The 72,089-nt window shown below is 41.1% G+C and overlaps 1 long non-coding RNA gene across 2 annotated transcripts; it reads left to right on the top strand.

Moving 5' to 3' along the window:
• Nucleotides 1-46,947: 46,947 nt before the first annotated feature.
• LOC111260596 (uncharacterized) lies at nucleotides 46,948-59,655 on the top strand. Of its 2 annotated transcripts, XR_002680431.2 has the most exons (4): nucleotides 46,948-47,390; nucleotides 49,340-49,526; nucleotides 58,685-58,914; nucleotides 59,423-59,655. It is a non-coding gene; the product is annotated as an uncharacterized LOC111260596 (long non-coding RNA). The 2 variants fall into 2 exon arrangements; XR_002680430.2 differs by lacking the exon at nucleotides 59,423-59,655 and having other exon boundaries at nucleotides 58,685-59,412.
• The last annotated feature ends 12,434 nt before the right edge of the window (nucleotides 59,656-72,089 follow it).

A 72,089-nucleotide genomic window follows, 5' to 3' on the forward strand; every position in this document is an offset into this window, starting at 1 on the left:
CGGCTCTAAACGCCATACTAAGCGGTCTGCATTATGAATCTGCCATTTTCATTACCATTAAAGCTACGCCATTCCGCCTGTACTTAGTCGATTCGAAACGTTTTGCTTGACACAACCTTTATGTTGTGGTCAGCAGCTAATCGTTCGGCTATTCTCGGCGTATTAATAGACGAAACGCAGAAATAGCACAAGATTTAATGAAAACAAGCAATGTAATTGAAATAGAAGAATTAATGTTGTCCTCTCCAGAAAACACTGTTCTGTTGTTGACCAGTGTAGACCAGTGGCCTGTAAAAGGACCAATAGTTCGTTCAAATACATATTCAAGCATCTGTAAGTGCAAATACCATCATATTATATACCGTAATGTTTGTTCTGTTTGTCACCCACTGCTGTCAGCCATGATGATTTAAGTCTTTAACAATTTTTTGTGCTTCGGATCCCCATCTGATTCTAGTCATCACGGATGGTCGCGGTTCAGAAAATAAAAAAAGATGTATCCGAGGTGTCGAGAATCATTATATTTTACAGTTCTTTACGCTACGTTACTATATATATTTATATACATATATAACATCAGATTGTTTTGCTGTAACCAGTGGCTGCTACGTGTGCTTCACGGTGTTCTGTAATGCGTTTTTGAAGCGCATCGTTGACGATAGAAAAGTCGCTCATCCAGTGGGGTAGATTTCCTATGTTGATGAGGATACCATTGCTGCTGCTATCGTTGCAGTAGCAGGTATTTGAGGTGCGTCGAGGATATAATATAACGGAAGCCCGAAGCGATGTCTTTGAATAAGATAATGATACAAGGTCTAAAGATAGCGGTAGTATTCATAAGTAATTAGGCTTTTCTCTCGTTTTTATCCACGCCACGCGTTTATTAACGAATGCTGGAAGTTTTATGATCCACAGATTTGTCCGTCGTTGTTGTGACGTTTCAATTTTGTTAATGTTTTTCTGCCTACCACATTGTCTCCATAAATTTTACGGTTTCTAGGTCAATTGCAGCAGAATGGGAAGTAGCAGTTTCTTTCAGATTGTTTTATTTTTGAGAGTGAATCTTTGGTATCGACCATCAGCGAAGTGTAGTATGAAAAAACAAAAAAAAAAAAAAAATGTAAGGATGGAGCAAGGGTTTAACATGAAAAGTGACAAAAAGACCTTGTGGAACATGACAGTCACCTGAATATTGGTTCGATAGTAAGCATTATCATAGGATGAATAAATGAATGACCACTTTAGTCAAAATAGTGTGCCGCACCTTTACAAACAATAGGCTCTAGAGTATCTTCTGCTCCTTTCTGTGTAAACTGTCCAGCATTAAGGACTTGCATACACTAGAAGGTCTACCTGAGGTACTCTCGCCACACCTGTGTGCAGTTCCTTCAATAAACCTATGAAGCGGCATGGTAACCATTTGCCAACGCTGAAATTTGAATTACTTATGGAACTCGCATGTTCATGCTTAGTAGGGCAAAGCACAAAATCTGAATTAGGGAAACAACAACGCTATCGAAGTTCTCTAGAACTATAACTGCCATAAGCTTAAGGTGAACGCAGAACTTACATCGACGTATATACGAAACACAAGCGTATCCTACACACTCTTTATATTAACCTTAATAATAAACATTTACTTTATGATATTGATTGATAAACAAAATGTTAGCTGGCGCAGAAATGGCCTGCTGCTAATATTTGCCTACACCCCAAAATTTGCTTAATAAACATATGATATGACATTTAAAATAAACAGTCTGGTCTAGTTATTTACTGTTGTTAAAAAAACACATTGACATAGAACCTATGGATGAAATAAAATACATATAGTTGTATTGTATATCTTTACAAACAAATAATGGCTTTCCATACAGCTTTGTCGACCGACGATGGTGAAGACTGTTCGTGAAACGTAACATTTGACTATCATGTTATCCTATTGACATATGCTGTCTAGACAGGCAGACACATTGGCGAACTCGAACCCTCGATTCTTACATTCGTCCGTTGAACTTTTATATAGAAAATGCATCGCATTTTAAAGCTAATAATAACAATAAAAATCTAAATAAGTTATTATTGCTCGGAAGAGCATTCAAATGTACGTTTTCATTCACGTTAAAATGTACGGGGGCACAGATAACCACCAGCGACAAATATCCGAAGTCTGAACGCGTCTGGACATAGTGCACGACGCAATTAGCCCTACCAAATGTTGGCAAGAAACACCCACACCCCTACAGAAGCTTTGGAGATAATCTCGATTATTCCTCCGCCCTCCCCCCTGTGTACAGCCAAGTATCGAGATAATCCTAAACGAACTTTTAGGGACGCTTCTAACAAGAATGCTTGCCAGATGGCGTTACAGAGAACCTCTATAGCGTAGAACGATCCGCTCTTACTATGTGAGGGTTTCCGTTCGTTATTGACACGCACACACGAGCTTGCAAATGTGCATCTATACTTCAGCTGACCATCTTATTAGACTTCGTCCTATGACTAGATTGCAATTAACCTCGACTCGGCGGTTGCCTAGTAGCAGGCCGAATTTATATGGACTTGTTCGCATATAATACATTCGTCATTGAGCAATGCTAGTGCAATATTAGACAATTGCCTGTAAGCTTAATAGCTGTCATATCACCTGGAGCCGAGAGTAGACAACTTAGGTCTTTCTTTAAATCATACGGGGCACTCTCTATGAAGGGATGTGTTAGTACGATAGAAAACAGCGGATGCGTGCGTTCAGCTGTTGGATTACTCTTCGCGTCCAGAGTGAGTATTGAATGGTCTAATACGCTAGCCATTTATAGACCGTAAGTTCACGGTAACGGAAGCTATCTAACTCTGGATTCGTACGAAGCACCCCTATCTATCATCATGTTAGGCGTCTGGGTGGCCATTTATCAGTAAGCTGCGTTCGGGCACTGGGTAGGAAAGCATTGTGATTTCTCGTACGTATATGTAAGTTGTTGTAATTGTTTTAATTCATTGAAGTGAAGGAGAGTTACGTCCACATAATATGAAAAACACACGTTACTTCGTCGAAAATTTAAGGTTAACTTGAATGAAAGTTTTGCCTGTTATTGTGGCTATCTATTAATATATATATATATATATATATATATATATATATATATATATATAGGTTTTTTTCTAGAAAATAATGGGCTCAGATAGGTTTTATGTGCGTTATGAGCGTTACATCTTTCCATATTGATTTTTTTTGTATATTAAATATTGGTTCTACTTTCTGGAGCCCGTTTCATTTACTTTCTACTGTACAGCATGCTGACCATTATTAAATTGGCATGTGTACCCAACATCGTTGGAGTATACCGCGGTAAAGCGCTGACGGTTCGTGTGACTTGCGCTCCACTAGAGCACGTAGAGTACGACTATTACGTCTGCGTGAAGCAAAAAAGACGATTTCGATACACTTCAATATAACAACAGCAAGATGAACATTGTGGACCGTCAGCACCAGGTTCCGGCACTTAGCATTGGTTTAAGCCTGAATAGAATACAGACTGCTCCGGCCCGCTTAAGGCCAAAAACATTGCTGGCACGTCACCACGATGAGATAAGCTTTAGCTTCAATAACACCAGTTTGTCCGGTGGTTTCTGCGTTACAGCGATCACACAAAAAAGCTCCAGTAAGCGACAATAGGAAAGCCAATAGTGCGCCACCGCCCAAGAGGGGCGCATATCTCCCGTTTCGTTCCAAACGGATCGCCAAAGGGCCACCGACACCGCCGCTATCGGCACTACCAGCAGCGCAAATGTTCGTCTTTCATTGGCTTGTGCGTTGATTCCTTTATACGTTTTGCATATAAGACCCATCACTGAGACCAGCAGTTCACAGCTGCAGCAGCAGCGCAGTTGTAGTAACAACTGCGGTTGTTAAACACGGACCATCACGTAGGCATGTACCACGCCTCTATCACCGAAAAAAACGACAGCCACCTCGGCCGAGGGGGATTACCAACACAACCATTAACCGCGATCACCAATATGGACGGCAGTAGTTGCCAGTGCCGACTTCAGGACCGGCTTTGGTGCCAAGCCCTTAACGATTCGTCAAGGCGATGAATGAAAAATCGCAGCTGCTGCTATCAACTGGCGCTCACGAGTACCTCGTTGCTGCTTTCTGCCAAACAGTTAATGGGACAGAGCACCAGACACGAAACATAGGAAAAAAAAAAAAGAAAAAACATGCCGATGCGCGAAACGTTGCGGCGGTGGCGGCTTGTCTGTCTCTCTGTCCGTCCGTCCGTGCACGTGTATCGACAAAGGCACATACGTGTCAATGTGCCTTATTTTGATTATCATTAGCATCGTCATCTTGGTTAATTTAATTGCTTTTATACCGCTGCTGAACCTCCCGTAGCCAAGCGGGATAGGACAGGGCAAAGAACAGTTGAGGGTCAAACATTGTATAGAATTTTATATGTATGTGCTTGCTTATTCATGCTATATATAAAGACGCAATCTTTTCACGACAACGAACCCACTTTTGTGACAGTTAAGTGTTCTAGTTGCATGATAGGTACGCGATACACCTTAGACGTACGGAACATAATAAACAACTCGTGTAAAATTCGTCAACATATGAAAAGAACGACGAATTTGTGAGAGAAAACGTAAAGTTTTTTCAATACGATAAATCTGTTGTACCTTCGGCACAATACATTTGGCTAGCCAGCAAAGAGACTGAAAATCATTGATTTTTTAACGTATCAATCCAAATGAAGAAACGTCCAAAGAGGACACTCTGTTGGCAATCAAAAAGACACACTACTAGTAGCTAATCTGACCGGCTAGTTCTTGTATACTTACCAGTTTTATATAAAACTAAATCGCGTAAGGAGCTTAATTGAGTTTACCAGCTAATAGTCTTCCCGGTCGTTTTTTGAAAGGATGGCCGATCATTTCGGCCAAGTTACCTTAAACATATTTTATTCTAACCCATTGTTCTATCTATTCTGAAAACTGAAATCGAATCACGAAAGTTTCAGTGCTGTGGTCTCTGTCTCTCGACCCTCCGCTTGTCTAAATCAACGAGAATATCTGTTAAGAATACGGGAAGTTGCACAATACACAAGCATTCACATATGGCATACCCACATAGAAGTGTAATGTTTCCTTTGTCTGTTGCGTGTTTCTGTCTTTATCGTTTTATTATTCATTCTTTTTCCTTCTTTTCTTTTCCAATAGCTATTACGTCAGAAAACAGCAGTAGCAGCAGCGGCAGCAAACAGCGATTCTTATCGCGTCAAGGAAACGCCCTCGGCGTTGCCCACTCTATCACGTACGTCGCCGTTGAGCTCCCAGAAGTAGCGCTTTTTATTGTCAGGCGTGTTCACTCGATAGGGGAAACTCGACGAGCGTACGGCTGAATCACGAAAATACACGAAGCTGTGAGTCACTACAGCCGTCGTCGTTAGGGTGGTGCTTAATAAATTTTTTTTAGAAAATAAAATTAATTGTCCTTACTAATCATGACTCTGGCATTTTTTGGCGGGAGGAGCCCCGGTCCGCCCCAAATTTGCATAGCGATAAAACGTTCACCAAAATGCAATACGCACAGAAGCGCTGATACACGTGAAGCGCACATATTATCTTTGTGTAAAAGTCGACGTAGGCATACTGCGAGAAAATCGTGTGTGAGCGTCCTCTATATTTTCCCATTAATACGCGGCTACGCTGAGAATCACCGAAAAAAAAAAAAAAACACTGAACCTAAGAAGCAATTTATTCTTCCTCTGTAACGTGAATCGAGTCGTTTCAATATGTTTCCCCTGCTAAATTTCACGGTTCTTGGCAAAAGATAAGCAAATGGTACGCAACAACGAATGGCGTCAGCGGCTGTTCAATATCACATTTAGCTCCATCTTCCTCGATGTCCGATTTGATGTGTACACTACGGAAAAATCATTATGGCAGTGAGCTGATGTATGACGGCACGCTTCAGACAGAAAAGCGAACTTTTTCTCTGCGGTGGCGGACAATCTTCTGTAGATGTTTCACTCACTAGCGATCAGTAGCACGTAGACACGCCGTAGACTCGGCGTTACCTATCGAGCAACGAAATAAGAGCATCCGGCATCGTGCGAATACAAGCAACTTCAGCTGGGCTGATTCGGGCAAGCTTATTCTGAGCTGGCTTTGTGTTGTTACAGTGGGTTTGTCTGATGGGCCTTTGAGTTTGAGCGAGCAAGTTAGCTGGGCGGACGGTTGAAACTTGTCGATAAGTTGAACAAATCTCTTTCTTTTGCAAAATTGGTGTATATACATGCTAAAAAAATATCAAGTAATTCTTTATTTTTATGTTTGCTCGTCGTTAAGGCGTACAGCCATGAGGCGTGACCGTCCTTCCTAACGTTTCCGTAACAGTTCCGTTTAAGCGGTTCGCTGATGAAACAAAATGCAAGTAACATCAAAAGTTACATCACTCATTTAATAACTAGAGTGGATGGTAATGCAAAAATCTAAGAACTTACAACTTGATAGTCTATAGCGCTCCCGGGGAACATTCGAAGCAAATATTTAATTTTTCACGGATAGAATCAATTGCATGCTTTTTGTTTAACATCATAGAGACGTTCGAACGTTCGCTTACATTTTGCTCTTTCTTTATTTATTCTACGACACAAGTTAGTTCTTATTATAAAGGTAACATTAACATTTTTAGCCATTTAGCTGCTTTTTTAGTCATCAGTTTTATAGCCAAAGGTTTAACTATGGAGCTGAACGACCGGGACGGACATCACGACGCACCCACCCGACGTATGATAATACTCTGATATCGGTGTCTTCCTAGTATACAGGTGCAAATACCAGCTAATTTACTTGCATGTACTGTTTCCTATCAAAACAAAAAGCCGCTTTCACATCTTCGAAATTCCAAACGGCAGTCTCGTAGTTTAATTGCTAGAATTGCCCATTAAAGCTGACTCTTTCTTTGAAGCTTTCTTCTTGAAAGCCTTGTGTAAGCATTGAAATTTATTTACTTAACGAAATATCGGTGCACTATTTATTCTTTAACGGAAACAGAACCAACACATTCGCTATACGAATAACGTCACCCGAGGTCTGTATTAGAAGCCCCTGTTAAAACAAATAGACGCTCAGAATGACACCTTCCTTTCGTTTTGACCAGACAAAACCATCGCAGAGGTCGTTTATGGACCAGACACGAAAATGGCATCCGGGGAAGAGGAGGTGTCTAGCAGCAACGAAGCTACGGAGAAGCTGGTCATTCACTCACCTGTTCGGCAAGTTATGCCCACTTCCCGGACCTGTTGCTGCTTGATTGGTGGATAGGTGGACGAAGCCGACGAGGCCTATAACGATTTGAACGGCCTTAGCCAGCGGTGCCTAGGTCTTACGTACCAAAGATGATCATAATGATGCACTTGCCTATGGCACATTCGCTAATTCTTACCTCGGTTCGTCTTTGATGATTCTATGGGGCTATGTGAAACACCATAACAACAACGTATGAGGAGATTACGGTGGTGATGGGGGTGCCGGTGGTGTCGCTAGCGGCGTCGATAGTTTCAGCGGAGGGTCCGCCCCACACGGAACCGACTGTTGTACGAGCATATTGTCGCTAGGTATAAGAAGCCAATAGCGAAGTTAACACAAAACGAGTAGTCTATAACAAGTTGATATATGAACGAGCGTATATAGAAGCATAGTACACGAAGCCGTGGCTAACGTGGACCTTCCGACACAATGACGGTGGACTGCACTGATCATTTGTACAGGTGGACGATACAGAAAATATTGACAACGAAACTGTATTCCCGCTACACATATGATACATAGGAATACGTCTATCTACAGGCATAAGAAGCTATTCTAAATGGAGCAGAAAAACGCCCCGCTTTTCTTTCTGTCTCTTTCTACCAAAGCGAACAAAACGCAAAATACCTAAGAGAGTTCTGGACTACCCCGAGGGCATGTCGCCTCTCTAATAGAAGGCTGCCGGTAAGCTATTGTCGACCGTCTGTTGGAAGCGACAATCAATCGGCATAGATATATATATATATATATACGTGTGCATATGACCCGTGAATGGCGATGTACATTAACAGAGCTAGCCCGGTGAAGTTCTGCAAGTATATCGGTTGCGACAGACACGGTTTAAACAGCATAACAGATGGCCAGTAATAAAAAATGAAAGAATGGCAAAAAGAGAACGATAAAGATGTAGTTCAATTAGATACTAGAGAAGGCGAATAAACTTCTCTAAAATGCCTTTATTTCATATGGTTGTCTCCGAAGTAAAAGCTCTACAGATTCTATAATTACATACGTTTTTCCCTATCTCCAACAAATAAGTCGTCTCATCGAAAACTAGATAGACCAATACGAGAGCTAGACGTGATAAAATAATTATAGTAGATACTATATGACTTGATATATATTGAAGTAATATGTCAAGCTAGCACTTTATCATCAGCCGCTTAATGATACGCTTAATAGTCAAAATGAGTGTCACCAAGGAACAAGAATAGCATCATAATCAATGACTGACTTCGTTGATCGGTGTACTTCGGACTGCGTTCGTAGTTGCGAATTACCATCAACAGAATGCTGATGAAGGCGATAGAAACCTGCTCCCATGCTAAAAAAAAAAGCCCAAGAGAGTCGTAAAATTAGAGTATAAAACATCTAGTTGAAACGGTTAGATTGTGTTAATGCTTTAATCCGTAATTGCAGTATTGATAACGTCGTTCACGAAGTAACTTGTGATGCTTTTGTAGCTAACCTAATTGTGCCGCACAGGTCTTAGTGGCGACAATATATGGTTACCCTTGATTATCGAATTGTTTTCACCGTATTTGACGGCCTTAGCCTTCCAGGACATTAGGCCATCCGCTAGGTGAACAAAAAAGTTCAGTGAAAATTAAAAGCGAAGTGAAACATAGTCTCATTATTGCTGACAATAACATTCAGGGCAACCTTTATTACTACTGTTCCTTTTCGTTTGATGGATACTTGCGCAGCAGTCAGCTACATGGGCCCTCTAAGAACATAGCGAGCGTTGCTCGAGAAACATTTTTGATCGGGATTTCAATATTACGTAATTGCTCGCAGTTTAATATACTATTTGATCAATTTCTCTTCATCTGCCAGACACAGACGTGTGACAAGATCTTAAACAAAAGCTGATGAACTATGATCTTATAAGCTCTCTAACAGAGAACAGAGTCGTCATCATCATTTTTTTCATACTGAACTGATTTTGATGACGTGACCCTATTCAGCGCCATGAACTTAGCCGTTGGTTATTATGTCTGCCGAGGGTAGCAAGAAGATAATCTCGTTCCTATCATCTTAAAGCTGATAATCCTGTTGAAATGGCAATTGGTATTAATTGTGATAACCAGAATGAGTTGTCCGGACTATTCGACGAATAAGAGAACGTCGAATGGATGGAGAAATTGGTAGTTCTCAGATTGGTCCAACTTGCGATACGTTTAGCTTCATGGACAGCTCGTGAAACGAGTAAGCAGTGAGCAGGAATTACACTACCAAGTCCATTGGCTCGTATGGCTGATGAGGCGTTTGTCTTGACAAGTGTGCGGGGAAAAAAAACCCGCTGTTCGCCATCAGTGCCATAAAAATATTAGATATCTCGGGACGGTTCATGTCTAGTGAGCCTTTCACCTGTTTTGATTGCTTTCAATGCTTAATATTACCACTCGAGCGTACGTCGATACAACTACGGGGTGGAGAAAGCTTTGGCCGCTGCGTAATTACTCATTTGTGCCCGTGCCGTTATGTACAAGCACTAAATAAAGGCACATTGATATCGTACACCAAAGCCTGCTAGCCTCTGCGTTTCACCCTGTGCCAGTTAATAACAATCTGGTCCTTTCCTTATAAAATCGATTGAGTTCCTTTTTTTCGTGTATGCTTAGATATTTGTCATTAGAGTAAGTGTATTCGATGATACCGTCGTATTATTTGAGGGAATCAATCGCCGAGTACATTCATTACGCTCTCAGGCACACTTCGCCGAGTAGCTTCCTGAGGATGGCGGCTGCCTATTTTGCATACGCATAAATTGGATAGCTGAGATAACACACGAAATATTTACGACATCGACACAAAACAAAGACGACAAAGAGTAGTTGTTAGATCTGGCAGAATAGAGTCAGATAATGCCATCATATCTACTCCGTCAAGACGAGGCGAATCATGAATCAATACCTTCAGTTAGTTGACGTCCTGCTTTTCTAAATAACATAATTCAACCACATTACGCTTGGTACCAACATTTGACCTGCGGTCGATTAACTCAAATAGCCGATGCTTAAACCCGGGTTATTATATACCTCCCGCCCATTATACGGTGCGGATCTCGTTTTTGTAGAGTAAACCCCTCAGAACGTGAGCTTGGCGACCCAGCATTCGATTGTCTTTTGTTCATTTACAGAAAGGAAGTTTGAATGGGACCCTTCGTCCTCCAATTTGTAACAATTAATTATTGCTATTTGATTGTGTATTTCATTATTGATGCCGCTATTATCATATGGTAATTACTACTTATCATTATTTGATTATCTAACGATAATCTATCAACTTATTCAACTGTTTTTGGCGTGTACGTAATTTTTCTAAAACTGATAGCAAGGATCACAACGATCTAAATAGCTGCAGTTGTACATGGATAACTTAAAAGTTAATTGATTGGTAGAATAGCTAGAAATCATGTGAAATGGTGATAGTACGAAGACATGTCTCGACCGAAAACCAACGAGAACGCATAAACTGCCGGTTGTCAGAAATTCATTTGTGGTCTGTTCAGGACCGTGTACACGGCTTGGTGTGTTCGTTAATTAGGCGAAGATAGTCAAATACAGGCTTTGAGGGTGAGGTTGACTTCAAAATCAATGATGGCTGAAAAGATCCCGAGTTCCAGAGGTCAAGCAGCATTTTTTCGCTTTCAGCTGCTACGCATTGAACGATGACCCAGTTCGCTAACACCCGAACTAGACCCATTAGTTTTTCTGCTATCAGTGAACTCGCACGCTAGTAAAAAAAAACATAATTTACATAACTACGGCATCCTATTTACGCTGAAAAAGGGTACGGTAACGAAAGGGCTTAGATATTGCGGAAATTTCTTCAATTAAAAGACGATTCTTTCGGCTGAGTGCTTGCTTCTCTGTTCGTAACGACTCGCACCTTAGACATGATGGAATAAGGTACAAATGAATAGCTCGTAAATCGACATTTGACCTTATCGATGAATCGTATCGACTTGTTTCGGCGGCGGCTTTTTAAAAATGCGTGGCGTTTCATTTCGTCGTGTCATATAGTAAGCATGATGAGTCAGCCGTACTCTGCAATGACACGTATGTAAAACCAGCTTTATGGAAAACGTGTGACTCATTTTTGATATAGATCTATATTTAGGTTATAGTTACCTATAGCTGAACTGAGAGAATATGTCTATTAAAGATAAGCCATTTCACTCAAATAGTTTTTCGCACAGACAAAGGTTATTGTGCGTTATGGATTGCGATTAGGAGAATTAGGGGGCGAAAGGTGTATCGGCTGTAGTCTGATTAGCTATAATTGAGCTAAAACAATTAGTGGCTAAGTAACGTTGATAATAACGGGGTTTTGGCTAGACGTTATCGAAAACTTAGGCACAAGTCTGGCTTGAAAAGAAAGGCGGCCTCTTATGAGTCATGCTTGTCTTGGGTTCGTTGAAGAACGCCAGCTCAACGTGACACTATGCCGAACATTAGTGGAATTGGGGCGCTGACGCTCAAAGAAAGACAAGCAACTGATGATCAGAGAAAGGAATCATAAAGAAGAGGAACGCACAAAGAAGCGAACGTAAGCGCCGATGATGGACAAATCCAAAAATCGTCGACGCCGATAACCTAGGAAGACTTGAAGCGTTTCAAGTTGAATCCTTCTAGAATCAAACGTCACTTCTGTACCGCTTACTAATGTATAGAAAGATCAGGAATAAAGGACAGCTGGATGAAGCTTAGATGCGAGAAAAAGCGAAAGACTGTGCTTTGAATAGGAGACAGATAGCTAAGCTGGCTGCTACGGCGGCTGGTAGCCAGAGGCCGTCTGTACAGTCACGTCAGATAGCCCTTCTCTTGAACACAGAGCAGATGAGGCATTAAGTAAACATAGGCCGTGTTCGCTGCCACAGGATTCACAACGGCTAAACAAGCTCAGCGTATTTTCAAAAAATTGACACTTGTGCAAAACACTGATAATTCTATGTTTGAACAGTTGTGTACTTCATCTTCGACTGCGCAACATGTTTGGAGATTGACGGAGATCTGATAGTGAGTACTTCTAAATACAGAATAAGTGGCAGGCAACGAATAGCTGAAATTTATGATTATGCTGTTCAAGTTCGTTTTGCATGCATTATTACTCGTATTGGGTACCTACTGCTTAAGGCTCATTATGCGTCATAAGGCACGTGCGTATTGCTCGTCGAATAGCTATGAAATGGTTCCTCCGTAAGTTCTCTACGGTTGTTGTAAAAATACAAAAAAGGCAAACAAAGTAAAAAAGTAGCAGAGCTTGCACTATGCCGGCATCAATAATCTCGAAAGTAACTGACCATGTCTTTGCAGAATAACGTTCGATTAGACTCTGTTAACGCAATAGCGGATCGTTTTCGTAAAACCTGTGTCGAAAACGAGGTTCGACATGCGGGACGCAATCAGCTGTCCATACAGAGTGTTTGAACGGTACATACCAGTTGTTATTACAAAATCTGCCATCAGGCAGGCTTCAAACAGCACCACCTTCACATTATTGGCAAAACATTCGCTCTTCATCGGACGGTTGGCTTTTGAATGTTGTTATTATTTCCTTTGTAAAATTGCTGTCGGGTCTTGTTTGTGTCAAGTCTTGTGAGCATCTTATGTCGGGTGAAGTGGCTGTACTTTGGGTGGGTTACTCATAGAATCTCTGTTCAGCAGGCGTTATTGGTATTTCCTTAAGATTAATCGATGTTGGCTATTGCAAAAATATGAGCTTCTGCATCTATATATATAAATACATAGGACAATTAATGGACTAAGGAGTGGTGGTCTGATATGGCCCCGATGCACTGACTGCTGCGCTTGGTATGGTTCGAGTGTTTCGGCGACTGATGGTCGTGAGAGAAAAGAACTTGACGAGGATAATGAGTAGAAAATATTCTTAAGGGGGCCTCAAGTTTTTTTGATTTTTTGAAGGCGGTACATTCAAATAAAGGATAAATATCCATCAAGGATTCAGGAGAGAAGTGTACACGCGTTTAAACACACCTACACAGAAATTGTGTCGGGTCAATGAATATAACCTTAGGTGACAGTGATTTCAAGTAACTACAATAAAATAATATCTTGAATTACTGTAAAATTTTTATTGATCTCAGTGTACACTACTTCGGATCGCCGGTTCTTGAAAACCCAGCATCAGTATTTATAATGTCGATGAAAATTTCATACGTAACTGTAAAAAAGTGGACCATTTACAAAGCTGCACTTCTACACGGCATACTTAAGGTAAACGCGTTCTTTCTCAACACAGATCCCTGGCTCGTTGTAAAGGAAGTCACCTGAAAATCTACAATTGACTTCTATAGCTGTCATTAGCATTATACCAGTACACTGGGAGTACATCCATTGGTGAGTATTTTTGCCGGCTGAATCGTACGAAATTGCTATATAGATCTGGCGGAAATTTTTTTGTTTGAAAAATTCATCATTTTCTATTAAAAAATCCCTGCTATTATTGCATAAATAATCAATGGCTTAAGTCATAGACCGGAGATCTTTGTGGTGTTTCCTTTTAGCATCGCGAATCTTTGTCCTTTTCCCGGTATAGACCCATTACTGCATGCTCGTTGTCTGTATCCCACGTACGCAATAAATTTCTCGTACGACCCAGACGGCGTCGGCGCCTGCTGCAGCCATGATCACGGTCAGACGTAAACTCATCAGTGTATCTTTCTTTGCCGTGCATCTCACTTGGATACGCAGCAGCAATAGATTTCCAGTAAATGCGAAAAAATTGCATCAACACCATGGCTACGCCGACTCAGGCCAAACCAAGTGGTGCGAACACATCTGCCCGCGTAAGTCAACTAAGGCAGGTGGACGGAGGAACCGCGGAGGGCCAATGCAGATCTTGTCTTAGTCCCATCTATTACAGTATAATAGATGACGACATGTATTTAGCATACGTATATTCTGATGGCGACGATAGCCATATAACAACACACAACAAGACCATGCAGGCAACCAGCTGTACTACATCCGCTGAGTAGCGTTACATTATTATTATTATTATTATTATTATTATTATTATTATTAGCACCGTTATCATCGCTATCGTTGTTGGTGGTTGTTGGCCCTGGCACGGCCGTAGACGTCTATCCCTACTGAAGGGGTAACGTCGGAGATAGAAAGGTGGATGCGAGGAACCGCAGAGAACCATCGTCGTGGGCCTTGCGTTGGACCTTCTATTGGTCAGAATCGAATATTCGAACCTCGAAGCAGCGAGGAAAATCGGATTGCGTCGCTTGTATGCGAGAGGGCGATGAGAAGCTAACAATCGAAAGATAAGCGCCAAAGTGAAACGAAACGAAAGATGAAACCCAGTTAAAATTACGAAAAGTCCACGCCTGTAAACGAAATATATAGAAATTTATATTATAGAATAAATGATCTGCACAATTTTACTCAGATGCACAGAAAAACAAGCATGCAAAAATTTCGCTTGAAACTGTACTTTCAGTGGTGTTCCTGTTAAAAATTCCCGTGCTGTAAGTTAGTTGTCAACTTGCAGCACCGAAAGCTATTTGGAACTTTTGTTATGAACAGAGTTCTATCATAGATGTGACAGGGATTTTTAAGAATATCAGAGGTCACGCTTAAAAAACATTGCCATCTATGCCAACCATATCAAAAGAAGGCTAATTAAAAGAAAGACAATCTCTTTAAGAGGTATTTAATGCTGTTTGAGGGGAATAATTTAAACCTGTTGGCCAGTGCGACCTCCACAGGCTAACGTTAACTCGTAATCATAGTAGCCACTATATTAGTAAGGACTGCAAAAAAAAAAAGGTGTTTTTTTTCTTAAGGAAAAATGCCATTTCAGGACAAAGCAAACCTATTGCCCAGCAAAATATGTACGTCATACTATTAACGACCAGAATTTTTAAAAAAAGAAAACAACTGATTTCTGTTAAGCATGGCCGTGTTGTTTGCCCAAGACAATAGAAGAAAGGTTATAATTAGGTTACTGATTTAAGACCATAAAAATAAATAACTAAAATGCTCTTACTGCTGCCTTAAATACTAAAACCTTCTTTTTTTGGAATATAAAATAGTCAAATTCAATTTGGTGCAAGTGATGTGGATGTTTAGAAAAAAAGCATTTCAGCTTCGTGTTTTTGCGAAGATACGTTTCACGTTTTAAGAAAGGCTCGCTGCGAGTTAGATGGCCTGAAGGCGTCCAACCTTGTGCTTCTTGCTTTTATTAATAAGTAACTTCAAGGATGGTCAACCTCTTGAATACAGCTTTGGAGGGTAATTTAGCACTAGAAAATTCGTTGCTTGGGCCACGCACGCGTTTAAAAACAAAAAGTTTGCACCAGTTCGAATTTAGCCAATCGTTAGAATGAAGCCACCGCAAGTCCGAACCCCTCACACTCTCTATCTCTTTCTATCGCAACGATCTTCTCTCATATTTATGTTCGCCACAAGACAAACGGGCGTTTCATCAAGCCTATCATTGAGCGTTCTGTGTCCACATATCGGCCGCTAGTTGAATGCACAGTACTGATACTATAACATGCTACATATTAGTAAACTAGTAAAGATACGTACACGTATTCCTACAAAGAGCAACGCAGCGGTTTAGAATGTTAATTAATATCCAACTGACGACGTTGCCATGTTAAAGACAAAGTTAGGAACACTCCTTTGAAGGGCTGGTGATACTACTGCTACTGGACTGCACCATGGGAATTCTTTGATTGCAAGTTAATATCCGCGTCACTGACTTTCTTATTTTGTCCATGTCCACACCAGCGTGGCGAGCTCAGTCATCCAGATTGTGGCTTTAAACTGTAAACTTGTAGGAACAAAAGTTTCTATTGCATAGATGATGCATTGATATTAAAATGTATGATGATGAGATTGATTACGCCACTTAAACCTTGCCATAGATTATAATACGCTAGTGCGATAAAACCATTGAAGGCCAATCGCTTTAACTTAGAGCTACCCAGCAAGAATCTTTATGGACGAATTTGCTAAGTTGAAGTCGATTATTGAGTACTCGTATTGCTCATTAGAAATGTACAGGCCAGGCACAGAATTCGCGCCGGCGGTACATGCACCGCCTAGTAATTCACTACAGTCACACATAGTACGAAGATATGTACTATTTAGCATTTGGGCCGTACTGCATATAGATTTGTTGAGGAAGTGTCTACTTGTGTCGAATGTATTACTGAGAATTATTCAGTTGCGTACTACATAAAGGCTATTAGAACAGTTACGCTGGAACTATGAGTCTTCCTTTTGTAGAACGCCTTTCAATAGTTGTTCCCGAGTAAGGGCCCATGCTACGTAAGGAGGCCTAGGGGAGCGGTCGGTGTTGTAAAGAGAATGAGGGTTTTACGTTGCTACAACTATCACTACTTTTGCTACTGAATTCGCGCGTTCTGGGGCTTGCTGACAACGTCGAGTCGTTTACGCCTATTTACTCGCCGCTAATACTGCTATCACTACCACCTCCCTCACCCATATCACAATACAAAGAACTCCTTAGCCTTAGGATTTCCTCCATTTCCCCCGTCGTACACGCTCCCATGAAAGGAAATCCGTTCCGTCGACCGACGAGAGTCTGAAGATCGCCAGCGTGTCTAAGGGCAGGCATACGGACGAGAAGTATGGGGGATCAACATTGAGCGCGCGATGGGTGGCGTCGTCTGATGGTCGTGGTCGCGCCGGCAATAAGTTATCCGGATGAGTGAGTTAGACTCCGGTACGCGAGATAGTGGAACCACGAGAGAAGACATTTGTACCCATTTACAAAGCAAAGGCGAAGAAAATATCTATCTATAACATTGTACGCTGAATGTTCACTGATGTTATTGGGTGCTGGCTAATAACGAAATGATATGTGGAATATAGTCTTATGTTATATTTTTAATATGACAGCGAGAATTATATGTTCGGCATCGATGACATGAGAATGACTATAATTACGTCGTTTAACTAAAAACGTTCGGAAAGATCCGTCACCAGTTGTCGTCGCGGCTTTGTGATAATTACTCTAGGTGCCATCAGCTTTCTTGGCAGAACAACCTAAGGAAGGTTAGTGGAGAGCTTAGATTGAGCCTATGTAGCTTACCTTAGGATTGATTTCGATTTGCCCGCCATACGGAACGTCGACTAATACTCGAAAAGCCTTGAATATGTCAAGATATGGTATTTAGATAGATAAATTTACAAATTTGAAAGAGTAGCACCGGATGCGTAAGAGGAGACACACCCATAATAGTCACCGTCGGCATCAGTTGTACGTAATCATCTATGAATACACGAAACAGATACGCAAATAGACAGATTTGTTTCGTTCATAGAGAAGCTTTGAGTTGAAAGTTTTTGCACGATAAGTGACCCGCCACCAGTCAAAACGACGGTTAGTATCCCGTTGTAACTACCAGACTGAACAGATAATTATCGTTAAGCTCATACGATGGTCATTAGTATTCAAAGGCAAATGTCCTTGCGTTATTAGAAATTGCTAAATGAGACAGAAACTTTCCGCAGGGACAGGGGAATTCGTAGCCTGAAGATCGGCTACACCCCCGACTAGCAGCGTGGCTCCACAAGGATATAATGCTTTCTTATGGCAACAATTAAAAAAGTCTCCCGATTCTAAGGGTAAATAAATGACAAAGACGACAAATAATACGTCTGTTGAATAAAACGCGATACGCTGTATCCGTATCGATCCCAACAATAGTATTTCGGTGTCGTTATTTGTTAGATTTACTGTCCAGCATTTCTCCAATGTGATATGTTCAGAGTCTGATTCTGAACCCTATTGTCAGTAATCTCCTGACACAGAGATTATTGATCATAGGGACAAAATAAACAGTACATTATTATTATGATCTATGATCTACTATAATATATTATCTGATAATATAAGTGCATGGGTAGGTCTCGGATGGCAATTACGGTCATGTAATTAGGTCGTCGTAGGCCATAGAGAGGCGCTCTGCATTTCCAGCAAAAGATGGTTCCTGTTGACCGAATATCGGGGTGATATTTATAAACTATATTTATATATATAAACTTGTTGGATAGTGCTCCAGCTCGCCAAGATTGCATATTTCAGACGACTGCTGGCCCGTTTCTTTCAAGCAACATGTGACTACAATCTTCAGAACTTTAGTTATGAATCCTATCCATACTGTACCTTATTTAACTTACACTTATCAGTGTAAAGGTTTACGTATTTAGTTGATTGTCACGAACATCTAGAGCCGACCATAACAACTTTTCGGTTTGTTTCCAAAATAACTTGTACAGTTTGATCTAGTAGCGAAAAATCGACATTTAATTTATCGATTAGTTCATGAGCTATATGAAAGTCTGAACATATCAGTGTAATCTGAACGGGATTTCATTATCGTATTTTCAACTCCGCTGGTTCCCCTGAAGCTACAGCAGTTTCTGAAAGCTGCAACGTAAGTTTTTTATATCCTGCTGAAAATTATCTTGGTTAAAACTAGCGATATTCAGAGCTTGTGCTCCTGATCCGCTAGTAACTTCGTTACAAACGGTGCTTCTCTAATGACGTGTAACTTTGTATCAGTGGTGATAATGATCTGCATTCAGCTGTTTCCAAACTTAACTTAGCATCAATTTTTTCTAAAAATAGAGTAAGAAACAGCTGCTTGAGAGGAAGTACCACAACACAGAGGGTCTCACAACAGCATTGATTCCGTTAAGTTCCAGCAGGTAAGTTGAATTCAACAGGAAAGTCGTTAATCTAGTGATGATCCATGATCTGTGATAAACATGCAAACTCGAATATAAAGTCGTAAATTAAAACATCTACAATAACATTTACGGTCATTTAATATACTGATGATCATACGACTCTACCCGCACAAGAGTTTTTCTAATCACCGAAAGTCCACAATTAAAAACAATTCTATTAACCTTAATTAAATTGTCTTTCTTAAATCCGGACAGATTATCTATAATCCTTTCTTATACCGAAAGAGAACGTCGGTTATATATATATACATATATATATATATATATATATATATATAACCGACGTTGTCTTTCGAAAACCCGTGCTTGTGTTAGTTCCTCGCTGTAGAGTACTATATGACGACCCAGCTTAAAAGTTGACGCAATAAACCGGTAAATAAGGACACCAAGTTATTATTGAAAGTGGACGGTTTCTTGGTTTCGACGACAGAACTTTTATAGGTCTCGCAGTTTCAGCAAATACTGATAACGTACATTGTCAGACTAAACATAACTACGGCACTACGCATGAATTATTATTTTATTTCTACTTACTAGATAAACACCGATTAAATGCTGGGCGCGTCGGATTTTAAGGGACCGGAAAGCGTATTTGGGGTCGTATGTCTTCAAGTATCAAGCGTAGTTTAATTTCTGGGCTTGTCAAGATTATTGCGCCTTTATAACGACAGCTTAGTATAGCTGTCGCTAGAACAACTTCCGCTTTATGCCTCATATTCAGTTCAATTTTCGCTCGAGATGATATTAGTTTACTATGAGCGCGTTTCCTTTCGGTTACTGACAGACACTCCCCCACAGCTCGGAGCTATCGTATCTAACGTTTGCGACTCTTAGCAGTGTATCTAGGATGTCCTTCCAGGCATTGGAAGACCCTCTTCCGATTGTCTGATCTCAAACCTGTGTCACTTTCGCGTAGTGGCACCACCGACCGCCGTAGAAAGACTCAATTTACCATATGGTATTAACGAGAGGCAATAATCTAGCAGCTCTGATCACTTCTATTCTGCAAAACAGATACATATGTACATAAGAGTATTAACAACAACGATTCTTATAGTAAACACTTATACAGAGTTAAGTATTTAGTATGCGATAGCAAACGCAATACATATATGTATACCTAGGAAAAAAGTGGGGTAGCGTTATATAGGACAGCTAAGTAATGCTTTTATTTTCTAGTAGTAATAATAAAGTTTGTAATATAATATATGTAAATAATAATAAAAAAGCAAGGTAACGTATTATACTTTCGCTTATCTTGAAGTTATGTCTTCAGATGACAAGAACTGCAAGGACGTGCGCCTGATGCAAGTCGTTAGATTGAGTTTTCCTACATGAACCCATGTTCCGTCTATGGTAATTTTCAGAGAAATTGGGACCGAATACAATTCAGCCTATATCTTTGTATATATTTTCATTGGCTTGACGGATCATTCGCACCAAACAATATTGTCGAAATATGCAAAGACGATCGCGATTACTGATTAAAATTTACTATGGAAAATAGTTTATATCAGTATCATGCATTAATCGTGTGCGCACATCGCCACCTGTCTTCTTCTCTTCTAAAACACATGTATCAATATTTGGGCCATTCAAACCCAAAGCCCCACACCTATACTGAGTTGAACCACGCCTATACTGAAATGATTATTTTTGCCAGTGAATGGACTAAAAACCATTGGCTACTCTAGCCCCACAAGTACAGTCCTTTTAAAGAAAAAAACGTTTTAACGTGGGTTTTTTTAAATCACGGACTTCTTATATATATAAGTATATATTTCACTCAAATGTATTCGACCCCAATTTGCAAATTTCGCATTGTTTTCATCAGAGACTGCCCTTAGCAAGAACGCAGTTAGTTGGCAATAAACTATAGCACTGCAAAAGATTTATAAACCCATTTCACTAAGGAGAATCCTGAGAGCGTACGCGGCAACGTCTCAAGCCTTGTGTTTCTCAATTTGAGGGAAATTTTTCTTAGACTAATGAAATCTCTTGAACAAAATACGTCATTTTGTACTAGCGGAATGGCTTCTGTTTCTAGCTGTTGGCATGATGCTTATCGATATATAACAAATACGCCAATAAAGATAATTTCGCACTGATGACTGCATAGATTGTTCCTTAGAATCGGTTCATCGGAAGTCTAGACGATATCCTGTTGTCGCTTGTTATCTTTAGAACGGTCATAACTCAAGCGTAAATATTGTACTATAACCTGGCTGGTTGTTCTCTTAAGTAGTACGAACGACGCTTTGGTAAGAGTCTTCATTAAGGACAAGCTCTATACTATTAGGCTCAAATTTTGTGTGAAATGACTCATTTTCTGTATTAGTTATACGTCCTGCACGATTCACAGTAGTACAACATTTGTGAGAATTGTCAGTACCTGTTTCAGTAGCTATAATGTTCATGCTCTCATGATCCATTTTAAAAAGATTTCGTTGATTTTCTAGAAAGGCTAAATTGTTGTGGTCAGTACAAATGTGTCTACGTTTGTGTTTTTCCAGGTTGGTAATATCTATTCAAATTGACGGCATCGTAGAAAGTGTGTTACAATTACATCTACAGCCTGTTTCTGCAGTAGGACAGCTTTATATTGATTGGGAATGCATTGATATATCTGCAGCCGTGGCTGAAGTCTACAGTTTAACGATGTCACGATTCATGCTGGTGAAGCCACAATGGTTCCGCTAGTCACACGATTGCCCCTCCGAGTCCCATAAAGATGTCTGCAATCGTCTAACGGAACAGATTGTGTTAGGAAGCCCTAGATCCAACACGTTGTTATAAACGTTATTAGCCTTCACGCTTAGACAAGCCGTTTAGGACAACGAACTCTATAGCACAAGACGTGGTCGACATTTATTCAGACTGAACAAAAATTATGGCTTGCGAATACTGGGCCTTCGGAAATATAGTCAAAATCAAACGTAAATAAGGCGCTGATTATTAGGTTCAATGATGATAATAACCTGTGCCTATCTTTTTACAGTATTACAGTCGACTACCGTGCGTTATTTCATTTATGTTTAGAGGGGCTGAGGCCGGCGGTCAAGACCCCCAAAATAGTAGTGTATTCTGCAAGCATCTTCCTGTACGTCGCAAGCCTGTATTTAGAACATTTACATTATTTATTCGTTGTAACGAAGATCGTTTCTCGAAAAACTTCTGTCTACAATATTGTGGGCGATAAACACACAGATACGCCTGGCGCATGCGTTTACTTATTAAACAAAGTGTTTCCTCGCGAAAGCTGTACATTTTGAATATAATCTAATATAAATGAAATTTAAAAAAATCTAAAATAAACTTAGTTCGACGTTTAAATCGCAGACATTGCATAGGGGCAACTCCGATCACCGAAAATAGAACGACTGTACCATATCTGGCTTTGATGGTTGGAATCAAAGGACTATTTTGTCTTTGTCAGCTTCCAGCAACGCTCTAAATCTTTTTCTGTTAATGTTCTGTCCGACTTTATTTAGCTATGAACGAGGAATAAAACATTTGAATATTTAACATACATATTTATGAGAAAAACAGTTCTAACACATAGCAGACGGTCAATAAAATTGTCTAAAATGAGCACAATTTTCATATACATATATATATATATATATACAGGTAATGACATCTAGATGTATCATACGAAAGCTACCTATCGGATTTAACAAGTGACTCTGCTCGTATATTTTATTTTTTTGCTAATTACTAATTGTTGAACGTAACAACTGTTTGGGAAGAACCCCTATTATCGTATATATACACACCTTGTAATTATCCAACATAACTGCATTTTCCTATTGAACTAAATCGTGATATAGATTAACATATAATAGAAATAGCAGTCTACATACAAATCGGTCGAATAGATATCGTTGCTTGGGAAGTTTGCCCGTGTCCCCTTTCGACATCACCCTGCTCAGCAACTCACACTATCTCCAGTCTCGTCACCTGCCAAAATTCCACAGCCAGTGTTCACGCATAGGCTGTGATAAGTTCTTCCTATATTTGAGCTCCCAACATATTCGCAGTGAACATAGACTGTCGTTGAGCGAACCATTCCGTGATCAGTTCAGAAGCGGTACGATCCCCATCTCTGGCCTATTGCCCCGCTGCCTTTGATCACTACGATGAGGAGGTGATTATCATACAGCAAAAACGACAGCCCTCAACAAGAGAACCCGTAGGCCGATACCGATAGGCTTTGTCCAACTGCGCCTACTTCTTACCCAACAAAAATTTCAAAATGCAATTTCACAAGCATTTGACAACAACTGTGTGTGCCGCCTGCTATTGTTGACTTAAGCTTTTCGTCGCGCTTCTCTCACACGAGAACGCCGCAGCTATTGCCGCACGGGTCGCGGCGTTCGTTGCTGTTGCAGCGCCGTTTGTATCGACTGATTTGTGAGTTTGTGATGAATGTGAAATCTGCGCGTACCATTATGGATATCATGTACCACATATATATATATGCATATATATATGCGTGTGTTCGCCCTATATGCGACCATGAATGTGTAAAAGGGCATTTGAAAGGGACAAGATCTGCTCCTTCGTTCGGTCGATCTCATTTGCTTTTCTCTTATATAGCAAAGCAGGCTAAGCCGTTTGTTAGAAACTGCGTCCGCTGCTGATCCCTAAGAGAAAGAGGTTTCAGTGGATGCACTCGAGCGCGGAAAAGCAGCTTAGCCAAGCGGACGCCCCGGTAGGAAGAGGACTGAAGCGCTGATTGTGCAACTGACTGGCTGGATTTCCGTTCCCACCTTTACGCCTCCCGATCCGCAGGCAGGTTCGACCACCGCTATCTGTCCGTCTGTCTGTGACAGCATTCAGTTTGCCGTCATCCGTAAACTCCGATACGAAAGTAGTGGACATCAGACCGCTTTACGCGAGTTTCCGGAACAGGGTTACAGGGAATCGAGGACAAGGCCGAATCTAGTATATATGCAATTGTGCACAACGATAAATGTGCGAAAATGCACAAAATGGTCTCGCGCTGACACGGTGGACGTGGCAAGTAATGCAAAAATCTTCTGAGCGAAGACCCGGATCAATGATCAAGAACAGCTCAGAGACGCGCACATTTAATTCAGTACTGACGTTGGACGGTGAATTAATGTTATCGAATAAGTCTGAATAAGAGGTTGATTCAGGTGCTCCCTGATGTAACCTTTTGTCTGGGTGGGCCGCTTTGCATTAGATACAATTGATACTGTTAACAAACTAAAGGTCGGTCGAGATTTAGGGTACTCGAGCGCCTACAAACTCAGCCAACAGTTATTATTGTTAAGTTTATAAAGGGTAGCCAGTGGTTCGTTTTGTTGCAACTGATATACCAAGCGCGTTTCAGTCTATGGAAGCATCTGTCCATTGCTGCCCTTGTCCTAGTTGTACATGAACACATCGTTACTTTAATTTTCGACATGCTCCAAAATCAGCTTTGCAGAACGAATGGAATATCATTCGGACGCTAGTTACATTAACATAGGCCATACAACTGAACGTCTGCCAAAACAACGTATAATCTTCACGCATATATTTAGGGAGTTGATCTGAAATATGACTTCCATAGCTCAACGAACAGATCAGTTTCAACAGAAAGTAAGCAAACTTCTAATATTATATGTGAATAGTAAGTGAAAGTATTATTCAGCTAGGCATATACAGGCCCGGCTATAATTAGTCGAACCTGTGACGACAACAAATGATCAAAACACTAAGCTGTTTGAGCTTTTTTTCCCTATTTTAGCATAGTCTATTGCGTCGAAATAACAGCACGAGGATAAAGGGAAAATATTGTGTGTAAGGCAAATAGAAATATTCTCGACCGCACTCACAGGTCAAATCATCATCTATTGAATATATTTGCACCGTAAAGTAGAATCTTGCTCCCCTTAGCATCTTTCACGACTGCTGCTGATGACACAGTTATAATCTATGGGGCAAAATTAAATCCACCTATATGCATCTATTGAATATTTCATACGCTTCTTCGCGTATATTCGCTGAGCTATGCCCGACAGCGGCCTTTTTCGGCCTAACGGCTGAACATTTCTCATGCTACTTTTCTGTAAAATGTCAAGTATCATCGAAGAAGGCTCGCTAGCCGACATTCCTTTAAAATTTAAAATGTCAAATATGTATCGAAGAGTCCGCTTCGCTACTAGGTCAAATCTCAAACGTTTATAGGTCAAATGTAGAAAGTTAGAGTTTGGCAGATACGATCTGTTCGCGGTACGTACAGGAATTACCACCCGCTTGTTTTATCAACTGACGGCTTGCTTGCCTGTTCAATAAATCGCTATGGGACGCACCGTTCTCCGTGTCGCCAATGAACAACGATAAACACGAGTAAGTTGCGAGCGCTAATTGGTAGCATCTGGGTCTCGACGATTCGACCAGCGAATTCTTCCTTTGCTCTGACCCTTTCTTATTTTATAGCTAGTGTTTTGGCATTTTCACGTCCTCCCTTGTCCTATCGACGTGAGTGAAGGCGAGAATGAATCGCGAAGAATAGAGGGCCAAGTTGAATTGTACGAGCATCAATATGTGTGTCCATACTGCGAAGAGGTATGATTTTGTATGCGCGCGCCAACGTAAGGGTAGTATCGATGAGCCATTAGAAATAGTGTTACAATACGAAGAAAAGTGCACCAACCTGCTACACGTCACCGCACATTTACGGTGCCATCCGCTAACAGTTGTGACATTTGGGTGCTTAATAACCCATACACGCTTTCTGATACATAAGCACATTAAATCAATATTTTATTAACACTACAACTGACAAAAACAAAGTAACGGCGCTACTAAATAGAAGCCATGATGATTTTTCAGCAAAGGAATTGTCATTGGCGGCGCGCGTTACAAAAAGTCAACGCTGAGGCGGCCCATAAATCGTATACGGCTATATGCCGCTACATGATGATAGCTGATTGCCATGTCTTTTCGTTCAATCAAGATTAAGCGGTAAAAAGATGAAACTTTTTCTTGTAAAAGCATATGGAAATACTGTTGGACTTCACCACAAGCTAATAGACTAACGATTATTCAATGACCGACGAATAGAGCTCTTCAGCAGATCAACTTCAATCAATTCGTTGATTCTGTTGAGTAAAGAATTGACCCATTCTTAATATGAGTCGACTTCAATGACGCTGTGAGCTTCACTTTTTCATCCTGTACCACTATCGGGGCCGATTTGTTGTCGACCAGCGTACAAGCACTTCTCATACGATACCATTGCTCTCGTTTCTCAATTAACTAACACAGCCGAATGATACCTGGCGTTGTGTCCTTTGTTTCGAGCTTTACGTCCGGTGTCGCCGTTAGACATTCTGTCACACAGCTGGCTCCCAGTACGACACAAGGTCCGTTTATGCCCGGACTCGAACCAAAGCCACCCTATGATTAGCAGCCAAATACGTTACCCTAAGCTAAGCTACCACGAGGACATAGCGATTATAAATCTGCACTGCTATTATATGGCTGACGCATATGTAGCAATGAACAAGCACAGAGCAAAGTGTTACTCTGCTCTTCTCACCCATATGTTCCACGCGACATCTTTTATTGCTAATCGAACGTACCCCGACTTCTGTGCCTCGACTTATTAATACCGCGTTAGATACCGTACTGGGGGGCTCATTGCGCCTTACTTGTAATTCTTCGCTAATATTGATTGGGTTTATGTTCCGTATTGTTTGGGTCAATTAAGGGAATAGTAATAAATTTGTCTGTTGCTTCTATGTGTTTGAAAATTAATTAAGTCTGCGCGTTTCATCTCGATGAGTGGGCTAATCTATTTAATCAATTATTAAAATTATCTAGTCTGTGTGAGATATGGTGTGCAGTAAAGTGGCCATAAGTGTGGCAAGTACAGGTATGGAGCAGAGGTGTATGGGAGGGCACACGATTGAATATAACATACTGGCTGACTGGCTAGAGTCTTGATATCGAAGAAAGATAATTTGGTACTCACTTTTTTCAAAGTGCGTTGTCTTCGAATAATCGTTTACGTGATTTGAACAAAGTACTGTTAAGGATCATATTAAGCATTTCTTTTTTTAGCTATGTAAGAGCTATCAGCCAGTTATCTTTCTTTAGTACAGCTTAAATATGATGAAACCCTCTGATAGTCACTATGAAACGTAGATATTAATAACGTCAGCTTGCGCTATCTTTTGTAAGAAATTTGTCAATAACTAATGAAGTCATTTTTGATCTTATCGACAAAAACACCCAGATTCAGCTCTTAAGACATCTCGTACAAACAGCTCTGTTTTGTGGGTCTGCGGGATATCAGGAGGCCGTACACTTTTGAACATTAAATGTGCTTTTCTTATCTGCTAAACTTTTAGGACAACGTTGTAGTCGGTACCTTAATGTATGCTGTTATCGAAACAAGTGACGCTCCGATTAGAAGTAGCAAAAACAAAACAGGGATCACATTGATAGCTGCAGGGGCGTACGATGGCGTTACCGAAGCCCCATCGCAATGTCACGACTCAAGCAACAGGAAAATGAACTGTTACTTCTTCCATTCGGCTATCAGTTACATTACCAGAATTTATAATAAAATCACATTAGAACTAAAATACTCATTGTATATATATATATATATATACAACGACTAGAGGGCTTTCCTCACTTGTATCTTATTTTTCATACGATGAAAACGAGAACAGTAAAACCAGTATGGGAAATAGAAAAGCGGAAATTATTTTTCTGGTCTCATCTTTAGGTTGTCGGCTGGAATATGTCAGAAAGCCCTTTGAAGAATTGGTAGAAGTCGACTCATGTTATTGCACGTCAGGAAGATTGGCATTCCACTCGGCGCTCATAAAGAAAACCGTTCCAATCGTCTACGGCCAACTAAACAATCAGACGTTATTGTCGACGTCGGGTGGATGGTTTCTAAGATGATAGTCAGCAGTAACTATGTGAGTTCAATTTTGAGATGTGACCTATCGTAAGCGTGGGCGGACAAGCCCCAAAGCTGTCCAGCAGAACGAATGGGGCGTCGAGCGGGTTCAGTGCACAAATCATGGCAACAGCTTTTCTCATTCGCCCCTTATGCCTAATCAGGTAATTTCGTTTCGACGTCGATCGCGGATGATTGCCGTGTGGCCAGATGGAAAGGCCGAGCCAAAAACTAAGGGAAAGAAACGTCCTAAGAATGAGAACTGAATCTCGATAGCCTGGGAACTTTACAGCTATCGGCATCATTTGCGGTTCTGGTTGTCTTTTTCCTCGGCTGAAAATAGTGATGGCAAGAAAGAGACAATCCGGGATCTCTTCAAAGGGATGCTATCAGTTCAGTTTAGTGTCATCTATATGAACTAAGGGCGGTCAGGTAGGGGACATCTACTAGAGTTTTTGCCGCTGTGGTCTTGCGATTGGTGCCGATCGAGCCCAACTCGGATTCACCTATTAATTTGGAAATCATTATTAATTGCTAATAGCAATATCTTACGGGGCGTAAGCGCTGGAAACCCAAAAGACAATTACTTGCTATGTTTTTCTTACTTATTTCTCCATTTAAAAAATGACCCAACTTGGCTATTCTGTTGGAGCGCCAATGGACAGGAGGTGTTATATTATGAGGACCAACGTTATTGAACACACGTTTTTTTTCGCGATGGTTCGATCAACGATGCCGCTAATGGGCATTTCGCTGCAGGGCTCCTAAAAGAAAAGCACTTGGTAACGGTAGCGCCACTGGTGTCATTCGACCACTATTGTATTTCCCATTCGCTTTAAAAAACAATAGATAGCAAAAAATTTATAGAACTTTTTTGTCGAGAATATGCATTCAAAGCGCCGAGTTCAGAACTTTGTAGCTGTCACCGATAACGGCTAATTGGACTGTAGCATGATGAGCGAACGTTTGCTTCATCAGTAGAAAATGTTTATCTAGCCATTTCATAGATTGCCTATTTAATAGCTAATCCATGCGACGCTGAACGCTCTATGGCTCTTGATAAACATTGTTGTTGAAGGTATTTCCAACATTTTTTTTCAATGATAATTCGATGCCAAGGTGAAAAATGCCTGTACGTATTGACCACTTTATAACAGCTACCAAATATCGACTGCCTTGCTTACGTAAAGCTACATGCACTTAAATTACACAAACTCTCGATGCTGATAACTGAACAGCTCTAGTTCAAGTTATCCCTGCCTTTCCCCAAAGAACTCGAGTCAGTTCGATACGTCTCGGGAAAAATGAGCCTATCAATATGCCGCTATCGACGCCAAAAAACACATAATGCGCCCCATTGCAGGCCGCCGAGCAAACATGGCGAAACACCTCACATGTTCAAATCTGAAAAGTTAAAAATCACCCCCGCGCTTCTTCACACGCATACACATGTACTCGCTGGCTAGTGGAAATTAGTGTGATGCACGTCCACACGAAAATTCGCAATTTCATATACCTCTGTTCAATGTACACGTTTCCTTTTCGATTGATATACTTCCGAGGAAAGCACGAGACGTCTGAACATTGAGAGCGGACTCGCGAACATCTTCCTTTTCTTTATCGAGCTCCACTGTCGGCATAATAATAGACAAACGACATACACATACATACATGAGACCACATACAACAGCACATTAGAACGGGCCGTTCCCTTTACGTGGATTTCTCTATAGCAAATGTTGCTGCTGCTGCTGCTGCTGCTGCCGCCTCGTCTGGTACGAATCGAATCCGATTTCATCTATGTAATGAGAAGTTTCGGCTGAAAGTTAGTCTTAGGTAGACATGGGCGAATTTGGCTTCTTAGACCGCCGAACTGGCTGTCTTGAGCTGAGGGACTGGTATTCCTGTTACTGCTCTCTATGGCGATCGAATGCGCTAGTAGAGCAAGTTTTGCTTCGTGGGGTCCTACGACAAAGGAAGGGTTTTAGACGGAGTCAATGTAACAGCGCAACCTTTTATATATTCTAGTTTTGTGAACATGGACACGACGAGATAGCTTCTTCTACGGAGATGAAAGAAGCTAAAAGCGAATTGTCATTTGGTGATTTACTCACTGGATACCCCAATCGGTACTACGGTCTAACCCCTGGTAGATTTCGTACGAAGTAAACCTTCTCGATAGGATGATATGTCTCCTTGTTCTATTTAATGAACTCGTCAGTGGGGCCGCTTGGCTGATGGCCGGTGTCGAATTGCTGCTTCACTTGCTCATCGGTAGTAGTCTATAGATTTTGTCTAAACAGAGGTAGAGTGCATGATTTCGCAGCAAGACGACTCTAATAGGGAAACGTCATCCTGCCTAAGATACAATTCGCCGAGAGGCTTGGCCCTGCCAATAGATTGGTACTGTTTTAGCAATGGTAGCACGCACTGTCGTCGATAGATTGAACTAGTCGAAGTACATTGCCCCCAACATGTCTTACGTCTATCGAAATCTACCTGTTCTCGATGTAACAACTGCATGTCAAATCGAGCAATCGACTGAATTACTCAAGGGCTGTTGGTGTTATAGTCTCCTTTTTTTTTGCTTCATTCATTTTTCTTTTAGCTTCCGCACCCCGTAGACCTCTCAAGTGCTTTCTATTATTGCAGTCGCTACCATTAGTTCGTTCATAGAGGCTCAGCCTGTGAAACCGAGGAGCAGAAGTCTTCTACCAATAGAATGAAGATGCTTACAACGACAACGTCGCACAGACAGATGTAGCTTGATCAAAGCTTTTGGCTTTGAATTCAGCTCGTTATCGATGTCTCAAACACAGTGACGAGTATCTCATATTTCCTAGGAAAGAACAAAAAGACATTTGCATCACCAGACAACCTCCAATCCCCTTCGAGCCACCATACACGCGGCCCTCGTATTACCCCAGTCCAAATGCATCTCTCACACTTGATCCTCAAGGCAAAAAGGAAGTAAGCAAATTCCTACAGCTGTTAGCGCGAACCTGTTTTCAGTGTTGTTCCCCATACAAACAAACTGTTTGTTGCTATGCACATTTACGTACTAGATATGAGTTAAGTTACATACAGCACTGCCGGTAAGCATTGTTTGAAAGGATGCCATCTAAATCTGCTCTAAGCGCGTTTGACCTCGAAAAGAATCGCGAAAGCTCTTCGAATTCATGATAACCGAAGCTCAACCGATTGGCTACATTCAAGCAGGTGACATTGTATGCGATGGCTTGTTATACGTTCGCTATATGCGCATCTCAACACCACAAGCCAAAATTCTGTTGTGCTTTGTTTTTTTCTTACGCCATCTGTCCACACCTATGTATGAATAAGTACGTATCTATATTTCTATTCGATAAATGCTACAGGCTAAGCGGCCACGCGAAGCTTAGCTTTCAGAAAATTGTGTTCTATCTATAGTCGACTTTTCGCTTGTGTCGGAGTTTTGCAACATAATTTTTGCCGAAAATTTCGGAACGAGGATGTCAAAAATTGAATGGAAAAATCGATTTCTAGGTCGTCGCTTTTGCTTTGATAATGAACACAAAAAAGTGAAATTGCAAAAATCAAATTCAGCGCAGACCAACTGCTGAAGCTGCCTAGTGTCTCGGCGGCAGGGCTTCATCGCGTGGCATGAGCAGTTTCGCGTGAGAAATCAGTAGGCGATAATATTCAGTCAATATCATCAAGTTGTTCCGGCTGTTTGTCCATGTTATTTTCTGTCGCTTGCTTTCTTCCTCTAAGCCCCCCCGACAGTCATATCTCGCGCCGTCGTCCCCCTGCATCAATAAAACATGCAGGAGACACCTACATATTCAAATTTGATCTATCTTTTAGTGATTGGCTTCTGTTTCACTTTGTATTGCCCTATAGAAATATAATCAATTATAACGACGCTGCTGCCGGCGTCAATATATGGTTTGGGGATCCGGCACCGTACAACAGTGGAATATAAATTCTAATCTTTCACCTGTTTCTTCAACGAAAGACACCTGTAACTATATTGAAATGAGCACGAACTATAGAAGTTCTACATAGCTTTTTTTTGTATTTTTTCTGTGTATAGGCTTCAATGCAGCAAGCGCATTAAAGTGGGTATATCGTTTACGCATAAATAAAGTTCATAGGAGTTTCTCGAGTTAGAGTACACTTTTATTAGACTGCCGTAGAAGGAGCAGATTCAGTACGAAAACAAATTTCCAAGGACCAAGGATTCGTTTGACATCAAAATAACATGACAATTACATCCACTACACAACGACCTAATTTTGTTTTTCACCCCAGGCGATGCGGCCTTCGAAGGATGGAAAAACAGATTAGAATAGATAGATTTCACAGCTCGTTTACGTTCGTAATAACAGCACGTGTTAATCAGGGTACGAGATTATGCGAGTACGCACGGATAACTGTCATCGAAGCTTTACTTCAGGCTGACTAACTGTAGCAAACTGACGCGTAGGATATAGGTGAACTTAGATTTATCCGCGTGATTAGAAGTCTTAAATATAAAAAGTGGAATTAGAAAATATTTCTTAACTTAGGCAGTTTACCAGAAGGGTAAAGAAACCCACAAGCGTTGACGAGCGATGCGGTATAAGGTTGATCGATAAGGACTTCTGGTTTTAAACTTTGTTTGGAATTTAACAGATTTCACATATGAAATATCCGTTAAAGTGAGAGAAAATTACTTTGTGTAATCGACAGGTCAGTACAAATTTTAAATCATAGTCATGTCGTACCGTCGAAGAAAGATATTAACCCGCCGGAGTCACTTAAACGCCTTATAAACACCAATTTATAACTATAGGACGGTAATCGGATAAGGACTCAACTATCATGCTTTATACAATTTTGCTCCTTTAAATATCCTTAATATAAGCTGAAAGGTTTTTAATATAAATTTCTACAGTCGTGCTTATTGCTCTGATTTCACTCAGCAGTATTTTGAAAAAAAACTGTATCTTTATGGCAAATCTTCAAGACTGCAAATGTATGAAATCCTAATGTAGCGTATTCCTAAATAGTCGACAGAGCACCCCGTCCCGTTGATATACACTAGATGTTATGCATCTAACGCTATTCTAACTAATATGTATTTTAGGCTATATATATATAGTATGGGTACATATTAGATAGTGATACATCCTTGTTGTCGTTAGTTGTGCTGGAGTGACCATAACAGTTTGTTGCTAGTGGACCTAAAATCCTACCATAGTGCCTATATAAAAAAAATACCAATACAGACAAAGTACAGACTGTGCAAGGAGCAACTAGAGTTATTGCAGATAGAGACCTTTTCCTTACCGAGGCAGTTTACGACGTTGGGATGAGCAATATTACGTTGGCTTAGAGCTGCACCTGCTCGTACCCCAAATGGACTTGCTTTAACACACGTTCATTTGCATCGTGTATTTGATGCTTGGCAAGAGACTACATTAGTAGCATACCTTGCCGAATTTGCAAAGGCCATACGGGGTCGTACCGTGCTGAAGACGGGGTCGATGTCGTACAATGGATAAGTCAATAACCATAAACGTACATGACGATCCGCACTGCGACCAGCATACAGCGAACGATTGAACGACCCCTCCCTTAGCACGGCATGATCAGACCACCTCGCGGCAACCTAAAAAAATATCCTTTATATGCGCAATTATCTTAAAATTTTAATAGAATCATGCAATTTCACTCCTTTGAATGCCTTCAATCTAGATAAGACGTTCTTCTTAAGATAATGGAAGGGAAAGGCACCAGCTACTTAAACGATATCCTTGTTACAATGCTTGCTCTGGTGTCCCTAAGCAAAACTACAATTCCGCCGCGTTTTGCGTTTGTTGGGGTGCATTTTAAGGAATTGAAGCTTGGCAAAACTATCCGAACCAGACTATATTAAACCAGACTTAAAAACAATCCCAAGCATTTGCTTTTCCTTGGAGCAGCCACGCTTACTAATCGCATAACTTATGTGAGTCTAGATATAATCAAGTTTGAATCCATATTATTACACCTACAGGCTACAACCCCTTGAACGTGGCAGTCTTTGAGACCAATTAAGGCCCGACTTCTTATGGCTCAACAGAACTTTGCTACTACTGACGCCAGAAAGATCGCACTCTAACGGCCAAAAATTGCATACAAGGGATCATTCACGAGGGGAAATATCGTTAGAAAGTTTCAGAGGGCAGATATCTCTCCGCTGAACTAAAACGTATGCACCGAAGGTCATTTTCTTCCTCCAGTGACACAAACTGATAATAAACCAAGGTCGTGTGGTCATCACAGAGAGTCATTCCAACAGACCAAATGTTCATTCTCGGAAATCGAAGCTTTGTTGAGGGTAGCTTCATTGCCGATTGCCGCCTTATCTCAACGGTAACGTCTAGTAAGTTTTCACCCGTATAGCCTGGCTCTCTCGCACATACATCATTATTATTGAGTACTAAATGCTGCATCCTTTCAAGTGAAGCTTTCAAAAATATCAGCTTTGCATCTCGGAGGCGCTAAAAATTGCCTCAAAAGGACCCCTTGAATTGCTTTGAACGAGCGCTTCGGTTTGGAATAGGATTATCCATTCTCGTTGGCAGATGATGACTGTACTGTATCGTACGAACTGCATTACTTATATTTCGAAACGAGCGTATTCTTAAGTTCGCTTTGGGGCTGGCGACAGCGAGGAAAAAGCTACGTTGACGAGCAAAGCTTTCCTTTACAAATACGGTTAATATTTATAAAATCATGTTTATAATACTTACGCAAAAATGCATTAAGCGCAATCTTAAAATATGTGTTAGTACCATTTTGAGTAAAGGTCGTATTATTTATTAAAGCATCAAAAGCTCAGTGTAACAACTAGATGTCGAACTGCCATTGTATATCGTAGATTCGTTGTTGTACTTACTATTTTGTACCTGCTATTACCGATAATAGGGTAATTACAAGATGTATTTGTTGTTAATAATTAAGAACTTATGGTTAATTGCTGATACCAAGTTGAATGGCTCGCAAAGTGAATTTTTAGCATGCTTTAATAGTGCAGTTATCAAATCATATTTCGTTTATTTATTGTTACTCGATTCAAAGGTTATGTTCCTTTATTTAAAAAGTTTTGCGCCGATCAGACCTCACATCTGTCACAATAGTACGGTATTTCAACCCGTATTTAATCCAAGTAATCATTATATCCTTACATTGACTTGGCTCTGCTCCAGGAGGAAGCTGTACTCGCCCTGACCCCATCATTTCGACTCACCTGTTCACCCTGTCGTGAAGTCTATGTCATCGCCAAAGCTAGAACCAAAGGCCTCTGGAACTCGCTGCCAAAAGTTCGACCCCTCAAGCAACCACGTCGATCGAATTCGCATCTTATCATACCGCACAAAATTACTATAGTTAACTGCAAGTCTTCGCAAGATGAAAGCTACTTATTCAGTTTCAGTAATCTACCTATGTCTCTTCTTTGTATCCCGTTGTATTGCGTATGGATGTTTGTAAATGTTTTTCTCGACTGTTGAATTGTATTTTCCATATGACAGCTTCATAGACCTATAGGAACCAATGGAGCGGACAGTAAATGCGCGAAAAAGAAACGCCCCCAAGCTTCCACGAACGCTCCGTTTACGTGTGATTAAATGTCATTTCAATACAAATTCGTCGTACACGCCAGCAAATACCGCCAGCTGATATGAGCGAGCGGCATTTCATCGTCATCGTCGCGTGCTTGCAAAGCCTAGCCAACACTGAAGCAGATGGAGGGCGTTACTTTGCTTTTCTATACTTTTAGCCGTCAAATATACTCGACGGTTATCATTATAGATTGGTTTGGTCCTTGGTGCCATTGATAGTGCCGCTGTGGAGGCTGGTCATAAATGAGAATAAATTTAAGAGGCAACAACACGCGGCCCGACACGCCATCTTGCTTTTTTGTCGCAGCTGTGCAAATGATGGCCGCAATCTTGCCAAGAGACATTAGACGCAAGTCAGGAAGCTGCAATAGTTGCGCTTTCCGAAGGAAATGACTTTGGCAAAGGGAAAGAAAGCCATTTTTATGTTTAAGCAGTTCTGACGTTGTTAGAGCACAGCACGACGTGCTGCATCGGTTCCTACATCAAACAAAATCACATAAAATATATACCACAATCTCGGTAAATCATGATCGGATTCCGCCTGTGCCACAAATCTGTGCATGATCAAGAGGAGTTGACGAGTTGGGGAATATGCACAAACGATTCAACAATGTGATAACTGCAGTTAAACATCGTAATTGAATTCCTGCTATCATACCAAAAGGATAACGATAAAAGATGGAACAAATAGATCCCTCCTTTAAAGCAGCATCTTGGAACGAGACCGCTAGCGCGTCAGCGCCAGATAACGCGAATACATAAGAAAAATTAGTAGGTCGACTACGATAGGCCATTCCATAGGCTCAAGTCATGCATAACGTGGAGTGAGCGGATTGTTCGGGGATGGAGAACGTCGACGCAAGTCGTGTTGGAAATGTCGTGTCAACTGCCATATTGACAGAACGTATTGTTACTGCATGAGGTTTATGCGATATTGTAACGGCTTGACGACACGAGTAATAGGAAGACACAATCACTGTAAGCTATGATACCCATCCAGTGGCAATTTTCGTATGTGATTCGTTAGCAATGCATAGGCAGCGCGTTCGGTTGGATTCCAAATCGTGTTAAAGAAAGGAAAACACAATGTTAAGGAAGTAGTAAACCATATCGCATACAGGATTAATGCTATTGTGGATTATATGGAAATTTTTGTATAACACATTCTTTGATGGAAAAATATTTTCTTAAAAAAAAAAACTGTTTTATGCGCTCTAAATGAGACGGAAATGCAAGTAAATAAACCATCGGCGGCACGATGACTAGGTCTTCCCAAATTTCTTAAACTATTTCGCACTGTGCTTCAGTCTGAAATCGATCCCTATGTATATATTTTAGCGAATGATTATCAATTAAGGACGCGGCTCCCTAAGCTACCGCAAAAATAATCGTGGGCCTAATTTGTTTTCCATTGCTGAATGAAGGGCATTGTTGTAATCTGCGATGTTTTATCTTTTTGCAAGCCGCAGGTATCCGTGGAGCAATGGTGGAATAATGATGCGACTATACAAATGAAGGTGTATTCAAAGGTCAGGTTATCTGCATTACCTCCACCGACTAACCTTGCTGCATATTGATGTACCTCATGTAGAACTAACTCTCTGTATCTAGCCCTCTGCATGACAACTGACTGAAGTATTCCTGTGAATCTGTTGGACAGCAAGGCGTACGCTATAGATCGAGGTCACGTCACTTTATCCAAAACTAGGCTATTATGAGTTGGCTAAAGCTGGCTCTCATCGTAAAGTACTCTTATGAGGAAGAATCGGGACCGAGTAACTGTCTTCATTTTACATATATGCGAAGCACAACAAAGCTCAGTGACACCTTCAAGCCAATGGCATCCCTGTCCTTTTAACGTCTTGATTAACGCTGGTGGTACGAACGGAGCTGCGTACGTAGCGCAAGTTTGCAAAATCGAGGTTTTCTTCAAAATCGATTTACTTCAAAATACGTTTTGGTCTTACATGAAGCCAAGGAAACGTCTAGACTATTAGCGTTCCTATTTACATCTCGAAGACGACATTTGCAGCAGTATTTCCTGCTTACGAATTTTTTGACTGCTAGGACGCAACTAGTCTATCATGAGAGCGCAGTAATTAATACTATTTATATAATTGAACAGTTTACCTCACTTAACACTGTATACACTGTCAATAGTTGACGACATCTACGTACCAGTAGTTAATTCGTTTGTAATGTTATTAGCTGCGTGTGTACTTTTGTTGTTTTCACATGGTTTAACCATCCCAGTTATCATCCGCTCGACTGTCCCGCCTAATAACATTGAACTCTATCTCAATTTCATTGCATCATAATTATTGCCCGCGACATATGTTGGGCTTTTACCACTACCGATGAGAGTGCCGACAGCTGATTTAGTTAATACACGCCCGAAACAACACACCGACTAATGAAGATAATTGAGTTCGTAGAGAAAGCTCATATTCACTCATATTTCACGAGAGTCTTCGTCCTTTTACTCATTTCACTGCCGATCCTTTCTGGTGCTCATCTTTTACTAACCAGAGGGCGACATGGGACCTGTGTATAATCTAAATAATTGCTTGCTATGGTAGCTCCGTCCCCCAGAGCAACGCATCGTAGTCGTAACGCTTCAAGAAAGACAACAACTAAATTATAAAGCTTTGTCTTTTTTTTACTGCTTCCATTGCTCATCGGTCTTCAGGACGATCTAATATGCATTTCTGAGATCGCCAGACCCGCAGAGGCCGTTAAGCTGGTCAAACACGGCGGTTCGCCTAAGCCTCGTGCAGTCGTTGGCGTGGGCATAAACGGGGTCCTCCTCCCTCTCTGATGCTATTATGTAGACGAAGTATATCCGAATACACAAAGCAAAGCAGAAATATTATTGTTATCATAACGTCGCAGAAGAGAAATCGGTCCTTAGTTAATTTGGCGGCTGCAGGCAGCTGCTTCTTCCTCTGTTAAACAGCAAGAGACTGCTGTTTGACTATGAGCGTCCGTTCTATTCAGTGCTTCCTTATAAAGACATTACAACTGCAATTGGCCTCCTTTATTATCATCACTACAACGATAAACAGGAAGAGCCAGCAGTAGAATAGGGGGAAGGCAGAAAATGAGAGTTCCTATATCCCAGAGGGCTTTCTGTATACATTCTTCCATTTTTGCCCCACAAAGAGTCCAGTTGCCATGTGACGATTTTGCAGGACAAATTGCGGCAAAGGGCCAGCCGTGTGCAGCGCGGTCCGTATTCGGTCTTCGATGATGAATACGAGAGATGGTTACTAATTCTGGTTCTGAAGATAGCGGACAGCGCTGAATTTATAAAGGACGACGCAGCAACACGACACAACATAGCCAAGAAATGCAATATGGCACAAGCTTAGACCAACTTATCGTATTTGAACACAAAGCCTTTTCGATCAGCTGCTTCGAGGTCAGATGGGCGAAGGCAAACCTAAACGGCGACTGACAAAATGCATTCGCACCCTTCTTCGTGGTAGGTTGAACATTACCCATCCATGGGAGCTTGCCTTTCTTCGCGGTGCTCGCGGCAATTCGAAAGAAGGAACAACGTCAAGAATATTAGCCAGCGAGTACAACGAAAATAACGATGACGATAACGACGATGACAAAAAACGAGGTAATACTGCGGTTCAACATTATACACGAAGATTCTACGATGACGGAAAGCATGAATCTAGAGGCGGAGAATCAGCGGATCTACCCGACCTACACATTGTAACAACAGCACTTGCAGCGGCATCAGCTTCAGCTGCATCGGCTATAGCGAGCAAATCGACGCGCGTTTACCGTTGCCATCGAAAGAATATCCCCACCGACGAAGAAAATGTCGGCAGACACCACTAAAACGATGGCGAAGTTCTGTACGCCAAGAACGACACGAAGACGTCGGGAACCTGTGGCACAAGTGAACCCGACACATAGAGCATCTCTGGCCTCGGCTTACATATCGAAGAATTTTTTCTGTTGACGATGTTTCGCCGCCGCAACGCTTATCGCAGCTGCCCCACAAACCAACAAGCACGCGTTGCATCACAGGAAGGAAAATGCCGAAGTTCCAGCAAAGTCCACAATAAGTGACCAAGGGCAAGGACGTCAGCGTTCACAGCAACGGCGGTTACAACCGACACAAGGCAACAGCACTAGTGCAAGCACTGAGTCGCTCCCTTCGACGCTTACTGTCTCGCCTGGCGGGAGCGCAGACCCTAAAACTGACGATGGTGGCGCTGCCTCCGAGGATGATGATGTCTTCGATAGTAGTCTGTTAACCACGAATCTCCTTCATTCTTCCACTGTTATATGGATAATACGACCCATACGTATTCATGACGCTGATCATCCATCCCGTTGGTGCTGGCACTTGTGATGATAATGATGGCGACGACTGTAATGCTGATGATCGTGATGGCAAGCTGCGGACATCATTGATGCTTCGCGGATCATGGGTGACTGAGTGAGCGATAAATTCGACGCGGTGTCGTGGCATACGACCGTTGTTCGTCAAACGGACGCGTCACCGCTATACAAAATCACAGCGGTGACGCAGGCGTTACGACGCTCGCGGAAGCGCGTTTCTGCTTGCGTCCTCTGCAGCGAACCCCTATGTACAATACACTATACGGCAAGTGGACAAATTCGTATGAAACAATCTGAGCAAGTCAAAGAAGGAGATAAACCTCGATTGGGCTCGTAACAGCACCCGACGTCAGTGAGGGGACTGAAACGCGCACGGCGTGCCATATGATATCGAAGCTGAATCAAGATGCGGATGAAGAATAAAAAAAAAATAGAACGAAAGCAAGAAGACGGATAGAGATCGACCGTCAAATTGTGTCGCATCACACAGGCTCGTGAACTTGACCCGGTTGATCTGGTGATTCTCCTCTGACGAGCTCTGCTATCGAGCGCGCCAGTCGGCCTCTAGATGGCTTAGCGAAATGGCGCGACGATAGTTATATAACAAGTATGTAATTGTAATTACTTTATTAGCACAATAGCGATATGGTGTTAGCAATAGAAAAATAGAGAAAGAAGGAAAGGAAGGGCAATTTTTCATAATGCGGATTACACATGAACTAGCTCCACCATCGAACAAGTAGATAAACCAACCAGCTATAATAATACTTCAGCTGAAAGACATCCTACGCCAAATGAATGGGGCCAATGGCTAAGAAATAGTAATTCACTTATTCAACGATAACAAGAACATTAATAATAGCAGATATATGCGGAACACAAGCTGTTGCATGTATACGCTATCCATTACTACGTACGACAAACTTTTCATTATGAAGTCGATGTCCTGTGTTGGTTTTCCAGGCCAAGCAGCTAGTGTAAATGCATAGGGATATTCCTTAGATTATTCGTATTGCTGGGGGATAGTCAGGTCACCGAGCTTTTGCCGATGCTTCGCCAAAGATGACAGTTTTTACCATGCATACTGGACATCGGCTACTACAAATTCCATAATATAGATCGATACAAACATTCCGATTAGCACATTTTTTTCCCCTTTGACTGCCTCCCATCTAGGTTACGCAATTCTATTTGTTAACAGTCGTCTGCGATCTAATCTGTTCGCGAGAATAAATCTACTCGATGTGGCCTAATACACGATGTAGCATTTCGTTCATGCACGATATCATTCCACTACACGATCTGGCCATAATGGAAGAACGACAATTCCAGCATACCTATATATAGATGTTCACGGCTCTACTATAGGGCCCAGCTTATTGGGTTGGAATGACAGGCAGCGAAATCCAATGCGTCTTAATAACTGGTTGATAAAATTACAATTTTAATTTATGTTCATCGATCGATGATCGCTGTCGTCAATCCTGTCTTCGAAATTTTTTCTCGTCTTTCTGGAACATCTAGATGATGCTGTTGTTTTGTGTACGTGTGAGCCTGCGAGTGATGATTAAGGAAACGTGGTCTTAATGTTCATTTTTTCCAGACGAATGCCCTACCCATTTGTCGCTGCTGGACTAGCAGAATCGTACGCCGGGAAAATAGTTTGTTCCTACAAGGCCGTAAAAGCGTCTGTAACTAACCGCTGACAGTAGATTTAACCGAGTATGTCCTGCCAGAGTCCATAATTTTTCATTGTCGCATATATATTCCAACGTAAGTAGACGCCCAACCAAAGCAAGGATGACATATGACGATAGACCGCTTCTATTTTATTTGTTTCTTTACAAAAACAGAGAAAACAATGGTTCGGTGAATTTTAATAACCTGCCAATGGCTGCCGTACGAGTGAGCACCATTTAGTCGATTTGGCTCAGTATCTTACAGGTTAATTCTCCAGACGTTATACACTTCAGGAACCGGCGTGTTGCTGATATAAAGTCACTCCAATCGGCACAGAACTCTGCAAACTTTAAGTAGCGCTTGGCATAGCCGGCATAAGGTAGCGCAGTCACCGATCGATCATTCTGTGCGCACATACATTCACATCCTGCCCACAACCCGTTTGGGCACATGCTAGTGCTCGTGCACGATGTCGGATACGGTGTTGCACGTTTGTAGCCAAAGAGCAGACAATGCAACAAAGCATAAGCGAGCGCGTAAATTGTTCCAGAGTAAAAAAAAAAAAATGATAAATTTGGTAGCCATCCAGATCGAAATACGGTGCATTTCAACTATTATGATTACCTATTACACACGTTCTCGATGATTCATTCTAGTAAAGAGCACCGGATAAAGTATGCCTTCTAGATAAGAGTACGTTGTAACTATAACCGATATATTTTGATCATTTCCAAATATTTTCAGATTTAACAATCGACTGTATAATTTATTAAAACACATTTCAGTTTCAACATATAAGATAATGCCATGTTTCTCTTAGAATGGTGCGTCCATGTACGTCGAGCTCCAGAAGCGCTAGCGCACCTTGATTAAGATGTATTTACTCAATTATCTAATCAAATCAACATTGGCGTGTCCCATTAGACAAAATTGAAGAAAAACGAAACCAACTTTATCTTCATCCTGAGATAACGCAGTCTTCCCGAAATGGGTGAGCAGTTAACAATCTCGTTTAATGGTTTTCGAATGAATATCCCAAAGACGATGAGGAGAAAGATGCCAAGAGACGCTTATCTGTCTCTCTACGTGTGACCACCGCGCCGCTTATAACACGCGATTTGGCCATTTTTTTCATCTCGCCATAGTCGGACACCCGTGACGCTGTCACAGTTGTCGTGTATCAGGTCTCGAAGGTCCAGGTGAAAACACAGACACACACATATATATATTTTTTTCAATTTTTTTTGCAGCGCACTGCCACGTGGAAGTTTAAGTTCATTAGTTCAACGTCGTAGAGATGTCAAACATAGTCAGCCTACCGTTATCGTTCAGGGTCATGTTTGTTTTGTAATAACCACTGTCAGTGGTTATATCTAATTTCTCTATATACGCGCTAATTAAAAGTACGAAAGGTTTATGGCACGACTAGTGGTTTATTTATGTAATGGGTTGATCAAATAGATTTTGTGCACAGGCGCCTAGATTTCAACACCGGCTTGCACTATTTCTGTCAAAATTTATAATAGATTATAACTTCTAATTAAAATCGAGTGATGAGACAATCGCTCGATTATGCCGAGCAATCTAAATCGAGTTTTTTTTTTTTACGAAACTAAATGTAATTAGGTTACGTTGTGCTGTCTTGTCGCCATATTTTGACCTAGCTCTCAACATAGGGCAGCTTTAGTAAGTTATTAAAATCATCGTAAGGTTGCTATTGTTCCCGGCGTGAAGTCGGTTTCGAGATATTATTATTGCCGTTCAACCATGTCCAACAAACCAGCGTGCCTACGATCATCGATGGTTAATCGCACATATATGAGTTAAGTAACATCACACAGCGAAGAAATAATATTCGAAGCAAAAATCCGGGCCGCGTTGACGATTTATTTATCCAGTCGATGTTCTAACAGTACAGCGTTCTCCGGAAGCAAAACTGTTCAAGAACACGTAAAAAGTTGTGATGACGTTTTTTCGTTCATCTATAGGATTACTAATCCAATATTTCATTCCATTCACAGGCTATGTAATACAGTGTGAAATTTATGTTTTCTTTCTCTCTACACCGTATCAATACGTAAGACTCTATAGCTGTGATATATGATTAAATGATCGGCACGAAAATAAGTAAGTCGCGCTGGTTGTTTGTCCTGTATCATACCGATATGAGCGTCAATATTAAATTCAATTTCAAATTAAGCGTGAAGTGATTATCTTCTGTGTTTACACACAAATCCGATACAGTTTTGTACAGCCAAGGACTGCTTGAAATGTCAAGCTGCGTTCGTCGCATTGGATATCCAATGCGGTTCACTTATCTCTGCTAATGGGCCGTACTCCTCCTGTTATATCATGTTTTCATATAGCGTTAAGGAAGGGGAACGTATATAGTAATCCAGAACATATAATCCTTTTAAATAAAGTACACAATTTGAAAGGATTAGCTACGATGACTCCGTCAGCCGTACGTTCTTTTTATTTTTCAGTATCAAAAATGCGCTAAAACCAAACAGACTGAAGCACGATTGAGCCAAAATTGTGCTTGTATTGTTTTCGACCGATACATTAAAGGTTCGCCAATCGGCAGCTTCAAATTTTTATTATCGTTTTATTATTGTTGAGTCGGTGACCTGTACACCGTACTTTCGCAATTTACCAGTTCGAAAGGCAACATAACCCCTACGTGTATTCTAGCAGGATGTTACTATCGATCTCGTGCTTGTAAACAGATCGACAAAAACCACTTGGCTCAGGGCAGCATCTAGACAGAAGGCTGAAAATTCAATATTCCTGTGACTGAGCAGAGACTCATTATTCAACGCCATTTATTATAAAGATCGGATCGTAGCTGTACAATGACGATTTCATGCAATTAGATCTAACGTGTAATGTCATTTCTTTACCAGACGTGCCACATTAATTCCCGAAGGGGCAATTTCGCCTGGCCCTTGGAGACACCAAGTTCACTGTTCACTGTTTGTGTGCAAGTGACTGCGAAAGACAAAGTTCACTAACTTGATTTCCGCCTTCGCCCATTTAGGCTAACACGCTTTAGGGTAAAGTTATGCTAACTTCACAGTTTAACTATCGATCGACAGTAAACGATTTTCATTAACAATAGACCTCCACAGCTTTCCTCTCACACCAGTTCCAACTATAGGTAGTCCTTCTTGCTACAGGGCAGGGTGGGCTGTTGCGAAACAGAAACGACATAGACCACTACATTTTCATTAGAAAAGAAACCTTGATTTTAAATTATAATATCATCCCACTTTCTGGTTTGTTTATATGCATTAGAATTCCTTGCCTTTATCCTATAGAATCTTTGCCTGATAAAATTCGTTGGCTACATTTTAAAAATTGGCTCTATATGAAATATGAATATTTTCTTCTATTTAATGAAACTCTTTTTAAATGACAAAAAAAAAAGTCGAAAATGACTGACTTGTCCTTTTACCACGGCTCCGCGTGCCGCATATTTATTTCAAGTTAAATTGAAGAGAAGTTATATTAATTACAGGAAAACTTGTTGTATGAATAATCGCTTTAATTTTAAGCATGTATAAATATAAACGGAAAAACTAAGTCGTCTCGGCTTAGCAGAATACGTATATACGTTAAATTCAATTAAGACATCGCATTTTTGTGTTCGCTAAAGCATATTTGTTGTTTTTGTTGATTACTAACTGCTTTAGAATGAAACCACACTGCGAAAAATTGTAATCACAGAGCAGAACTTAAAATGGATAATTATCTCTACCAGAAATATAGATAATCATTGTAGTTATCCGGTCAAGGTGATTTAGGGAAGGGGTGCTTACCTCAAACTGCAAGTCGTAGCTTTGGCTTAATAATAAACTTTATATGAATCTATATTGAACGAATCATAATCTTTGACCTGCCTAGCATCATCTTCTCTAGCGAGAATCAAACCCCTCCAGCTCTTTGTTAATGAATCAGGTAGCGACCGTAATTTATAGTTTTACTCTATAGGATTATATTCGGGTATCTTCGATCGATTTTCAGGAAGATAACGAAACCGTAGAAAACCCTTTAACAAACCTACTGGTTTGTTTTTCTCCCGTAATACTGGTTGTTTTTTCAATTACATAGTCTGAAAAATTTTGGCCCATACAGCCCTTTATTTTACCTGTCCAATTTTCAGACAGGTCTTTTCTGCTGGGCTTTGGAGGCTAGTGTCCTGCAGTGGAGGGGCAAAAACTGTAACAGCCTATAATCTACTACCTAATAGCCTGAAATAATTAGTTACTTCAGATGTTCAAATTAGTCCAGCTACGATTTCTCTGTATGTGGGTGTCTGACCAACATTTGTATACCGTAATCGAAAAAAGCAAGATATATTTCAAAAGGTCAATTTTAAGATCATTATCCGCAATAGTCAGAAGGGTTCAACTTAGTGCTTTCTGAGGTACTAGAAAGGTTCTACTTGGTACACTTCAAAAAAACGTCGCGGCGTATGAAAGGTCCGAATTCTAATCAACTCTAAACCAATACTTGCGAAAACTGTATAATGCCGTTTTCTCATCAATCTTACATTCAGTAAATAACCGTCACGTTCTCAAGTACGTATAAATAAGTATGCATCGAAATCATATTAGTGATTACATATAATTCCGCCGGAAGTCCTGCAACACCACCTAAAAGCTTCCAACAACTAAAAATATATTGTGTTTCCATATTGTAATATAGTAGTACTGCGGAGATGCTATAGAATTTTCCTGACGGTCTTTTCCGGTACTATCAAACAGTAGGAAGAACGTCAATTTTGTCTTTGGAAGTACTATATACTTTGTGTTTGGGGCTCTTAATTGTGCCACAGTAGCAATACTGCACGTAACGGGCCCGTCGAAATCATGAGGCCACCATTCGGGTTATAAGAAATAAACGGCCGCTTCGCACAGTTGCTATTGGTATCGCCGTGCCGTTACTGCACTTCGATTCAAATTAACACATTTAGTTCCCTATCGATTGACGTAATTTTTTTTGCGAAACAAACAAACAAACAAACAGCCTTACTTTACGGTCCCTTTGTGTGAATTTCTCATTGTATCATATTGTGTCACAATTGCGCATCTCAACTTGGCAGGCGGAATTTCAACGTGACAGAGCTGTATCTACTATCTCATCTCCTTTATTTTTTTCGCTTTTTCCATGATGCAACTTATCTGTATCTGTATATAGGCACTGCTAACCAAAATGTCGTCAGATTTTACCAATGCCATTAGAAACTATTAATGCCCTTACACGGCCCTCCTCCGTTTGTAAACATTGCGGTTTACGCTCGGACAATCCTTACTCAGTCTAAAATGGTGAACAATAAAAGCATTACCGTAGCTGACCGATCTATCCCGATCACCATCACCAAACCAACAAGTGACTACGAATAAGTAGTTAATCGCGCACGGAAATCGATCAGAAATCACCTACTGACATAGTCGCTGTTAGCAGGAATAGCCGTCGCAGAAGCAGTCACAAAATAGATGACTGAAGGTTTTGCCGACAACCCGCGGAGCAGATCTAACATTTAGCTCGGACGACTCTCTCACGTGACACAGCTACTCAGTATTGAACCACATGGCTCAAAGATCCATACGTTGCCGCTGCCAAATAGTGCAGACAGCGACATAGGTCAGCACAGCCGGGAACACTACGAAGGATTCAAAAGCTGGATATCGCACTGTAAGTGTTAATTTAACATATACGATCGCCACGGTAGTCATGTGTACAGTAACGGTAATCCCTATCGACTTCTAAGGCCCGTCTTTCGTTAAGACGGTCGCTATCCACTCGCATTTGACATGCATTGGTAAAATCCTCAGGTTCCAAGCCGGGGGTCCTTGCAAACAGGATTTGTGTGTTATGAACACGAACAGCGTTAAAGAGAAATGAAGATATTTGAGCCGATGACCGACGACTTGTCGCTCCATTTTGGGCTTCGGGTTTGCTAGCTGCAAAAGCTTGTGGGGCAACAGCCTAAGCTCAGCAAGTCAGTCTGTGTGCGCGGAAAAAAACAGGCAAAAATCAGTATAGCATTCGTCAAAAATAGAACATGGCTTCTACTGTTTCCATGCAGTAAAAGCCGTATCTCATAGTTATAGTCGTCCATATGTTACTCAGTGGTAAAGGCTCTGTAAGCTCCGGCTCCATAACCGCACACTTCGTGACATTGCAAAATACGCCTTGTCTGAGCTATGATCTGTCCGCTGAATCCCATATGATTATGTTGCGGCAACGGTCAGTTAGAGCTAGCATCCGTGCTCCTGTTTGAGCGATCTATCTTCTGAGAGCATTTTGCTACAAGTCGTTCAAGCTGCGTTAGGGACCAAAAAAAGAAAAATAGAATAGTTGCTAAAATAAAAAGTCTGACATATCCGGGGGCATAAGACTAAAAAAAAGATGAAGCAACTAGATAGAAAAATACAATTAAAACGAGTAAACTATTGGCTGGCGTTGAATGTATAGTTGAGTAAGCCGTCGTAGAGAAATTCAATCAAATCTTTCTCGTTTTCGTTGAAACTCCATAGAATATACATGCTGAAAGAAGTGTAAAGACGAAATTTACTAAGATATAAAAATCAGTAACTCATTTACATAGTACTACTGTATTATAATCGTTTTTTTTATGATAAGAAAAAAAGTTCACAAAATTTGTGATCTTTACCAGAAACATTTGGGGCAGAGACATTGGTAGTGAAATCCAAGGACCGGAGACCAAGAGCACGAGCCCGTAGGGCCAATGAACAACGAAGGCAGAGAATTTAAATACAAAGCAAATCTTGTGCCATTTGCAAACATGTGTTTGCATCCATGTAATTGAACACTGAACAGCTACCTAGGGTCGAAATTTTGCACTAGCTCCTTTTCATTATTAGTTCTTGATCCCTCTATTTTTAATATCACAGCTCCTGGCATCTCAAAAAGCGTTTGTTTAGTTAATCGACGCTGGAAGAAAACCGATCCTTATTTATCTGTATTGCTTTTAGCTTGACCATAGCATCCTAGCCAATAGAATGTTGAGCCACAAGAATCGCATGCCATCCTTACAGGCTACGTTTACCTATGACAAAAAGCCGTCATATTAATTTTCACGAGTGTGCAGAACCGCCAACGCTGAAGTGCTTGTAATATAGATTTATCACTGTCATCGCTGTTGGCTATTGTGAGTGTATATTTGTCTGAAGCAGAGTCCATAGATCGTATTCTGTTGCTTGTTTTGTTCCTCAGATCGCATCGACTCACCTGCTCCAGATGGTTCCAAGTTTCATTCGATGCTTTTTACGTCGGAGAAGCTCACAGTCTTGATTTTTCTCAATGGCTACTTTGAACGACACAAAACAGGATTCAGCTTCGAAAGGACAAAAGAGAGAAGGAGGAAACAGACCCAAAATTGTATCAATGAATACCAAATAAGTTAATGCTGCCAAAATGCTAATTTTAGTACCAGTCATCGCTCCGCTAGACAGCCATTTGATCATACGGTCTTTTCTTTTACTCTTTCGATGTCATCTTGCTCGTGTTGTCGTTTGGTTATGTTCAAATGTTTCTGCGCCCCATTATCGCCGCGATAGATACGGGGGCAGGCTTTTAATATCCGCTCACTAACAGAAGCTGAACAATATTGATTGCAGCGAAAAAGAACACGGAAATCCACAATAGCCTGCCTGCCTGCCTGCCTATTGTCTATTGCGAATTGCTTTTAGTTCATCGGCTAAGTTCAAGATGGAGAATCAAGGTTCATCGTAATTCAGCGTAATCACTATCGTTGTTTTCGTCGTAGATATCGTCGTCGACCATAAGGTGTTGACCAGGAGTAGGGTAAGCGGAACGTACGTAACACGCAAAACCGAAACACAAGACTATGGAGAACTTATTCTATGAGCCATGAAAAAATTAAGTAACAAAGACGTCAAGAAAGGACATAGTCACAATTTGCACTTAGATAAACATAGTTGAACACTGCAATGAAATCCAACGGATAACTCGCAAATGTTGGAAACCTTGCTTTAAACTTTAATTAATGCGCTGAATGGTATATGGTCGTCAAAACGTTCCATTAGATTGGATTTTGTAGTAGGCTCGAAATTTCGTACTCCATATCAGTTTTAATAGTCCATTGGTTTTCATTAAAGAAACTTCGTAACAAGGATACTTGACCTCAATATAATTCAGGAAGGTAAAGGTTACACTTACATTTTAGAAACGTCGTTGTCCAAATATACTGCAAAGCTCTTCCGGCAGCATCTCATGAAGCCGCGAAATTAAAAAGGAAAAAATTTAAAAACGTACATTCTGAAAAACGTAGCTTCCTTCCAGTTGAAATCATTCAGTGCTCTCTAAGCCGTTGATTAAACAGGTTTTTATGGCTATTTAAGGGTACGGGGCTGTACGACTTGGACTAAGTAAAACGAAGCGAATATTGTGAAGATCGTTGGCTGATTAGTGGCAATTATTAGATAAGTTCAAGTTGCCCTTACATCGGTTTATTTAATTGCATACATACATGTCCTCCGCATATGTACATTACTATGTTAAGTATAGGAACATTGTGCTTACTATGGTGCCCATTGCCTCATATAAAGCTGAATACTGTATAAATTATTACAGTTGCTTGTACAATATCTACGAGAGCAATAGTTGAAGTTTATTGAGTGTAATATTAAGTCAGTTCCATTGTCTTCAAATAAAGAGCCCATGAACATGTGTCTTATACCCGGTCTGGTAGATAAGTGGATGTGTGTGCGCATATACGCGAGACGATGAATATATATATTCGCGTAACAGCACCTGCCTGGCCCGTGCCACCTGCTTAGAACGCCCGAAAAGGGAATGCTTTAAGGGCATGAATGATGCAGTGAAGAACTTGAATGAGTCTAGTGCCCAAGTGATTGGCCAAATGGGTGATCTTTACACAATTCAATGGGCATGTGGGGCCAACAGAGAACGACGCGTACAAGAAACGATACTGTAAAAGCGCCCGTAACGCCACCAGCAGCAGCTGCAGAAACCAAAAGCCGTCATTGCGTATAATCGCAACCCCTAACCAGCGTCTCTATCATTAGCTTTAGACTATATAGCTACGATCATCACAAAAATAAAGGGAGATGACTTGTCCGTCTTTCATTGCTTCTGCTGCTGTTATTGATGATCTGACCAGCACTTCTTCTGCTGAAGGTGCTGCTGTTGTAGATCGGCCATTGGGTCAAGCGATACCATACACTGCCCATTTAACACTTCTTATTAGTGCTATTCTGCCCCGTTGTTTAGCGGCTTCACGAGGACCCTTTGGGAAAAGATATTTTCACCCCGCTGCTGGTTCGATAGCAGCCGGTTCGGTGCAGCTAGAGTCATTAGCAAGCTGTTGGCTTACGAAGCAGAGACAATGACTTAGCAACGCCCGTCGAACGTCTCCATAAGGCCCGTGTGGCTTCATTAACCAAAAGAAAGAAACGTTATGGTTAAAAGGGCTTCGATTGATGCGAAAACGGTACCGCCCCAGGAAACCTGCGATTACAAAACATCCTGACTTGGGTGTACAGGTTGCGTATGAGAGAATACGACGGACACCAAGCTCAATAGGAAATTCTGACAGAATAGGCAGGCAAACTAAGTTCTAAGATGATACCGGTACAGCTCCTAAGTAACGTTTACATTTATCCGAAAATACTGCCCTACGGAAACAATCGTATTGCAGTTAGCCTATTTCAACTATACCCTATAGTTAGAAGGACTAACTATTTATTTTATTCGACGGTATACGTAACACTAATCAATTAAGCGAACCTAAACTTCTATGAAAAGTTACGTCAACTGCAAAGCGGTGGCACCAATTAATAATTATGAGTTTATAGATGTTTTTGTTCGGTAATGGTTCTAGACGTTCCTAACTTTACATCGAAGAATCGAAGTTCTGCTTCTTCTCCACGAATATTTTTAAGGGCAGTGATGCCATTTAGTTCAATATATCAGATTTTTTTATTTATCAGTGAGTATCTAGTAAGTATAAATTAACAATTTCGAATCATACCCTTTGTTGGAAAGGATAGAGAATACTCCAATAAAAAGATATCGAGTCCACAAATTTTTCCAATACAAGCAATCAAAGCGTAATCCACTGACTAGCTGGAAGTTTTGCCTCTGTATTTCGTAAGCAATATTTCAACATGTCGAAACCCGCCTAGCGATTCACTCGTTATGTTAAAAGTTGCCCTACCTGTCATTGTCTATGTGGCACTCGACCCATTTTATGTGGGTTTTGGGCATTTGCTTTTAGTGCATGACAGCGAAGTCGACGTTTTTTTGTTCTAGGAAATCTAACATCTGTTGGGCTAGTTGCAACAAATATTGCTGCTCAAGACTTCCTAGTATCTGATTCAATTGTGTATCGTAACTACGAAAACTGACTCTGAGGCTATATGAATTTTCGTGTGGTGGTCTATGCCTTCATCACATTGTGAGTCTGCAAGTATTAGTAATTTCATTTTAATATCTTAATAAGTTTAATTATTGACGTTGTTAAATTACCACCATTGTTTAACAAGCGCTATATGCTTAAAACCCAGGGCTTTGAAGCAGTAATTCTGTGGTCCATTTCTTCGAACTCGACCCCAAGATCCGATTCCTTCTACGTCATCTCTGTGTTGTACTTACAGCCAATGGTTTGCCATTACCGCTGTGGTTCATTAAAGGACTTGATTAAAAATAACAAATGACTAGCGTTGGACACCCGCCGAGAAGTCGGCGACACTCACTCCCTAGAAAAAGTGACGCAGCAAATAGACTGGGAAGCATCCTTTACTGACCTATAATGTTGATGTCTATGTAACAATAAACACGAAAAAAATCAAAGTAACCCATTATATTTAACGACGTTTTTTTCGAAGTATATATTACCATATATAATTATCAATCTGATATATGATTTACCCTCCATACCACTTTTCCAATATCTATGAAAACGCATCTATGTGGGATAAATTTACCTTTGTTGAAATGACGGTACCTATTCAGCGGCTCGATCGATACGCGCAGCAGCTCGTTACAACGGCTTACAATGACCCATAGGATTCAATGTTCATTTTATCCTGATTCCGATTTTGTATCGCCGACAGGGTTCGTTTGATTATAACTTAAACCTAATTCATGAAAATATTTTACGCTATAGACTGGGTGAAATCCGCATTCAATAAACTGTTAATTATATAAAATAATTTATTTTATTCCAGATATTTGCTATTAATGTGGAATACGCTTTAATATAGTTACCAGCATTATTATCTTCAGTAATTGCAGATATACCTCTTATGCCGTACATATATAGTAAGTGTACCTTATCTCAAGATATATTTTAATAGTTACATCCTCAATGGAATTTTGTTGTGTAAAAACGGCGGTATTATTAGAACATTATTGGAACCTCGTGCATTCATGCATGAGAACCTTTAATGTGGATCATAGTGGTAACGATTTTGGTTCTGTTAACGACCATACACCTCTGCCGCACAAACCATTGCCAGAAACTGTGAGCAATAGTAACGGAGCAACGTTTATTATTTTCAATTCCCAAAGGAAATCGACAAAAACGAGCTTTAATATAGCAAGTTATAAATGTTAGTACATCCAGATACGCGCAGGCGACCATTAGCAGGAGTTAAGAACCCTCCGGATCAAGTACGTGTAACTTTATTAGATATGATATAAGTTCAGTGCCTGGCCAACAGCGACAGCTACCCCGGACCATCAGTGGTATCCCGGTTTTTCCTGGAAGTTACACAAATGCGGTATTATGGTAATCGTACTTGTATTAAAAGTAATGCCGAAGTGCCTTGTGGCCAGCGCGCAGTAAACGTCGACTTCATTTGATGTTTTCACGCTTTTTCGAGCTTGGTTCCAAGCTAAAAGCATTAAATACATTTACACAGTCCACACTCGGCCAGCATGCAGCGTCGTTTGCACAAGGTGATCTGCACAATACAAAAAGACAATAGACCTCCCTACTGCTTGATCCAGCAGAAACTCGTCAAGTCGTTGAAAACTTTCGTTGCGGTCGTTGCGACCCCTGCTAGGGGGTAGCCGTCAAGGTACTATAGAAAACCTACGAGTAAACCGATATGAAAATAAGCAAACCACTGGCCCCACTCATCGCTTGTTATAGCTACCAACTAGGCCATTGTACCATATTACTGTATGGTAATGGTTTAAAACTATCAAATGGTGTATTAATATACGTCACTGAACTGTGATAGAACCAAACAATTCTTTTTGCTAGTCTCCAACTGCGGACGCTGCTGATACTGGATTGGAGGTGTTTGGATCTTGTTCTACGATAACAAATACGACTGTTATTTCGTCACTCGCGAACGAAACGGAAACAAGCACAGTTTCTCTAAATTCAGCTTTAGTATTTGTGATTCATTGTCAAGTCACCTTCACCGTAGTGGCACCTCGTTAAGCCACACTTCCGTCTAAAAAGTCACAAGCATATGTTTCTAGGGCTTGCTATCAGTTGACAGTCACGAGACCTTTGTATCCATTTGTCCTGAACATGTATGTATCTAGCCGTACGCGTGTATTTAGTCCAAAAGATATCATGGTCCATTCTAAGCCATTGGCCGTCTTTCGGTCAGGACAATATGGTACATGGATATTACCTTCAAGGAAATGAGGCTGCATTAGCTAACCGTGAATATACCTTCTTACGATTATACATAACGAACACGGCATTGAAAAAGGTAGACAACAACGTGCGTGAATAGCTTATCATAGATATATACCCACTATTAAAGCACACTACTGAAGCCATATATTAACATGCGAAACATATGCATAACTATTTTAGGGTACGTTACTCTCTACCATTGAGAGAACTGTTGCTAATTTTAGCTAAGTAGTAGCCGTATTTATATATGCACATATATATAGTATGGCGGCTGTAGATTGGTATCTCATTCATTTAACGCCCCTAGACACCATGTCCTCTTCAACTATTCAGAGCCTTTAAGTTATTGCATTTTATTACGTGATCGAAAACATGACGTAGATGAAATCATTGACGTTAATTTTAGGCCTGGCTTATGATACGACCAACTTGGTATCACACAAATGGGTAGATAACTTTAAGTTACCTATAACAACACAAATTGAACCCTCTAACCGGGATTTTGCGGTCGCTGGGCTTACATGTTTGTTTAATAATTTCCCATCTTTCAACATAGAATTTCTATCTGAACACCCTGAGTGTCGTTTAAGCGCCTTTTACAAGCTTCGACATGTGATAGGATACTTTTCGGAATATCCGTCGGGTAATAATCGTAAATGGCTACTTAGTCCATAGCTGTTTAAAGATGGTGCTTTCCAAGCTGGGTGCTGCTTCGAATCCTATCGAAGTCGAATCCTATTATAGTTCAGTGACCACTAACCAGAAGAGAATCTGCTAATGTTTCCCTGTTAGTTTGTTCTGTTAATGGCTGTCAGCAAACGTTACCGTACGTATCAATGAGTGCGGGTAAAGCCTGTTAAAGATTATGCCGAAAATCTGGCAAACTGAGAGTAGAGTCTTGCGGCAACTCATTAATTTTTCAAAGCCATTTTGGACATCTTAGTTAAAGATCGTTGCTGTTATTCAACAACGGCTAGGCCCCTTTATTTTGTCTGCGTCCAGCTTCTATCGCGTACGTGAGGGTTCAGTTAGACGCGAAAGAACAGTCAGATCAAACCGTCATACGCCCTATACTCGCATACAGCAACCGAAAAGATGTTGGCGGTCACTTTTTTGCTAAGCAAACTTAAACTGAGCGCCCATAGTACTACCTTACGAGCTTTACCCAAACGCCAACGAGAAAAAAGGTCTTTCACGAGTCCAAATAGGACTGAACACAATTGCCCCTTGGGTCCTTTTCATCGTTAACAAACAAGACGAGTTTATCTGCTTGGCAGCACGGTGTCCACTGAGCTCCGCTTTACTCCTAAAAAAACTTCATGTCATAATAGCTATTGAGGTGAGCGATAACGAGAGAACGATGATGCCAGCTTATACAGCGAGCAATAGCGAGAAACAACAGTAGAGAAGGCCACCACAATGCCGCTAGCCAATGCGCGCTATAGTTCATAGTGGTGACAGGCAGATGAAGAAATCAGTAACACACGTATATATATATATATATATATGTGGCAAGCTACTATGCGACGTTTCGTGAACTAATAAACCTGCTGGTTTTTGGTGAATTATCAGGACCAACGAGCTGCTTTTATTGAATTTGGAGGCTTTAAGTATCGTAAAATGGTAGAGAAAAGCTTAAAAAAATGCATTGCAGTTCACTTATTAACAAAGACAACGTTTTTCTATGTTAATGAAGACACCCCCCCCCCCCCCCAATAAACAAATACTATATTAGTGTAAGATAAAGCCATAGATTAAATAAAATGTCACTCACTTATCAGTAAACAGACCCGTATGCGCCTATAGAGGAAATTATGATATTATCTTAATGTTTCCCCATGGCAACATATAAATTTTATCATTTTTTTATGAACGTTCTTTAATGAAACTTTATGCGATGTTGTACAATACATATTCACACATCCTAATATACACAATATTTTTACTTCTCATCATGCTCCGACTGTAGGAACGTTCTAGGTGACATGTTGCATGCTGTGCACTATATCCCGCCGACTAACACACCTTTGAATAGGAACTCAGTGCCTCTACCCAGATTGTGTTCAACAATCGATTCCGCTAGTTACAATGCTTAGAGATTTTATAACTTATATGAGCCTAATTATCAGTTAGTCGCAATTGTAAGTTCCTTTTGCCATGACCAGAAATCATCACGTACTACGTTAGTATTTTTTAGCAGCTCACTGAATTCCACCACTAGTGATGTCGCCTAACCTATAGATGTTCGTTCGGCACTGACCCCTTACAAGCACTGAACTTTATAAGATTCATTCATATCTAATACGTGTATATGCGATTTCGAAGTACTCTTTACTGACGGTCTTTACTAGCAACACAGTCAATGGTGTGCCTAAAAAAGTGGACAGCTCTTACTTCCGTTCCCATTATATTGATGGAGAGCTCGTTGTAATAACGGGGTCTGAGCGATATTCAGTGTATTTACTATTTTTTACTCCGCGGCGTCAATTGAGCGCTAAAAAGCCAAGACTGCTTGGCTGTCCCTTTGATACCTGTCTATAGCATTTTCGTGCGCGTTGCTACCTCTCCCATACACAGCCTTTACTATAAACTTGTCTGTAAGAGAAAAGACGCCAGCTTTAGATGCCGACGAATATGTGCCATTACAATAAAAGTAAGTGGCGACATAGAACGAGTTGTTTCTGCTGAGCTGCTTCCCGTACGCTTGTGCTAGCTAATAAAAAAGAAATCGATTATAACGTATCATACCTGGAAGCCCTGACACAACTATTTAACGCATATCATTAAAGATTGCCGCGTGATGAGACACGATGCCGTCCACCCAAACAGGCCGTCACACAATATTAGATTGGTACGAGGCGCTTTCCAATTCTACGATGTTGTCAACTGCACATAGAGCTATCGGCTCTGGTCAGCGAACACCTTATCGTGAAGTTTTGACGAAACACCACACATCTTCTACAGCGGAGAAAAATAGACGAGTATATGGATGAATTTTTTAATGATCTGTCAACCAGTAGATTTGTGCGCTTTTCGCTCACTCCGTATGTCTCTTCATGCTTCCAACGGCTGTATAATAGACCTCGGACCGAACCAGGTTGTCGGCTTCGTCCGGATCATCTGCAACGCTTCGGTCTCCATTTTGCTCATTGAAGAAAGGACAGACACACTGCATCACTCAGTCGCTTCGTGCCTGCCCGCTCGAATGCTAATGCGTTTACCGTTCAATCTTCAGGGCAGGGACGAAGACGCGAGTAAGGATACCAAGACATTTTAAGTGTCGCTGTCTTCTTTTGCAGCGGCCGTCTTTCGTGTTTCTTTTCACTCACTTCATTTTGTTCTGTGTGTGTGCTCGCTCGTGACTGTGGCACTGATCGTAACGGTGGTGGTGTTGCATTGTTTTTTCACAAAAGTTTTCCATTACATCGTCACCTTTTCGAATTTTCCCTGGTGCCAGCTAAGGTAGTTACTATACAGATGCTTTGATAGCTGTCCGTCTTATCTGCGGTATATGACGATCAGTGGCGGCGTCGGAACGGACACAACTTCCGTTCAATGGACATTTGCTTGGTCATCGTTCATCCGTTTAAATGATAAAACTTGCTACCCTAGACAAGAAAGCATCTCAGAGCGTGAGCATGAAATAACGCCGCTTAGATATGTTCACGATAGGACAGTATTGGACAGTATACGATGGCGGCTAGAGAAGCCACGAGGACCGCTGGCCGCGCGGCATTCGGATCGATTTTTAAAATTTTGACGCAGCCTGCCAAGCTTACGAGTCGAGTTCAGCCCTAGAAATGTTCCGTCATGCCGTACAGAAAAAAGCGTCAACATCTCTAACGTATGAGTCAATATGTCCTACAGATACATTCAGCAGTAATGACATCTATATGGTACAGTCATGTGGTCAGTTGAAAAGCATAAATAAAGACAGCGAGCGAGAGAAACGGTTAGAGAGATCGTGATTTTTTTTTTTTGCTATAAAGTAGCATAGATGCGCGGCTCGTTTCTTAGATGTTGAAAAGAAAGAACATTGATCACTAGTTAAGAGGGTCTGTCGACTTTTGCCAACCAAAACTGTTTAGACCTTGCGAACCGTACGGGGGATTAGCGTGGTAGGTCGTATAACCTATCTTACTTCTAGGTTCCTGGAAAGATTGAACCCCCGGCGCTTCGGCATTCTATAAGTCTATGTTATTACCTAATCGGCGCTTTGCGTTTTGTATATATCATATTGTCACGTATAGCGTAAAAGTCTCATATTAGATTGCGCGTCAATATAACTAGGCCACCTTTCGATTTTCTTGCTTTTCAGGTAGGAGCCAGGATGATTGTCTCGAATTCTACAGTGCCTGCTTATTGGCTACAGTGACCTGCGTATTATTAGGAAATCTCAGCCAAGCTTCCTTATATACTCGCTGTTAGCCCACTGATATGAAATATCGTTGTTACTTACGTTGCAGTACCGCCTGGGCTAGGGAAGATTGGCTGATATGTTATACTTGTCCAACTAGCATGTTCGTCTGGTGCGTTCGGCCCGTCGAAGTAAGCGAGAACCGAACGAAAAAAAAAGGGGAATGTTTTGTTAAGGGTTTTCTCTATTAGGAGTACAGGAGCTGCACGTTTTTCTTCGCTAATCATAAACAATATGTTTACTCCTGGGATATTTTTGTTATAATTGTGCTTACCTGAAAAAATCAGTTGTTGCTGTTATTTAGATAAAACTGAAAAATTGCAAAAAATGGTAGTAAGCCTGAATTCGAAGAAAGGCACGTTGCCATATCCCACCGTATTCATGGATGATAAATGTCCTTGTCAATACACCATAAAAATGAGAAAGATATTGACGCAGATGTATATTGTGAGGTACGAGAGTCACGTCCTTCATACTAGGTAGGTTTACTTGCAAAGAATATGCATGTAGCTGTGAGAAACTGCGGTGACCAAAATTGATTTCAATGGCACATGTACGGTCACTCTCATATCTGGTGTGCTCTCAAATAAAAAACCAGAAGTGTACCTATTAAGTTGTATATAATTTTCAATTACACAGGTAAGGTGGAGTCGCAAGATACGGAAACTGATCCTAAATCAAATAGCGAAACATATGGCCACACCACAATACATTGCACGGTGCCACAAGCTTATCGAATCTGGCAACGGTTTTTCCAAGAGACAACTGAAGCTTTCACCATTAAGGCATGTTCTTTTTGGGCAGATGTAAATGACCAATGCTTCCTAGACGCAAGAGTACCCATTAAATACACATTAGACAAATGTGTCAATAAAAACTCAGCCCTATCGTTTTTACGACCAGGAATTTTACTTTGAAACCTATCTGCCATAAGTAAACAAAGCCATAATTTACCTGCAGCATAAAGCCTCATGGCACTATTATTTACTTGTGAGTGAAGCTAAATATACCTATAGAAGCAAAGTGCTCGACAAAAAAGTTCGGACTAAAGTAAGGCCATAGTCTTTCCCATTATTATATAGTACAACCGCCATAGCAGCACTTTATTTGCTAATTACTTCCTTACTATCGCTCGTGACTTTTTCGCTGTGTACAAACCGCTGTAAGCACGTGCTGGCAAAAGACACAGGTTAGCTAAATCGGCAAACGAACTAACATTGCATAAATGGCCCTTTTTTGTTGGGCACGTGAGCTCTCACATGAGGAAACAGACAAACAACGCAGATTGGTAACATTTTCCTATCCGCCGGGATAAATCACGGCATTCTTTTGTGCCAGTTGCAGCCGAAATCGAAGTGTAACAAATGCTATTTATTGAGTTGGCCGTGGAAACAAAACCAGTCTAAGCGAGGCTTCCATTTTACGCGTCTATGTATACCAACAGTACGGGCAGTGCTAGGTCGAATAGGTGGATAGTTAGCTATAGCAGGCCTAGGCCGACGTTGTAGTTGCTAAGCTTCATAGCCTTTTTTCAGGTGACATCTTGTATATAATAGCCCATAGGCGTAGAAACAAGGCTAGATTCTAACGACGAAAGATCCCTGCTTGACACCTTTCGATGCTAGGGGCTGTGTAGCAGCATTCTGAGGCACGAAAACGCGGTCAGGAATAGAGGAATAAACGAAATCTGCTCCTTTCTTCTATTACTTTCTGTCTCGAAGAAGTTGCCTTCGTAGCCATAGAATGTGGCCTACCGCTATGCGTGTGCATGTGTGTGCGTTTGTCCGTCCTAAAAGCATTGTTTTAGGTGGTCTTTCTTCCCCCAGACACGAATCTAAGCAGGCTGTAGAACAAGCTAGGAAATCAGAGAACGACAGGGTTCGCGATTAGGTTACTAGTTTCCCGTAGGAAACCTGTTGTGAATGCAACGATTACATTGTGTCCGGTAAATGACAACTGCGCGACATAAATCCACAGTATAGCTCCAAGCAGTCGCCTACAGTTTACCTAATCGCATGCTGTGGTCAACTGCCTCAGACATCGTCTTCATCATCTTTGAACCTAGCAAGCTCATAGATGGTTCGTCTACTAAAATAATACTCTAGATCTATTTTCGAACAGCGTGCAAGAAAGAGCAAAGAAAAGCGAGATTTTATTATACTTATAGTGTAGGATGTCCTTTTATGGATGACGGTGTCTACATAATGAAGAGAACGAGTCACGGAGGGCTATTTCATTAAATGGAGAATTTTACGCTCTCAGCCTTTCGCCCGAGCTCTTATTCTTTTGCTGAAGCATATCCAGTTGGGCAAAATTCGTTCCCTTCGTGTGTTACACAGTGAATACGTTAATGCCGCAACCTGAGCTTTCTATAGGCAACTTACTCATGCTTACAGTAGATTGCCGGCAGCGTATAATAACTCGTATTATTTCCTGCGACAACGGAAGTATCGACCAGAGCAGAGCTACAAGGATACGTTTACATAGGCGGACTAATTCGTTTATAAACTCAGGTCTAGAGATAGCTTCGTTCACTTCAATGTTAGTTACTGGCCACAAACAAAGATCAGCAATGATCATAAAGTGTATATACATGTATATAATACCTATGTACAGGTGTTTTTTGTAGCGCTAGAATATCGCTAAAAATTATCGTGTTTCGAATAGTTCCGGCACACTTGCATTAAAATTTAAATAACGAGAACATAGCCATGCTGCTGCCGTCTGTGAAATTGTCTTTCGATTGCTATAGATGCATACCGAATATTAAATCAATACCAAAATGATGAGGTAACGCCATTAACCTCGCTAACTGAGAGCTACCGAAAGCTGACTAGAATTCAAGGATATAAGGATGTCTTGTGAAACTGAAATGAATTTTAGTAGCTTGAGTTAACGTCAATTATCATAAATTAAATCGTCATAAATAAAAGTTCTGATCACACTACAATTACCTAACAAAAACAGTCAGTACTCTTATCAAGAGCCGACTAAATAGGATTGATGTTTAACTGCTGATAGATTTTGGCGGCAACCGATGGGTCGTATCTTTTTTTGGCCTGCGCTACACAGAATGTAAAATGTACGTGCAAAAACAAATGGTACACTTGATAAGATTGAAACTGTATGCTAAACATGAAAATATCATCCAGTAGTCATCTACCTATGAAAAAAATAGGCATAGCCACGTAAACGTTCAGTGACTGGTTACAATGTAATAACGGTTAATCCAATTGAAAATGTGATTGATACTTTTCCCAAGCGTATATTTTCTAACTGCAGTCTGGATGACTACAGCTCTGTGTATCCTATGTATTCGCAAGTTTTTGTAACTATATGAGCTTTACATACGTCGAAACATCTAACCAAAAAGACCATATGTACCGGCGAATTCATTACAAGAACTGAGAACTTTTGACTGGCACGTTGTTTTACTTTGTAATACCGCTAACAATCGGACAATAGAAGATTTACTAGCCAGGTTCTTTGTTTTTTGGTACCGCTTTTAAGGACGATCCATTGACATTGGCAGTCTAGCGAGGATTCACTCTTAGCTGCATTCAGCCGGTCGCCTTCGTATAATAGGGTTATCTGAAACACTACTGGAATGGCTACACGAAGGTCAAATCCGTTCACTTAATGCGAAACACGGTGCACGGTCGGGTCGGCGGAATTCGACGCTTGCTTGAGCTTACTGACGTGGCCTGCTCCCACGTCGGTAAGCTCACGCAAGCGGTGCCCGCTTAAAACACGTTCGCACCCCGGGGCGCCCCAGTCTCGCCTCACTGGGGGCCTTATAGGGAATTAACTTTTGTAGTCGGTGACGACATCAACGCTTGGCAGCGGCTAGACTGAGTGTCTCTTTGTACGACGGCTCTGCTTTGCCGTTCCGTACACACGGCTTAGCTGGCGTCTGGCTGCAGCTAATCCCAAAGCCATGGAAATTGCGAAAACTGGTAGTAGTGAGTGAGTTGGGCAGGAAGCGTAGGAACTCGGGAAAAGCACGGATTGTAAAGGGTGGAGAATATTGCCCAGCGGATGAGACGTCTCTGTAATCCAGTCGAGCCACTGAAGGCTAGCAATTCGCTGAAATCAGTGCTAAAATAGAGGTGTCACTAGTTAAATGCGTTTGTCATGGAATATATATGGTAGTTAGGAAAGCGGCATCATATTAAACAGGTGGAATAAAATCTCCCCGAGAGTTAGTCATAGGATGCGGTACCGAAAAGCAACATAGTAAAAAGCGAAAGATCTGGGACGAGTCAAAAATCGAAGATGCAAAATATGGGTTTCACACGAGTTAACAGATGTAACAACGACAATTACAGATTATAAAATTTCAGTATCTGCAAAGAGGTATCAACGTATGATCATTAAATGCTGATAATACAGATACGCTATTGCTAATACTAAACCTATATACAGTGTGTTCACGGATCGAGCACATGTTTTGGATAAAAAAAAATAAAATATCGAAATAATAATAATACCAAAATTAAGTATTTTCTAGTAAAAGGACAACGAATGTTTTTAGCCAGTTGTGCATTAATAATCCAGCGGTGAGCGCTACGGTAACCTTTATACATTAGTGAAATATTACGTTGCCTTTCTGACACAAGGAAAAATGGCAGACGATTTGGGTTTCATCTTGCGAGTTTGCGTTCACCGTGGCAAACAGCATAAGGCCATGTTCGGGAATCAAAAATAATTTTGGCACAAAGATGTTTTTACGGTTTCCTTGCAAATGTAGGTATTCCACTATCGGCCAATCTTATTATGCACTATCGATTCGTATAAACTGAATAGCCTCACACAAACATTGTACAATGGGGACCTGACACATTTAACAGAGATCTTGGAGTCCCCTTAGCCCTTATTATTTCTACTGGATCTACTGGCAAAAGCTTTGCAAGATCCGCACCTAAACTGGCGGTCTGTCGCATATTGAAGCCAACAGGAGCGGTGGCAGCGGCCGCTTGCTATATGATTAATGTTGCTACTTAATCTCCATCCGTCATCGGCTTCACGGTCGACTCGGACTTACGGCTTCACGGTTGCGCATGCCGTTCAGGCTGATGCTGTCACTGCGGTAGTCATCGGGCCCACGGATAGCCCTCAGAGATCGCTTGGCTTGCTTCTATCTACCCCCCCCCCCCCCCCCTGATCGCCACGATACAAACGGCCAGACAATTCATTCATTCGCGACGACATCCATCAATCGAGAGTTTTTTCGCAAGCTGACTCCTTGCCTTCGATGAGACAGACGTCCCGTAGAGAACAAACATAACCAGTGAATCGCGGTCAACCTGTGGGTGTTGTATAGTCCTCCTGGTGTAGGCCGTTGGCCATACACGTTCACCGTGGCCATCGACTCGGTCCTATCGTTACTAGTGCCAATCATCCCAGTCTGCGACGAAAGAAACGTATTCATTTGAGCCACAACAGTATCTCAAATACTGGGGCATGTTTTTCTCTATGTCTTTTGGATATCGTTCTGATTATCGTCAGCGTCCGCGAGAAAACAACACTAGCGTGAGTCGATTGTGGTTAGTAGAAACGACGAATGTTTAATATGGGTATGCGTTAACAGATAGCTTCAAACTATTGAAATAAAGACCAGTATAGGTCAGAGAAGAAGATGTATTTGAGGTAATCTTAGCAAAGGACTTGTTCTTCGATCGTTCTTCTACGCGTAAAACAGGGGATAGCTTTTGTCGAAGAGAGACAAAATGTGCGACGAACACACGGAAGGTGCCATTATCGTCTTCGCAGTTCATCGATTATTTTTATCACTTCGATTTGCTGAACCCACAGGAAATAGTTCGACGAATGGAGCAAATTATGTCATTGGCTTCCTAGCAAATCAAGAGCTTCGCCGTGACGGCAATGAAGCTGAGTGAAATTTCTCACTTCAACTAGGAGAAACCGTAAGATCGCGAATGGTGTTCAGCAAACTTTAATAGTTTCCAGGAGATGTCTGTCTTTGAGAACTGAACGAGCGTGTCGTTCGAAATGGAGATCAAAATCACATTGTCCTTTAAAAACCACATCTTGCGTACACAAATACCAAATAACTATGGCTCAACACCAGCTGAATAGGATATGTTCTTAATTCAAATATATATATATATATATATATGAAGACCTGAATAGGATCCCGGTGGACACCGTGTAATGACTAGGAGTTACTACGTGTTAAATAGATTCTACTATTGTCGTTACCTGACCTGTGCGAAAAAAAAAAAAAAAAGAGCGTGGCAATAGTTTACCATTTTATAAACTACTGCCACGCTAAATCAAACGAAGTAGCTAATAAAAATTTGGGCTTATTTCAGGTGGAACACTCCGCTGGCATATTGATCCAGCATTTACTACTTACTTATAAAGCCTGCTCAAATAGGCCAGTACTCATTGCTTCCGCACGCTTTGTAAAACGGTATCGTTTTAATGAGTGGCCAAGTGGCAAAAATCTAACAAGCATCTTAGCATATGTTAGCGTGCTAATTACTTTCCACATTCTTAGATTATTCTTAAGAAGTCTTCATTACGATCTTCTATGTCAACATCGACAGGGAGACTGACGACCAGATAGAAAGTTTGACTACCCCACCGTGTACTCCTAAAATAAGAATTGCTTACCACAGCGACCTCGAAAGCTTCCCTTGCCATAAAACTGAATGGTAACTTTCTCCTGGAGGTTCCAGTTAATTTTCAGATGTAGATTAGTGAAATATAGCTAGTTGCAGCAAACGTTGCTTTTAACGCAAGAAGCAGCAGCGACGTTGGGTTCTTACATCTGTAATTAGTGACAGAGCTCAACAGTATTAATATAATGAGAGATTAAAACCGGCCAAAAGGCAAAACGAGACAATTTAACTTCAATTGGGAGTCTTCAACGCTATACGGTAGTTATTTGGTTTTCTTATTGCCGTATAGAGCGTTGTTTCTGTGAAGTTGCATTGACTTTATTGAGAACGTTAAAAATAAACGCAGAGACGTAACGAGCGCACCCGCAATCTGTGGTTCAAACATTCATAATCGAACTAACATTTTACATTGAATTTCTTCTCTGCTTAAAACTTTAGCAGTTGTGGCACGATCGGAACGAGCAAGTAGTTAATTTACTATGCAAAACAAGACAAATTTTCAATTACATTAGAAGTTTGAATAGATTCACAATAACAGCCGATGCCTTGATTTTATTTCGGTGATTAAAGCTAGAGCTAAACGTCTCACGACCTTAAGAAGGTCAGTTCGAAACTAGGACAACATATTTTGCTAACTCGGATCAAAGTATGTGTTCTCCTAAAGCACTACCCCTAAGCAAACTGCTTAGCTTGTCCTTTCACTAGCTATTCTTTCAGTCTCCCCCAAGTCGTAACCAGATTTTTCATTTATTCTATCGATGTAGCCTCAAACCATAAACGATCGCCAACGATCTCAATAAGCCGCCAGCGCAGATCGGTAAATGGTGGCAACTTGACGTTGATTGCATAGAAAACGTACCGGGGTTTGCGTTATTGGGAATTCCTGTCGTCCGATCCCACTCTGATCACACTAAAGGATGAACACTTTCTTATTGTGTGTGTCCGTAACTACCAGGTCATTTAAGTTGACCACGTTCGAAGTGATCACAGCTCGTTTTTAGCCCTGCCTACCGTTGCCATTAGCTCCGTTCTCATACGCCACTGTCGTGTTTGTCCGTGTCAAAACGCAACAGTATTGACACCATTTGTAGCGAAAATTATTGCAATAGTTCCTCACAAAAATCTACTCTACCTCGTACTTGACGACATTCGCAAGCTACGGCATCATGTGCTGGAACAGGTTGGAATCCACCGAGCATGCACGTAAAAATGTTCCAAGGACAAAAAACCTGGGCGACATGTTTACGATCTGAGCCGTCTCTATGGACACAGTCACACGGTATGATATTGATTTTATGTACCATCAAGTCGCCGACCGACCCGAAACCCTTCCTTTTTCGTTCAGATCTCCTTTTGGCGTCTGCGGTCGAGTTGGAACAATTAACTATTGTTGAAAGCTTTAATAGGTTCAGCGTAGAACGCGCAACGTAATCGGTAGAAGGGGGAATTAGGCTACAAATGCAAAGAATTGACAGTCTTCTTTCTATGGAGCGCAAATTGATTTAAGAATTTCCAGTGGTAAGAAGTGATTTTACCCGCGCTGTGAATGGATAAAATGTAATAGGAAATATCAGTGGTTGTTACTTTCTAGGATATCCCCATCTGGACATTCAATTACCTTTTTAAGTTTAGATACTTACGGAATTAAAGTCGTGCTAGCCATAGCAGTCGTTCTATACGTGGGCTTGGTATCATTCAGCTCGTTGTTGTTAATAAAATTGGCTATAGGATTTTGAAATTTGATGGGCGAATTGTAGGGAAGAGCACACGTTAGAAGCCGAAAAGTTTCCTAAGTTCTGAATAATATAAACAAATAAACCCCACAAAGCAACTCATTAATCATTCGCAGGAACATCTTTTTAATTTCATGAGTGCTGTTATTAGTTTTAAAGTAAAATAGGTTATCTTACAGATCTGGCACTAGTTATCCGCGTACGCTAGCGAAAAGCAGTCTGATCAACTCATATATATATTATTACCTAATAAGCAAGAGTCGTTTCCCGGAACTATAGATGTTGGCAAATTTAAATAGTCAGCGCGAGGTGAAATATGGAGCAACTGAGAGCGATATAAAATCATTATTTTCGACAGCACATGTCTCCTTAAGAAGAAAAAGTAGAAAATGCTCATCAATAACAATTTGAGACCAAGAACGTAACGTTCATTAACTGCAACGTTTATTTGTACAACCAGCGGATCACTGGTGCATTTCGTATGGCTTGTAGTGTATAAGAGCTGACGCATGGGATTGAGGCCGCAGGCTCAGCTTTAAGCCCGCTACCTCTGTCCTGGCACCTGCTGGCAAACAAGTTGCGTCAATCCCGGAAGTCCGCTTATAGTACCGATATTACTGTGGGGGGATGGGGAGTGCATCGGCCTCATGACTCGCCTATAAAGCGACTGACTCAATGACTGGAGCTCTCTAACGCCGATCAACTGCTTCATCCGCAGTTGGTTCTACGGCACGGTACAATCATTCGGATAACTGATTGCAGATTACGACATTTTCTTCCCCGCTCCCTTTCTCGCTAATACCCCTTCTGATTACCCCCGTTCGATTCTCACAAGCTAACGTACCCACTGACGGGTATGTCTGACTGTGTGGCCCTTGTCGTAAGGGGGTCAACCCTATCCTCCATCTGCTTCATACATGGCTATAACTGTAACAGCGGCGTATAGCAAAATAGCTATTCTACTTCGGACTAGCTTGCGTTCGCTACTTATACCAGCCGTCGGCAAGAGGCCATAGCTTGGCTCTGACATTGTTGGCATGGTACTACAAGTTTGGTGGTGCGACTCTTCGGTATCTCGCTGTCCTGGCACAAACAACGTATGCCACTCAATACGACACGGTATAGTCGATAGTCAATTTCCGACCGCTGGAACATTATTAAACTTCGACGCGTCTGTAATGGATCAAAGGACATTACAGATCTCTAGGAAACCTGGAATAGACGTCAATATTCCATCGACAGAGATTGGCTACGTTCATGGCATCGGCGGGTGCGTCGTTGAAAAAGAGATTTCAATTGGTGGGGTTTCCTTTCGAGGCGCAGGGCGTCACTCTGACCGTAACAGCATCAGGTCACTTCTGTCATTGTAGGAAAACGAGGATGATGTTGTGTGTGGTGTTTGTCCCAATTAAAATAAACTAGCTCGGATTATAGTCGGTATATTCAAATCACGTTAATACAAAAATACATATAGACATCTAGGCGGTTGATGAGATATCTGCAATTAGTTAACATTCTCTTAGGTTTCGCTTAAACTTGCGGACTCCATGTTCTAGGTTAGCATCAGAGCGTAAGCACCGAATCGATTGGATGGGATCGGATAGAATCGAGTTATTTTTAAGTTGTTCACCTTATAGTATAGCTAGAAATGATATATATAATATTGAAAATTACCAAAGTTATATAAATGGCTTAAATAAATCTGGACGTGTTGTTACTCAGGGAAAACTTTTCGGGATCAACTGTAACCTAATTTGCAACAGATAATAATATCTTTTCTTTTACTGCTTTAGTACACATACGTAAGATGGATATTTTATGTATGTTCGTATCCAGTAAATGCAGCAGTAAAAGTAACACTCACAAGCTCTAAAGAGAGCTTCTGAAGGAACTGATTAGTTAGATTGGCGACAAAGTCTTTTCTAGTCGTCCACGCATGCTCGGATCCACATATGCAAAGTACCTTCCTTAAACAGTTACGAACCTTCTACGACGGCAGGTTTTTTGGAGTAATGCTGCACAGCGGCACTGAGGTCCGCCACAGAAGAAATAGTTGAGAGTGCCACAAAGAAAGTTGAGAATTTATTAGATTAGTGGATTGCTTTAGATCGATCGGTTTCAGCTAAGTAACGTCGTACATATGGAGGCCGGGTCATGAGCGTGCTATGCTTAACAAAGTAAAGTGAACTAGATGTTAACCCATTTCATCTGTCTATCAAGAGGACGAACGGATTAAATCTTATCTCTAGTGTGAACATCTATAAAGCCCTACCTACACCCAAGAGGCAGCATGGTACAATGTGAAACTAGAGTCTAGTCTACGCAGACTGCTTAGGATGGAGGCGGGGGCGTGTAGTGCGAAAGGGCTTAGTGATGAGAGATTTTCCGAAGGGCGAGTTATAAGAATGGCATCAATCGATTACCCCCTAGAGTTGCCTCCGATGGCACAGCCTATGTCACAGGCCGACACCACTGCTCTTGCTGTGACAGCTGCTGCTGTTGTCGTTGGTGTAGCCCGACTGGGTCCGCCGTGTAGCTGAGTCACGTTGATGTTGTGCTAGTCAGGAATCTCGATATGTAAGCACTCCGGATGTGCCTCCGACCTGGAGAGATAGAATTTGAGGATAGCTGAGATCACGCGACAGCGACGATGGGGGCTCATCTAGGGCTATTTAGACAACTAGCACATCGTAGATCGCGCTCAGCATCTATTTTAGTTTACCATACGCAATCGGAATCAGTCACAGCGCTAAAGAGAGGCAATATAGTGACACATACGTAGGTCATCGGAAACGATTTATGCGGCCTTCAACAGTGAGCCGCATTCGTTGATAGAGCATTGACACGGGGCGGCGTTCTCGTCATTAAATGACTCAAGGAGAATCCGCACAAGAGGCACTTCAGTGTTGGTAATGTCATGGTCAGTCGACAAGCTTTGCTTGCGCTTTTAGCAGGCCAATACGAGGTGTAATCTTAATGCAAGCTGACTGTTCGAAGCGCAACAGACCAACACGATGCACATTTTCATGGTCGAAGGATTCACCTAATACTACATGTTCCTAGCGCACATGTCGATCGTACCTTCCAACACACTCGAAAGTTGCCATTTACCCGGCCATTAACGCCACTGGACACCGGATACTGGGAAAAGTGACTGGATTTACATAGACGCAACGCAAGTTGATAATCGTTAATAGAGGATGGTTACCATCCGGGAATGCCGATGCTATCTTGTAGCAGTGGTAGTCGTAACTGTACTTGAATCGTACAGAGGTAAACGGATGAGCGCGGAAGTTGTCGTCTATCAGGGATTACACAGCAACTGTGGCCAAGCGAAGAAGCTTGTCCCTTGTTCAGGATATTCGATTCCAGTATTTGGAGCGGCGGCCAAGCTAGTTGGATCGTCTCTCTCATAGAAAGAAGATCGTTCAATAGCTAGATCTACAGTCGTCGCTGTTGTTCAGCGCAATTGGGGACAGGACATGTGGAATGTCTTAGCTTAGAGAGGGCGGAGGGGCAGGAGCGGATGTGCTTGATGAACTGAAGTAGATGCATCAGCCCAGGTGTTGAGTCATTCAACGGTGCGCAAACAAGTTAAGGCTTTTCTGCTGCCATGCTTAGCTTACCATGAAGCAGAAAGGGGGAAGAAAGAAAAAAAAAGAAAGAAAGGTGGACTAAGGGAGGCGTGGAGACTGAAGTGCGAAACGAGAGATTTGTGCTGTACAATTGGGGCGAGAGGAGGCCAACTGGTCCGCGGGGATCGGCCAAGTCCAAAGACTTCCCAGGAGACCCGTGGAAAAAAGCAATTGAAGAAGCAAACTTAAGCACATAGTTGCATTTGGATCGAAGGCTTACCATTTTTTGTATTTCCCCCCTGACTATATATGAGGCAGTCCAATAACAAAGTAACAGGAAAATAATATCTAGCTAGTATAGATATTTGCGAAAAAAAAAAGCTATTTTACTTATGTTCAAATGAACAACGCTTAGTCAAAGACGAATTTTTATAGCGACAGCGATAACGCCACTATTATGTCGTTGAAACTGGCTTGTTCTTCCCTAGGATCGAGTAAAGCACATGACCACAACAACTTATGTATTCAGAAGCAACATGTGCTTCTGAATCACAATCAGCTTCTCTTACCAGCCATTGGTAACACGGAATATACGATAAAGACAAATGTGAATATATTATCTAGGTGCACAAATGCTCAAATGCTGTAGTTCTATTCAAACAAAGGCAACAATAAAAACTTTTATTACAGCATTGGAGTTTATCAAGGCTTACTTTCTGTACATTATATAATTCACTGGATCATACTGAGCTGAAGATATGAGGCGTAAGAGTTTAACAATGTTAGTGTTGGTATACAACAAATTGTTGCATTGAACGTATTTGACCTATTGCTCGTAGCTACCCGCCTGAGCAATCATCTAAATTTAATTGAAAACAGTTACGTATTGCATTTTTAAATAATCTAATTTGGCGTGCTCCCTTTAAAAACCATTCCCTTTCTCAGGCCAATATTATTTGTATGAGCAACGTATTATTTCAGTCTTCTTCAATCTTGGAATATCTATAGTAACGGGAAGCTCAAACAACCTCACACCTACAAAGCTTCAACAAGTTTTTTCTTCTCTCTGAAATGCTGCCTATCCGAAGCGATATTCCTATCCTAAGCTACGTAACTATAAAGTGTTGACACAAAAAATAATTTACGCTTTACAATATGAGTGTAATTTGAAATCGCCATCTCGACACCGTATTTTCAATATTCGGCATTAAATAGAGTACTACAGACCTTGGACTACCTACGAGCTAACTTCGCTGAAGCAGCACTACATTAATGAACCCCCCAAGAAACCTTAGTGATAACGAAAATAAAGTTGCACTGAAGGACCGAGGCCTAAGGACCTAAAAATATA

Source organism: Varroa jacobsoni, unplaced genomic scaffold, assembly GCF_002532875.2.
Source record: "Varroa jacobsoni isolate VJ856 unplaced genomic scaffold, vjacob_1.0 scaffold_457, whole genome shotgun sequence".
Lineage (NCBI taxonomy): Eukaryota > Metazoa > Arthropoda > Arachnida > Mesostigmata > Varroidae > Varroa > Varroa jacobsoni.